General features: G+C 45.1%; 1 non-coding gene across 1 annotated transcript; it reads right to left on the reverse strand.

Moving 5' to 3' along the window:
- Positions 1–895: 895 nt before the first annotated feature.
- On the reverse strand, positions 896–48,577 carry LOC123747194 (uncharacterized). Its single transcript, XR_011226146.1, has 11 exons — positions 48,384–48,577; positions 46,462–46,637; positions 44,717–44,911; positions 41,697–41,827; positions 34,526–34,672; positions 33,014–33,186; positions 19,275–19,342; positions 16,607–16,690; positions 3,898–4,062; positions 3,570–3,759; positions 896–2,534 (listed from the first exon to the last, which is right to left on the reverse strand). It is a non-coding gene; the product is annotated as an uncharacterized protein (transcript).
- Positions 48,578–72,089: the final 23,512 nt, after the last annotated feature.

A 72,089-nucleotide genomic window follows, 5' to 3' on the forward strand; every position in this document is an offset into this window, starting at 1 on the left:
TTGTTTGCTAAGTGAGGATAAGGGCAGCACTTCGCTAGCTAAGGATAAGCACAGCACTTCGCTGAGGATAAGCACAGCACTTCGCTGAGGATAAGCACAGCACTTCGCTGAGGATAAGCACAGCACTTCGCTGAGGATAAGCACAGCACTTCGCTGAGGATAAGCACAGCACTTCGCTGAGGATAAGCACAGCACTTCGCTGAGGATAAGCACAGCACTTCGCTGAGGATAAGCACAGCACTTCGCTGAGGATAAGCACAGCACTTCGCTGAGGATAAGCACAGCACTTCGCTGAGGATAAGCACAGCACTTCGCTGAGGATAAGCACAGCACTTCGCTAACCCAAGACATTTTCACATGTGTAAAATAAAATAATACAAAAAGTCCGTTTGTACATCATTAAAAAAACTACAGTTAAAAAGTGTTTAATTTCTATGTCTTTTAAATCTCTCTGGCTTAAAAGTTATTATATACTGAATTAAATTTCTCTGAGAAAAGTAATACTTTTCTAACCCCTGTTATGGTACGTGTATAATACTGTGATGAGATAGATCCTGTTCTTACTCTTAGGTGAATATTAGGTCAACTTTTTTGGTTGTACACACAGGTAATATACCATTAAATTGGATTTAGGACCTGTCTGCGTTTGCCTAAATTTGCAAATGAGATTAAGGACTACTTTTGTGTTCTGGGTTGATTAAAGCTGAACAGTCACGTGTTCTCCAGCACACACACACACACACACACACACACACACACACACACACACACACACACACACACACACACACACACACACACACACATATGGTAAATCTCTCTGACTATAACAGTCACACCAAGAAGCTTGTTTGTCCTGACTGTCCAGGAGTGAGGAAAGAGAAGAGGAAGAAACTGTACAAGAGAGGAAGCAAGGGAAAAAGGAGTATAGTGAGGGGAAAGGTGATGAAAACGAGAAAGAGATGAAAGAATTGAAGTAAATGAGGATTTCCCATAATAGGATCTTCAGCTCCTGTGAACCCAAGGTCGAAAAAATCCCAGAAGAGAGTCTCATTGAAGGATTTCCTCTTCTCGAAGGAGCGTTGGAGAAGGGGAGGTAGAAGGTATCTCACTGAATTTCTTTCCCCTCGTCCGTTTCGTTTTCAGATGACCCTTGTGAGGACTTTTCTCGTGGGTGATGTCTGCCTCTCAAAAGAATGTTACCCGGAGTCAACAGAGAGGTTACTTGTAACGTAGAATCCTGTGGGTGGGGGGGTGAGGGATAGGAGAGAGGGGGGGATAGAAGATGAGAGGAAAGGTGAAGGGCAAAGGGTTAGATGTGAGGGGTAGGGGTTAATTGAGGACTGGTGGTATGGAATAGGAGACTGAGAGGTTGGATGTGTTTGTGGATGATGGGGTGGGAGAAGGGGGAATTGACATATATGGGGCTAGTGAAGGATGACATGAAGAAGGAAAATAAGATTGAGACTGACAGGTGAATGGAAAAAGAGCCAAGACAGGAGATCAGTGCAATATCAAAGGGTCAACTTTTGCTCTACATTTAATCATTTAATTGAGCAGCGAACAAGGAAGAAAAACATATTTCAAATAACTCGTAATAACAACGAAAATGAAACATAAATCAACATTTCACTTCCTTGTGATCCATCGTTGCCAGACTAGAGTGGCGTCTTACTAGTAAATCAATTATATGCTCTTAAGAACCACCGAGATCAGTGAAGCTTGACATTTACGAAGTCAATATGATAACTTCAGTCATACACACACATATATCATATATATATATATATATATATATATATATATATATATATATAATTGCAACAACATGAACACATGGAAGGACCTTTACCTATACCTGGGCCACAGCATTCCAAGTTAAGAACTTAGACAACAGGTGATAGCTATAGGCGCCAGATGAATATAGGCCCAGGCGGTAGCTATGGGAGCCAGGTGGCAACTATATAGGCGCCGGGAGGTGGCTATAGCACCAGGTGGCCGTTATAGACATATAGCATTGCTGGCCCCTGAAGTGTGGCCGAGGTACAGGTGAGTCCTTCCCCATATGCCTTGAACATATATACAAAATATAATACCTAATAAATACACATAGGTTAATATTTGGTGCATTTTAAGTGTAAATATATATATTTATATATACGTACACTTTATAATAAAGCTACAACGCGTGAGAACCCCAAACCCACAACCTTTTCTGAAGCGTCTTTGGAACGGATGTGGCCACCAGTGGTACACTCACACAGTATCCTTACACAACTGGTACACCTACTACACCCCCCACCACTGGTGTAGGCACACAGCCAGTGCCAGGGCCGTTCCCAGGATGAAGTGGCGGGTGGAAAGGTTGGTGGAGGACGCTGCGTGTCCCTTGGAGGTGTTCTTGAGGCCCGGTTTGGGCGTCGTGGGGGAGGATTTCTTGGTCCAAGGGTTACGAGTGGCGTTCCACCACGGTGGCTGCGTCGGCGACGGCTGGTAGGGGCGAGGGGCGATCACTGGGTCGTTGAGACACGGAGCTGGGAGGGAAGGGGAAGGGAAGAGACGGAGACAAGGTCATGGCAAGGTCATGAGGTGTCAGTATACGAAGCGTGAGCAAGAGGGCGTCACGTCTTTACCACCACACACACATCTCTCTTGGAACTAGAGAGGTTACAAAAGGAGGAACAAGCGCCATGTGGGTTGACGTTGAAAATATTGACGTATTTATTGATACAATAACTCGTCTGTTTGTTGTTAAGGGATCTGTTTAATAGCTTTAAATATTTCACTTAATTTTAAATATTTCATAAATGTTCTTTCTACTATAAAGGTTTTAAATGCTGCTAAACATTGATCTGTGTTCAAAGTGAAGGGGTGATCTAAATACATATTGAACTGTCTCCCAGATGACAGCAGACCAGCTAAGAGCTTAGATCAGACATTGGAACAGCTAAAACTTGACATCAGCCGACTTGAAAGCAATATCTCTCAAAACTCTCATCGAAATGAGGTATTAGTAAAAATCCTAGCCAAGCTTCCAACTCTTCCATTACTGTTGGAAGTGTATGCGTATGACTGTAACCTTTCATTCATTACCCAATGGCTGGATGTGCTGTATATGCAAATGAAACTGTAATCAACCAATTCGCAAAAAAAGGATTAGAATAAGGTCCATAATATACTAATTAAACTAACTAAAATGCCCTTGTGGACCATCCCCTGCGGTTTCATGACCTTGACTTATGGATTATAATCTTCAGAGCACTTACTAATTATCTCCTCCCCTCCCCCCCCCCATCCTCTCACTTGGGCTGGACGGTAGAGCAACGGTCTCGCTTCATGCAGGTCGGCGTTCAATCCCCGACCAGTCGAAGAGATTGGGGACCATTCCTTCCCACCCGTCCCATCCCAAATCCTTATCCTGACCCCTTTCCAAATGCTACATAGTCGTAATAACCTGGCGCTTTCCCCTGACACTCCCCTCCCCCCATCCCTCCGCTAAGCTACCACTGTACTAGTCTTTCTCATGCACAACCTGACCCACGTGCAGAGCTGTGCTGACCTTGCTTGACCTAGCTTCATGCCGCACGAGAGCACCTCCAGCCCTCGCTGGCAGTTGACGCCGGCCTCCATGATGTAGATCTCCCCGTCGTCGACCACCACGCCGGCGAAGCACTCGTAGTTAGGCCTGATCCCGTCGCTCGGTGTAAGTGTAGGTCACGCCTGTCTCGCTCCACTGGCCCAGGCACCGGTACTCTCGCTCTGCGGACACCGAAGTAGAGGTTAGTTGTCCATCTTGATCGCAATGCTTTTCGTCTAGGTTGTCACATAGCTTTATCTCCCTCACAAACACTCCCCCAAAGCCACAATTATCTAAACAAACATTATAAGCAGACTGACCTTCCATGACCTCGGAGCGGTTGCTGCAGGAGTAGACGGTGTAGAACATGATCTCTGGGTTGTTACAGTCGGAGTAGAGTTTGGCGCACAGCAAGGGGGCGTCCGGGATGACGCCCGTGTATTCTCCCGCCACGGGGCACGGCGACTGACGGAACCTGTCCACCCCTGCGGACAGTACAGCTTGTGAGAGGACGTCGTGGGCCCAGAAGGAGAGTGGGGGAAAGGCTTATATATATATTTATATTCACCTGGACCCCTAGGAGTCTCGAATCACCGACCCCGACAAGAGCTGGAGATGGTAGCTCTATCAACCATGATACGGAGCAGACAGAATAAGGAAGGACTCCAGAAGCGCCTAACTGCTATCCAACTGGAACTTTAAGCCTTCCCTGACATTCCAACATGGAGGAATTAGGTGATCTATGCCCCCAGTCATATAAATGAAAGGTCACAATGACAGCACAATACGGGCTGAAATGTACGAAGAAAAGAGGTGAGGAAAATCGATTACATATAGTGAAGAAGATCGTTCTTACCTCAACTACAGCACTATAGAGTTACAGAGCAATCGGAAGTGGGGGTATAGAGTCACTAGTTCCTCTGCTCTATTATTATGTCCCACCAAGCTCTACTGCCCACCCAACACACCTTATAATTTGTATCTTGTGTCCTTTCCGTCAAAACAGTCCTGTTTTACACTTGTCTCACGAGGTTTTTCGAAATATCATTGATCTTAATTTGTTTCTCTTGATTTACCATAGTCTGCAGTTTTATACTGGGGCTGGTCAGTGGTCGCCTCGGCTACTTTTGTAAGTTCTTTTGTGGATATGGATATTTTGGTGTTTGGTCTTTCAGCGCCGTGGAGAGGGGGGGGTGACCTGCTGCCTGGGTAACAGCTTCTCCCCCGAATCAACCTACCCTGGCTTTGCGCCCTGGTGAGGCCACTCCAGACCGACAACCAGAGCGCAACTCCATAGTCTCCTGAGACTGATGGATGCCTACTACTACTACTATATTTACCTGAATTTACACGAGGGCCACTAACACTCCAGTAGCCTCGACGAGGACAGGAAGCCGACGGCTTGTCAAAAGGTCCCCCCACTCCCTTTTGTCCTGATTATTTTTTGCTAGCTGGATTTTAAAATTCAACAGTTTTGGTAGTTACGACATTGACGGGTAGGCGGTTCCATTAGTTTATAACTCTGTGGATGAAAGAGCATCAGTCTGAAAACGTTTTCAGTCCTACATTATGGCTTGTTGAGCTTGAACCCGTTGCTCCTTGTTTGTGTTACATCTGATCTTTTGAAGGCATTGTCAGGATCAACATCCTCTAAATTGTTCAGTATTTTAAAAGTTTCAATGAGATCAGCCTTGTCGTGTCTGGTTTGAAGTGTTGTCAGCCGTGAAGCCCCTCAACCATTCCAGTTATAAAGGTAGACTTAGTTCTGGAATGATTTTTGTTGTCCGGTATTGCACATTCTCCAAAACAGCTATATGATCTTCAGACGATGAATTGATTTGCAGGCTTTATTGCCTGCATCTACTTCCTCATCACAATCGACTTGAGAATGGTCCAGGACGGACCGAAACGTCGTCGTCCCTTCACCTTCTAGTGTGTGGTCTGGTCAACTTACTTTAGCCACGTTATTGTGACTCATCGCCTGCATTCTGACGATGAGATCTCCATGCTGGGATACAATGACCCAAGTGGAGGCGCACCGGAGATCTATACACTTGAAGAACTAATTTCTTTTCCTTAATGTCAAATGAACGATTGGTTGTTGTTGTTAAAGATTTTCTACCTGGAACAAAGTTCCAAGTAGCACGGGCTATGGTGAGCCCGTAGATATAACGATTGGTTATTCTTAGGGTTTGGTTAGGTATTTCTACTGCTGCTTCCACCTCTTGTGCAACATTCAGTAATGATGGATTTTGACTCCATGGTCCTTTTCTTAATCAGTCTGCTGCAAGGTTATGTTATTAATTTGGTAGTTGTGGCGTGGGATGTTATGCCCCATAATAAAGGTCATCTTTCGAAATAATTTAATTCAATTTAAACTTTAATTATCATCATTACTACTATTATCTTTTTAATATTTTGTGAATATTTTTTTATGGAGGAAACATCATCAAAAGATGGAAGGATATTGTGCAATAGAAGAAAAGAGGAAAGAATGACGAAAGGATATGTAAAGAAAGCAAATGCGCAATGAATCTCTCAGGAAATGAGAAAAAAAGTGCAGCGATCATTAAAGAAAACGATGCCTCCAGGGTATTGAAAGAAACTGTAATTGGGGGGGAGACAAATGCAATGTAAATTACTGTCATGGAGCCAGGCCCACTAGTGGAAAATACTCCGTTGCAGAGGAAACTGTGAGACGGACAGGAAGAATCGGTTGGGCAGGTACTCGGTAATTGACCGTTGTGACCACAAGGTGTAGAAACAGTCAGCTGGCGGTGCCCCTTGGTGTGGGTAGTGGTGAGAAAGAGAAAGAGAAGAGAGAGAGAGAGAGAGAGAGAGAGAGAGAGAGAGAGAGAGAGAGAGAGAGAGAGAGAGAGAGAGAGAGAGAGAGAGAGAAAGAAAGAGAGAGAGAGGGAGAGAGAGAGAGAGAGAGAGAGAGAGAGAGAGAGAGAGAGAGAGAGAGAGAGAGAGAGAAAGAAAGAGAGAGAGAGGGAGAGAGAGAGAGAGAGAGAGAGAGAGAGAGAGAGAGAGAGAGAGAGAGAGAGAGAGAGAGAGAGAGAGAGAGAGAGAGAGAGAGAGAGAGGACACACAGAAGAGCACACCATATCATCTGGTCATCACTCCCTGCTGCACACGGCTACCAGCTGTGCTCCCAACACCCGACTCTTGCTGTCGTACCGGCCACACATCCAGGGCGATAGGGAGCGCTACCGGCCACACATCCAGGGCGGTAGGGGGCGCTACCGGCTACACATCCAGGGCGGTAGGGGGCGCTACCGGCTACACATCCAGGGCGGTAGGGGGCGCTACCGGCTACACATCCAGGGCGGTAGGGGGCGCTACCGGCTACACATCCAGGGCGGTAGGGGGCGCTACCGGCCACACATCCAGGGCGGTAGGGGGCGCTACCGGCCACACATCCAGGGCGGTAGGGGGCGCTACCGGCCACACATCCAGGGCGGTAGGGGGCGCTACTGGCCACACATCCAGGGCGGTAGGGGGCGCTACCGGCCACACATCCAGGGCGGTAGGGGGCGCTACCGGCCACACATCCAGGGCGGTAGGGGGCGCTACCGGCCACACATCCAGGGCGGTAGGGGGCGCTACCGGCCACACATCCAGGGCGGTAGGGGGCGCTACCGGCCACACATCCAGGGCGGTAGGGGGCGCTACCGGCCACACATCCAGGGCGGTAGGGGGCGCTACCGGCCACACATCCAGGGCGGTAGGGGGCGCTACCGGCTACACTCTCCGGTCCCTCTGGAAGTTGGGCCGTGTTGACCGGCCCATGCTGCACCGGCAGGCTGGAACTGCCGCCCCGCTTACACCCGTGTTTACATCCCTGCCTTGGGCGGGGAGGGGTTGGGAGAATGAGGAAGGGAAGGTAGGAATGAAGGGGATGAAAGGGAATAAGATTAAGAGAGAGAAAGAAGAGGAACTGGAAGGGTGACACGGATTAACACGGAACCTTCCATTGAACACAACAACGGAATGAGTCACGAGTATTCATCAGGTGAGTCACGCCTAGATAACTAGTAAATGAGTCACGAGTATTCATCACGTGAGTCACGCCCAGACAACTACCAAATGAGTCACAGGTATTCACGAGGTGAGTGCATGTGTGATCCTCCTTCTGTTCCTACTCACCATCTCTAAGAACTCATTTTTGACCCGACTAGGCATCCGAATAGTGAATCCGGATGTCTATTTACGTTTCCCATTTATATAATTTTTACTAATAGCCGGAAATGTAATATCAAGAGAACCCGCTTTCATAAATGGTCTTTTTCGTCTTGTATAAACTTTTATTCATTATTAAAATTTCCAAAACAAAAGGAATACTTAAGGTACCAACCAATGTTTTGCAAAATTGCGAATTAATATAATATAATATAATATATATATATATATATATATATATATATATATATATATATATATATATATATATATATATATATATATATATATATATATATATATATATATATATATATATATATATATATATATATATATATATATATATATATATATAAGAACTCATTTTTGACCCGATTAGGATTCGAACCAATGACGTCCAGGATCACCCCTAAACATACACTGTACCGTGACCACTGCACCATTGATCGTCACGGTACTGTGTACGTTTAGAAGTTTATAAATATGAAAGAGTGCTTGAATGGTCCCTAAGCCATAAATCCCTTAGAACTCTATGATCCGACCAGGGTTTTCGAACCTGTATAGCCAGAGATCAACCCCCTGGCGTACATAGTACTGAAACCACCTCACTAGCGATCGCTGGTTCAATACGTGCCTCTGAGGCATTTCGACCAGACAATTGTCTCTGTGACTCACAGAAAACTGCAATAAAATGTGGGAGTGAATATACCCAGAGTGTGTCCAATGGCTGTCTTGGGACTTCCGGCGTGGTGAGTGAGTGTTGAGGGAACAAAGAACTCTCGAGTGAGTGTACCTGTCTAGATGCACTCACCTCCATGTACTTGCAGGGTCTAATGTCTGCTCATGGGCTCCATCCCCATCCTCCTTAATAGCTGTCGGTCGTCTAATGCAATGACTCGCGAAAAATGAATTATCTTTTATCGGCAATTTGAAATCAATGTACAGTATGGTATTAGCATGGATCTATTTCCTCTAGTTCATTTCATTTGTTTAGTACTCTTAGGCTTAATACATGTTTCTTCAGAATTTCTAAGGCTCTTCTGTGTCCAACTTTCATCCATGGCCTCTTGTTCTGCTGTTTCATTTGCTAAGCCTTTCATCGTTATCTACTTTGTCGATACTTTTCAGTATTTTATACGTCGTAATCATGTTTCCCTTTCTCGCCATATACCTAATGTAGTAAGACGCAGTTTTTTTTTAGTCTATCGCTATACTCCAGTCCACACAGTTCTGGAACCAATCTTATCCCATATATCTAATCTTCCTCGAATTTTAGCCTGATTATTTTTAAATTGTCTCTCCATGTAAGAGCTGCACACTCTAGTAGTGGTCTCACATAGGTTAAGTACTTTGCTCTCTATGCCTTCTTCTCCTGATTCCTCAGATGTTTTCCAGCTTTTATACGATGCTAAAGTGATTATGCTGATCTGAGGCTCAGTTGAAAGGTAGAATATTATATTTACTAATAATACTAATAAATCTTTTTCCGATTTCAGGAGCTGCCTTTTCCTGAGTGTGTGTGCTGGTCTCGTTATCTGTTGAGACATTAATCTCTCAGCAAATTATATTGTTTATCTATATTCATCATTTACTATCTAGTCGACAACATGGTTTAAAGAAAGGTCGTTCTACGGCCGTTGTTTTGCTTAACTTTTCCACTATGTAGCATAAGTAACTGGATGAGTCTAAGACCAGCGGAGTTGTTGACACAGACATTGCCGGTGAGTTTGATCAGGGCAGTAGTCCACTTAGGACTACTATCAAAGTTTTAAGCACTTGGTATCTCAGGTTTCAAGTAACAGCTTATACGGGAATTGCTTCAAGAACGGACTGTAACAGTGCTCAATGGAGCACAATCTTTAAGAGCCTCAATTAATGCCAGCGGACTGTAGTGTGCTTGAACTTCATTTTGAGGAATGGAATGTATATTTCAACGACCGACTGCACTTCATTCCTGAAGTTCAAGCCAATGCTAATGACTGAACTCTAAACTTTACAAATTGAACATAAATACCAGCTGCTATAAAAGGTCATTAAACAGATATGCAACAAGATCTACCTGGGGAGGGCGATGGACTGGTCACATTTGAGGCTGAGGAAACACAGGATAACAAGATGATGTTATCTCTTGATGATAACAAGAGATCATGTATTGCGACTGGAACAGGTATACAACGGAAGGGGTCATCAATAGCCATGAACTTAACCTAGAAAGCAGGGCATCTAAGACATTTACAGCTGTTAAGGTGCCTCTCTTGCCTTCTTGACAGCAAGGGTGGGTTTCAAAACCCTTATATAAAGCGCACGTTTGCGCTCCCATCTTGAGTATCCACCGCTGTCCTTGGATGGTCTTTTCCTCGTTATTTATCAAAATTTTGGACAAAGTGCAGAACCATGCGAGAAGGCTCATCTCTACTTTGGACCCATTCAGATTTACTCTTACGTATAATGCCAATGTTCACGTGATTTCCCACCTGGTTCAACTTCGGTAATAACCAGAGGTTGGCAACTACAACACAAGGCGTTCAGCCATCAACAGCCTCGTGCTGGATGTGTCTTCCATAAGAACATTTCTCCATCAGCGGTCATTCTTTCCCAGGCATGTTCCAAAGCACTGGACGTGCTTTTGGAACATGCTCGTTGAACATGTAGTTAAGCTTGAAATTAAGTCAAGTGATCATATAAAGACTCTAGGGATACACAGTTCATCCTCAACCTTACATGACAATAAACAAATCCCCCAGAGCCGTGACGAGGATTCGAACCTACGTCCGAGAGCATGCTCATGATGCTCTCTTGACAATGATGCTTACATGACAATAATTTAGCATTATCCTTAAGTCACAAATTTCCTTAAATCTCTTTCTCTCTTCTCAAACACTGTAATCTTGGAGGTGTTGCAAATCACCAAGGAAATTGCCGGTGCAATGACAGCAACCCAAAGTCAAGAAAATTCCAACTTCCATCAAAAATGACAAAAGAAAAACTGACCTCCTCCTCCTCCTCCTCACAAGAATGAAAAGAAAAACAGGAAAAAGATTTTCAATTGTCGCCAAGAATACACGAAAGGAAGTTCCAATCAAAATCTTGTTGCCCTGAAATGTGATTTGGCTCAGAGAGCGTATTTTTTTTTCAGGTCATTACGAAAAGGGGCGGAAGCTCCCACTAACTCTAAGATAATCTCAAGGAGGAGGAGGAGGAGGAGGAGGAGGAGGAGGAGGAGAAACAGGAGGAGAAACAAGAGGAAGAGAGACGAAGAGGACAAAACGAGTCTGATCTCAAAGGTTCGAGGGTGTGTGGGGGGGGGGGGGGTGAATAAAAAAAAAGAGGAGCGGGCAGTGGAGCGGCGCACCGACCTGGCTGCAGCAATTCCTCCACGTTGGTCGCTGAAGCGTGGATCCGGCGGCTACCCTCTTCAACCTTCTCCCCCCCTTCCCTTCCCTCCACTCCTTCCTTCCTCTTGCTCGTCCCTCCATTTCTCTTTTCGTTCCTTCCACTATTCTTCAATCTTTTCCCCCACTTTTTTTATGCCCTAACTCTCTTCTTCCTTTCTGCCATTTCTTTTCCATCTCTCCCTCAATATCTCTTCTTTATCTTGTCTTTATCTTTCAATATCTTATCTCTTTATCTGCAATTCCTTCATTCTATCCCTCCCTCCTTCCATTTTCTATTTGGCCCTCTATTCTCTCTCTTTTACTATTATTTATCGAGTCAGCTTTGGTAGATTCATTCTGTTTATGGATAACTCTGCTGTATATTGTATGACGTGATCATGTTCCCTCGGACCCTCTCTTTTCTAGTGTTCAGGATCAATTCCCTCAGCCTAGGAACGAGCTTTGTTGAATATCTTTTGATCCTTATTTTTTGTATTGGTTTGTTGAGGTTCATGATGAGGAGAGGCTGCATTCTCAACAATATGTCTCACGTAGGTTGTACATAAGGCTGGTGAAGCTCACTTGTTCAAGACGCTGAAGGTGATCTGGATTTGGGTCAGTTTGGCTTACTGAACTAAATTATTATTCTAATAATTACATTATTCTGTTAATGTGTTAATTTGGCGTTCATTTCGACACCATCCTCACCATCACCATCATCATCCTCATCATCCTCATCATCAGGTTACCAAACGGAACAATGATGCACAGCAATGGAAGAGTGACATATACACAAGATAGTGTACCAAACAGTGAAGTGTACAATAATGGATTAGAGAGAAATATATTAAATGCAACAAGTTAGATAATTCCAAGATAATATCATTCATTGATTCTTTCAAAAATGCTAATTACATGTAAAAAAAAAAAGAAAAAAAAAGAAAACCTCCAAAACTTTTCAAAAAATGGATAAAAAAATTCCAAAAGTTTCCAAAAAACGGATAAAAAAATTCCAAACATTAATTAATTTCTTGGTTACTTGATCGCTTTAAGCGAAATGATGAGTCCGGAATGGGGGACAAATAGGGAAAACGACCCCTTTTCAGCATGCTATAACCAGAAGAGGTTGGTTCTCTTGACAAGTTGTTCCCCCTCAACCGAACAGGTTTCCTTCGTGTAGTGGCTGGCGTGAGGATGGGGAAAGGATAATGAGGGAGGGAATGAGGGAGGGAATGAGGTATGTGGTGAGGAAGGAAGGTTAGGGGAGGTGTATGAGGTACGGGGGGGGGTAATGTGAATGGGAGGAAGGGAGAATGAGGGGTGATGAGGGGAATGTGGGTAGGGGAGAGGAATATGGATGGGGAGGAAAATGAGATAGAGGGAGAAGAATGAGTAGAAAGAGGGGTAATGAGGATGGGGAAGAGGGTGGGAAAAGGTAGTGATGATAGGTAATAAGAGTAATGTAGGGGAATACAGGTGGAGAGGTGATATGGATGGCGGAGAGAGAGAGAGAGAGAGAGAGAGAGAGAGAGAGAGAGAGAGAGAGAGAGAGAGAGAGAGAGAGAGAGAGAGAGAGAGAGAGAGAGAGAGAGAGAGAGAGAGAGAGAGAGAGAGAGAGAGAGAGAGAGAGAGAGAGAGAGAGAGAGAGAGAGAGAGAGAGAGAGAGAGAGAGAGAGAGAGAGAGAAATTAGGATAGAGAGAGAAAGAAAAGACCAGGGAGAGAGAGCAAAATGACGGTAAGGAGTGAGAATAGACAGTAAAAACCTGACTGGAAAATAATGATAATAAGAAGAACTTTTAAGTTAAACGCTGTAAAATCCTTCCTGTAGTTGATGATCGACTCACTTTTCTTCCCCACCAGAGAACAAAATGAACCACATGTGAACAATGTCTGCTCCTCACCACCACCCCTTCCCAACCATAAAAAAATGAAGATAGAAAAAAAATGCATAATTCAGGATAATGACTTGACCTTCCTGGACTGACTCACCGGTCTGAGTGAGTATGAGAATTTTATTATATGTAAATTTATCATTTATAACATGAATCCCCTTCAAAAAATGTGACATGACTTATAAATGGGAGAGAGTCATGTCGTATAAATATTGTACGATGTTTTCTTAATATTTTATAGGTACAAATGCATTAAATAACAAACCAAAAGATATATTTTATATCTGATAATCAGAGGAAGATTCAACATATGGATTTTGCTAGTAAATGACTCCCCCTTGAACTGTAGTAAATAATCTCTTGAACTGTAGTAAATGACCCTTTGAACTGTAGTAAATGACCAATTGAACTGTTTTGAACTGTAGTAAATGACCTCCTTGAACTGTAGTAAATGACCAATTGAACTGTAGTAAATGACCTCCTTGAACTGTAGTAAATGACCAATTGAACTGTAGTAAATGACCTCCTTAAACTGTAGTAAATGACCAATTGAACTGGAGTAAATGACCTCCTTGAACTGTAGTAAATGACCAATTGAACTGGAGTAAATGACCTTCTTGAACTGTAGTAAATGACCCCTTGAACTGTCGTAAATGACCTCCTTGAACTGAAGTAAATGACCTCCTTGAACTGTCGTAAATGACCTCCTTGAACTGTAGTAAATGACCCCTTGAACTAAAGTAAATGACCTCCTTGAACTGTCGTAAATGACCCCTTGAACTGAAGTAAATGATCCCTTGAACTGTCGTAAATGACCCCTTGAACTGAAGTAAATGATCCCTTGAACTGTCGTAAATGACCCCTTGAACTGAAGTAAATGACCTCCTTGAACTGTCGTAAATGACCCCTTGAACTGAAGTAAATGACCCCCTTGAACTGAAGTAAATGACCTCCTTGAACTGTCGTAAATGACCTCCTTGAACTGTCGTAAATGACCCCCTTGAACTGAAGTAAATGATCCCTTGAACTGTCGTAAATGACCCCTTGAACTGAAGTAAATGACCTCCTTGAACTGTCGTAAATGACCCCTTGAACTGAAGTAAATGACCCCCTTGAACTGAAGTAAATGACCTCCTTGAACTGTCGTAAATGACCTCCTTGAACTGAAGTAAATGATCCCTTGAACTGTCGTAAATGACCCCTTGAACTGAAGTAAATGACCTCCTTGAACTGTCGTAAATGACCCCTTGAACTGAAGTAAATGACCTCCTTGAACTGTCGTAAATGACCCCTTGAACTGAAGTAAATGACCTCCTTGAACTGTAGTAAATGACCAATTGAACTGTAGTAAATGACCTCCTTAAACTGTAGTAAATGACCAATTGAACTGGAGTAAATGACCTCCTTGAACTGAAGTAAATGACCCCCTTGAACTGTCGTAAATGACCTCCTTGAACTGTCGTAAATGACCTCCTTGAACTGAAGTAAATGATCCCTTGAACTGTCGTAAATGACCCCTTGAATTGTAGTAAATGACCTCCTTGAACTGTAGTAAATGACCCCTTGAACTAAAGTAAATGACCTCCTTGAACTATAGTAAATGACCTCCTTGAACTGTCGTAAATGACCCCTTGAACTGAAGTAAATGACCCCCTTGAACTGAAGTAAATGACTCCCTGGAACTGTAGCGGAAGTGTGTATATACAACCCAGTGTTCTCGTTCTTCAAGATAACAGAAGGATGTTAAAGCCCTTCGAATCCTGTTGCATTGTTGAATTTCAATTGCTCTCTGTTGAAAAGAACAGAGTCGGAGAAAGTGGTTGTGGTGCAACACCTTATTAAAATCTTATGCAATTTGGCATAATAAAACTGGCTAATTACTGCACAATTTAACGGCTAACTGCTTAATGACCTAACAGTGAAGCAATTTGTCCCGTAATAAAGTAGTTCAAGAACTGTACAGTGTATTGTACTCCATACACAGTTTCAAATGTAGATTTAATACAGCCCAGTAGGCTCAGGAATCTGAGCCTACTGGGAGTAGAAACATTTGGGGAGTAGGGGGACTTTCCGTAGCCCCGCAACCACGGGTACATGAATGGTAAATCTTGCCTCGCAAATTTAATACAATTCTCTGACCAGGCGACAGAAATGATGTAAGCCAAACCATATGGGCATTTAGTCTGTCTGATGTCTGTCTACACTACTAACCAATGAGTATTGGTTTTAAGGCAGAGTGCATAGTTTTGGAGTGACAGGATGGCTTTTACTTAATACCCGATAAGAGGCAAGTGTACATGTTGGAGAAGCACCTGATAAGAGGCAAGTGTACATGTTGGAGAAGCACCTGATAAGAGGCAAGTGTACATGTTGGAGAAGCACCTGATAAGAGGCAAGTGTACACACTGGAGAAGCAGGTAAGAGTGACAGGGAAGGTGATCTAGGGGGGGTAAGGGAGCAGCTAATCAACGGAAGCCATCGTGTCACTGTTGTGGAGTGGGATCTGAGAGTGGAGAGATGTCCCCCCAGCGGATCTCCATACGGGTCAGTCACTCTGACCAAGGATCTCCAACAGGGTCAGTCGCTCTGAGCATTGATCTCCACACGGGTCAGTCGCTCTGACCAAGGATCTCCACATGGGTCAGTCACTCTGACCAAGGAGGGTAGAAATAGCCTAAGCAACTCTATCCCTTTGAGAAGTATTTTCTTGTCTCAATAAACATACTTGAACTCTGACCAATCATCATCCTGACATATGTAAAAAATCTTTAAGATGGAATATACATATAAGTCTGAATGTTTACTGATAGCAAAAATTATGAGCAGGATTAAGACAGAGAAAGATAGCAAAAAGACTACAAGATGATAACAAACGGAAAAAATGATCCCACAAATACCTACTGAAGTTTAACTCAAGTAATTGCAAAGTAATGAAACTAGTCGTAGTGAACAGAAAGTCAAACACAAGGTACCAAATGAGAAACAAAATCCTATATTAATCGGGTAGAGAAAACCTGGAAGATGATATCACCCTGAACCTGTCTTCTGAGGCCCACTTCATCAATAAGCAACAGAAATAGAGGAGACATTTCCCAAGCTAGAAAGGGAAGGGGGTGATGAAACCTTCCCTTCCCCCGGGAGGATGATGAATCACAGCAAGCCTATCTCACAAAGCACACGCATCAAGCGGATATCATCACTTGCGTAATCAAGGTTGGCCTCAATGCAAACAATACCTGTTTAGTACCAGAGTAATATATTCACCAGCCAATTTCATGCCCGAAACGCTTTGCGTAATAGTGGCTTTAGGCATTGTATGTACTAGCTCTATCTATAAGTCCACCAATCTTTGTAAAAAAAATTCTTGTATGTATGTACCTTACCTAAATAAACATTTATTTATTTATTTAATTTAATATTGCAATGCCGGAACCCAAGACCTGCGGCCCTTCTTAAGCCCCCCAAAAAATCCCGAAAAAAACCCACATACAAATAGGCAAAAATAGACACAAAATCACACACAAAAACAGACCAATATATCACCATTTAGAATCTAAAGGGACGGAGGTTAACTCACGTCCTTGGGTGACCCATGAGTCCCAGGTGAGTGAAGCTGGGGAAGAACAGAGTCCCTCCTTGTATCTGGCATCCACGTCCGGACCTGTGGAGTAGGTAGTGGTGATGTGGGAGTAGTAGTAGTAGTAGTGGTGGTGATGGTGGTGATGTGGGAGTAGTAGTAGTAGTAGTGGTGGTGATGGTGGTGATGTGGGAGTAGTAGTCGTGGTGGGGGTGGTGGTGGGGGAGTAATTGTGATAGTTGGCGGGGGCAGAAATAGTAGTATAAGTGATGGTGATGGATAGGGAGCCGGTCGGCCGAATGGACAGCACGCTGGACTTGTGATCCTGTGGTCCTGGGTTCGATCCCAGGCGCCGGTGAGAGATAATGGGCAGAGTTTCTTTCACCCTATGCCCCTGTTACCTAGCAGTAAAATAAGTACCTGGGCTGCTTCCTGGGGGTGGAGGCCTGGTCGAGGACCGGGCCGCGGGGGACACTAAAGTCCCGAAATCATCTCAAGATAACCTCAAGATGGTAGAGATGACAGCACCGGAGATAGTCATCATGACCCCCTAGTGATGCTGGTACTGGGATGAGTGATAATGAGTGATAGTTGTTGCAGGAATAGTGTCAATGATGAGTAGTGGTATTAATAGTAGTAGTAATGATAGTAACTGAGGTAGTTGTAGTACTGACAACAGTAGCAGTAACCACAACTTAACAGTGAGCATTAGTGTTAGTAACAGACACAGGAAAGGTACAAATCCTGATTATGAAAACGATTGAAATTAAAAAATTGATGAACATGAGCTTATAATAATTATATTAAAATAGATAATATTTTCTGCAGCAGCAGCACCACCAATTAAAAATAATTATAAATCATTATCAAGAAATAAAAAATAAAACAAACTTGTGTTTTATTTAAGGAAATACAATAAAAACACAAGTTAATACCTTTAAAAAAAATTAGGTAGAAACTCACTTAAAAAGTATGTGATAATTTGTAATTATAAAATACAGCAAAAGAGATACCCGAGTGTAGCAGAGAGATCACAGCTTCACTATACACGATCTCCATCACTGTAGCATCTTGGACGACACTCCTGGGAGTTATGTGGGAGTGTTTCCAGGTACTGGACACGATTGATTGATCGTTAGTGTGAAGCACAATATCTAAAACATCTACGGGCTCACCATAGCCCGTGCTACCGGCATTACGGGCTCGCCATAGCCCGTGCTACCGGCACTACGGGCTCGCCATAGCCCGTGCTACCGGCACTACGGGCTCACCATAGCCCGTGCTACCGGCATTACGGGCTCGCCATAGCCCGTGCTACCGGCACTACGGGCTCGCCATAGCCCGTGCTACCGGCACTACGGGCTCGCCATAGCCCGTGCTACCGGCATTACGGGCTCGCCATAGCCCGTGCTACCGGCACTACGGGCTCGCCATAGCCCGTGCTACCGGCACTACGGGCTCACCATAGCCCGTGCTACCGGCACTACGGGCTCACCATAGCCCGTGCTACCGGCACTACGGGCTCACCATAGCCCGTGCTACCGGCACTACGGGCTCACCATAGCCCGTGCTACTGGTACTACGGGCTCACCATAGCCCGTGCTACCGGCACTACGGGCTTACCATAGCCCGTGCTACCGGCACTACGGGCTCACCATAGCCCGTGCTACCGGCACTACGGGCTCACCATAGCCCGTGCTACCGGCACTACGGGCTCACCATAGCCCGTGCTACTGGGAACGTTCTGTTCCGAGTAGTTGAATCTAAAACAACAACAAACTTCTGGTATGTGCCCCCAGCATGTAACTTTTACAAGGAGTCTCCATCATCTTTTCCCCCATAGCTACGTAGTAGGTAGAAGAGTAGAGCCAGTTCTATACACGTGGCGCATCTCGAGATTCCGTAAAGTGATAATATTCAACGTTCTTTTGTTTTCTAAGGAGGTATTTATTGAGTAGCGCAGTAACTCTTTATGAAATGGATCGCGCGCTATACGAATGGCTGTACTCCCCGGCCAGTTACATATCACTAGATAGAAAGGACCCGATATATATGTGTTCAGATACGTGGCTACATATCTGCTACAAATCATACAGAACTCTCTATGTTACAAGCTTTTAATGCTCCTCCGTCCTTGATTACACTTTGGTCATGTATATAATTTTGTCATTTACAAGTTCACCTCAATATTCACCTGTCCAATCCAACTAAGTCGTCTAATATGGAGAACATGGGAAAGACTGGTGTTGTTGTTTTAGTTTCAGCAGCTACTGGGAACAAAACGTTCCAAGTAGCACGGGCTATGGTGAGCCCGTAGTGGACTTACCCGGCACAGGAGCGGGACACGTAGCACGGGCTATGGTGAGCCCGTAGTGGACTTACCCGGCACAGGAACGGGGCAAGTAACACGGGCTATGGTTAACCCGTAGTGAACTTACCCGGCACAGGAACGGGGCAAGTAGCTCGGGCTATGGTGAGCCCGTAGCGGACTAACCCGCCACAGGAGCGGGGCAAGTAACACGGGCTATGGTGAGCCCGTAGTGGACTAACCCGCCACAGGAGCGGGGCAAGTAACACGGGCTATGGTGAGCCCGTAGCGGACTAACCCGCCACAGGAGCGGGGCTGTAACTTGGGAGAAGGCCAACAGAAGTGCTCACAGAGACTTACTGATCTGGAACTCCATGACGTTTGAGCTCCTCTCTTGCATGACCAGGCAGGTGAAGGCTTCGTCTCCGCTGTGACAAGGGACGCTGTCTTAGTTACGCATCACGTGCTCAGAGATGGGAAGAGTGGAGGTGGGAGACAGACAAGTAGAAGATGCTGAGGAAGAGGAACAGCGAGTGCGATTACATCGGAGATAGGGTGAACTGCTGATAATGGAGGAGGGAGAGAAAGACATGTAGAAGAGAGAGAGAGAGAGAGAGAGAGAGAGAGAGAGAGAGAGAGAGAGAGAGAGAGAGAGAGAGAGAGAGAGAGAGAGAGAGAGAGAGAGAAAGAGAGAGGGGGGGGGGAGGAATGTTAACGACATTAGCGATAGCTCGGAAAGGAAAACAAAAAGAAGAATCTTATACCAAATAAATCAATAGGAAAACAAAACAAGAAGAAAGACAGTAAACAGGACATTGTAAAGTTAAATCAAGACTATAAAAATAAAAAAAAAATACCCGAAAAAAAAAGTAATTAATGTTGTCAAATATTCAGCTAATTAAACGTATCGTAAAAATGATCAATTAGGCAAGTCTGCAGTTATGATAATCTTTCTACAACACATTCTTAACAGGGACAATAAACGCACTCAGGAACAGAGAGGATATAAAGATAAAAAAAGAGTCCTTGTAAAGACTCAAGGTTAACATACAAGCACACTTCGTGACAACTTAAAGAAGCACTTGAGCAAGCACCAAGGAAACAGTCAAACACAAAATTGCACTTGAACAAGCAGCCAAGGCACTAAGGAATCTTAATATTTAAAAAAAATCTTGGATTGAAAATATACCTATTAACTCTTAATGGGTATGTTTACAATATCTAAATGATTTCAATATATAGGCAAGACGACAACATCTGCTTATAGGTGCCTAATAATATACAAACAAGGCTCTATCAAGGATCACATCATTTATACACGCAACTAAACCATTACCAGAGATAATTAGCGACATTGCGTAAGGTCCAATAAGTTAAACAATTGTAAAGGGAAGTTCGGAGACATTTGTCAACTTCTTTCCCAAGTACAAAAGGACAAGAAATGTATAAAAGTTTCGCTTAAATCTTCACAATAAACTTAAAATTAAATTTTGTTTTTATCTGCGTCTATGTCTGTCTTTCCGCCGAGGTAATGGTTTCTCTCTTTTCTTTTCCACTTTTTCAGTCCTCTCTTCTTCTATCTGTTGTTTTTCCATTCCTCTCTCCCTCTACATTCCTTTCCCATCTATTCCGCCCTCTTCTCTTTTTTCTGTTCCGTCATTAGTGTCGTAGTTCCTTGACTTTCCAACTATTTATTCCTTATTGCTAGTAGAGGATCTTGAAGGCATTGAATACCCACAGTAATATGGGCTCTCTCTTTGATCCCTGCATCTAATGCTGCTCCTCCTCCTCCTTCTCTTCCTTCTGTGTCTCCTCCTGCTTCTGTTCCTTCTGTCTCGGCTCCTGCTTCTCTTCCTTTTGTGTCTCCTCCTGCTTCTGTTCCTTCTATATCGGCTCCTGCTTCTGTTCCTTCTATGTCTGCTCCTGCTTCTGTTCCTTCTGTGTCTGCTCTTCTTCCTATGTCTGCTCCTCCTTCTATTCCTTCTATGTCTGCTCCTGTTTCTATTCCTTCTGCATCTGTTCCTGCTTCAAATTTAATTTCATTATTGTCTATTCATGCTCCTTTACCTTCTATTCTTTCTAAGTCTCCCCCTTAATATATTTCTTTTAATTTCCCGCTCATCACTTTACCCTCCTTCCTCTTTCAATTCGTTGTCCTCCCTTCTCCCGATTTCCTTTCCCCCCTTTCACATGCTTTCTCCCCCTCTTCCACAAGGCTTCCTTCCCCTTCCACATGTCTTACACCCTATCCTTCTAAACTATTCCCTCCCGGTGGCCTACTGGTTCTTATAGTTTTATTATCATAGTATCTATGTTCTCCTGGAAGCGTAGATAAGTTAGGCAGAGTAGAAGCATTAAGAGGAAGAGGAAGAAAAACGGGTAGAGAGAAAGGGAGAGAAGTGACAAGGAATTAAGGAGAAGAAACGAGACGGCGAGAAATAACAGGAAAGGATGACATCACTAAAGCTGTTCCATAATGAGAAATTGACACACTTGAGACATAAACAATTGTCTGGTGGGGGGAGGGAAAGGAGAGGTTTGTTGGAGTGAAGACACTCCACCCTCCCCTGACCTGACCTGCTTCATGGCCCCCTGACCTGACCTGCTCCCTGACCTGACCTGCTTCCTGGCTTCCTTATCTGACCTGCTTCCTGGCTCCCTGACCTGACCTACTCCCTGACCTGACCTGCTCCCTGACTTGACCTGCTCCTCTGACTCTCTCCCTGACCTGACCTGCTCCTTGACCTGACCTGCTCCCTGACTTGACCTGCTCCTCTGACTCTCTCCCTGACCTGCTCCTTGACCTGACCTGCTTCCTGACTTGACCTGCTCCTCTGACTCTCTCCCTGACCTGCTCCTTGACCTGACCTGCTTCCTGACTTGACCTGCTCCTCTGACTCTCTCCCTGACCTGCTCCTTGACCTGACCTGCTTCCTGACCTGACCTGCTTCCTGACCTGACCTGCTTCCTGACCTGACCTGCTTCCTGACCTGACCTGCTCCCTGACTTGATCTGCTCCTCTGACTCTCTCCCTGACCTGACCTGCTCCCTGACCTGACCTGCTCCTCTGACGCTCTCCCTGACCTACTATATTTCTGCAGCTGTCAAGGGCCCTGGAATTATTTACACAATAATATGGATGTATATTGCATAGTATTATTAGCATTTTTATTATTTGCATTATTATTATTATTTATAATAATAATAATAATAATAATAGAATTATTATTATTATATATATTTTATAATACTCAATATTTTTAGATCAAAATTGTCATAGCTTTAATGATATCACATTAGAAGAAAACGGGAAAGTTAACGCAAAAAAACAAACAAATACAAACTTAAAATGCTAAAAAAATGAACACCAGAGAATTAAACAAGGAATACAATATGATGCAATTGATTAAAAAAAAAAAGCGCAGCTAGGGCGGGGTCTCTACTGCGACCTCTGCCGGAGGACCCGGAAACGGTGGGCACAAGACAAGCAGTCAGCGTTAAGTACCTGAGCTGGTAATTATCATCACCAACTACCTAATTAGCACATGCCCTTCTTCTTGAGGTTATCTTGAGATGATTTCGGGGCTTTTTAGTGTCCCCGCGGCCCGGTCCTCGACCAGGCCTCCACCCCCAGGAAGCAGCCCGTGACAGCTGACTAACACCCAGGTACCTATTTTACTGCTAGGTAACAGGGGCATAGGGTGAAAGAAACTCTGCCCATTGTTTCTCGCCGGCGCCTGGGATCGAACCCAGGACCACAGGATCACAAGTCCAGCGTGCTGTCCGCTCGGCCGACCGGCTCCCTTCCCCCCATTCCTTCCGTACTATTCTCCCCTTCATCTTGAAGGGGAAGGAGGAGAAAGGGAGGGAGGCTTTGCCTCATAGGTGATTGATGATTGATGAAGATTTAGCCACCCAAGAGGTGGCACGGGCATGAATAGCCCGTAAACCCTCATAGGTGAGACGCCGTATTGTTCTTAAAACCCCCCGAAAATACACCTCTCTCATTGCCTTAAGGTAGTTTGTAATAGGTAATCTCTAACCTCCTGTAATTACCCCCCGATTACACCTCTTTTTTACACCTATTTCGGCGTCTTTTTAAACATCCTAATCGGGCCTCGTTTGCTTGTCCGACCTGGCCACACACACCTGTTCTATATCTGCCTTTGTGTTACTGTGGGCTGATTGTTGGATGTGATCAGTGTTGGTTTGTAAGTGTTGTGATTGACTGAATGTTTGTTGACACGTGTATTGACGTGACGACACTCAGACTGCGAGGAGAAGAGTTCCACACGTGCGAGACAATCAGGTAATCAATCAATCGCTCGGCCGACCGGCTTCGGAGTCGGTCGGCCGAGCGGACAGCACGCGGGACTTATGATCCTGTGGTCCTGGGTTCTATCCCAGGCGCCGTCGAGAAACAATGGGCAGAGTTTCTTTCACCCTATGCCCCTGTTACCTAGCAGTAAAATAAGTACCTGGGTGTTAGTCAGCTGTCACGGGTTGCTTCCTGGGGGTGGAGGCCTGGTCGAGGACCGGGCCGCGGGGACACTGAAAAAGCCCCGAAATCATCTCAAGATAACCTCAAGTTAAATTATTTTCACGCACGCTTCTGTATAACTGTGACGCCTCTGTCTATGTAACTATATATCTACACATTATATAAGTCAGAATTAAAGTATTTCTATAACTATTATCATCACCATTACGGCGACGCTCGACATTATAATGGTTTATATATCCTTATAAACGTGGTGGTATACCATGGTCGTATATCTGGAGACTTCTCAGCCGGAATTTGTCTATGCACGAAGACGTATTGTTGTGATCGTTTAGTCTGTCCTAAGGGGGCTGTTTAGAGCCATTATCGCGGCCTTGCGGTAATTATCATACCGCTGGATTCGTCATCGTGCATTGCCAGACACTATTGTCTCATCCTCCGCTTCCCTTATCATTTAATTTTCGTTTTTTTTCTCCTCCACCAGTCGTTTCCTTGCAATCATCGAAGTGCCCTTGGGTATATTTTTTGTGTTTGGTGGTTAATGGTTTCATTGTTGTTCGTACCATCCTGCCATTACAGTAGGTTTGTATGTTGTGTAACGTTCATGTCCTCACTGTATCTAACTAGTCATTTTCTTCTCTATCTGGTAACTATTGCGTCTATACAATAACCATCGTACGACTCTAGGCATTGTTGAAACGTACAGTGATTTAGCGAGATCAGCAACTATTAAAGTTGCTTATCTATTATCGGTCTATTCAACCACGCACAGAGCTTTTCGGAGAGCATTTTGCTTCTCCGGGGAATTATCGAAGTGTTCCAAGAGGAATCGTGGTTATCCAGTCGTTATCGTACTCGCTCTGGAATTATCGTGCCTCTCAAGGACTTGCAGTGCGTGGCAGAAATGATGGGTCACGGGTGCTGACTTTTCAAGCGTTTATAGGCTGGAGGAAGCGGCTCCTTGTTGAGTACTCAACGCCCACTTAAAAGCCACTCCACGCCCACTCCTCGCCCACTACACGCCCACTCCACGCCCACTACACGCCTACATACGTGCACTATACGCCAAATGTACAGCAACTCCACCCACACTTAAGATCCACGTCAACTTATGACCCATATACACTCCAGCGCCACTCAAGCGCATACTTAGTGCCCGCACATTGAGTGAGTGGCTCCCTCATGTCTTCCATGGACATGAAGTTTAATTCCCGTAGACTTTCCTCATAATTCATACCAGAGCTCTGAGGTATGAGTTATGAGGAAAGGCTACGGAAATTAAATCTCACGTCCTTGAAAGACACAAGAATTAGGGGAGACATGGTCACCACCTACAAAATTATCAGAGGTATTGACAGGATGGACAAAGACAAACTATTTAGCATAGGCGAAACACGAACAAAGGGGGGGAGGGGACTCCGTTCACGCCACGGCCACCGAGTGTTCGTCCACGGCCACGGCCACGGAGTGTTCGTCCACGCCACGGCCACGGCCACGGCCACGGAGTGTTCGTCCACGCCACGGCCACGGCCACAGCCACGGAGTGTTCGTCCACGCCACAGCCACGGAGTTTTCGTCCACGGCCACGGATTGTTCGTCCACGGCCACGGCCACGGAGTGTTCGTCCACGGCCACGGAGTGTTCGTCCACGGCCACGGAGTGTTCGTCCACGGCCACGTCAACTTCCAGTCATCTACAACCTCACATTTATAATTTCTCCCTAACTCTTCACTGACAGCTTCCATAACTCTACATTAACACGCTCCACTAACCACTCCACTAACCACGCCTCTAACGGCTCCCTTAACCACTCCAGCAAACTAACGGATACACTAACCACTATACACTAACCTGAGCTAATGTACTAACGGGTCCCTTGAACCAGTCCAAACCACTAAAGTGGTCCAGTTAAACACACACACACACACACACACACACACACACACACACACACACACACACACACACACACACACACACACACACACACACACACACACACGCACACCTGGATGTTCCGGCCCAAAGGTTGCGTCTGCACCATTCTCACTGCAGTCGATCCCAATCGCAAAATGATTCGACCTCTGAAGCAGTGTCTTAGGAAAGCGTGACCTGAACGAATTCTACAGGGGGAGTGAGCGGTGCAATGTGGGGCACGAGGATGTTACGGAAGCGATGATGTGGGCGGGGCGGTGGGCGTGGGAGGTGGGCGTGGTAAGTGGGCGTGGGTGGTGAGCGTGGGAGGTGGGCGTGGTGGTGGGTGTGGGAACTGACTGTTACCACCAGGTTAGTCTGTTCCTATAGCACTCTCTATATCCTACTGTGCCTCTCTTTGTCTTTCTGTGTCTCACTTTCTGTGTCTTACTTTCTGTGTCTCTCTTTCTATGTCTCTCTTTCTGTGTCTCTCTTTCTATGTCTCTCTTTCTGTGTCTCTCTTTCTGTCTCTCTTTCTGTGTCTCACTTTCTGTGTCTCACTTTCTGTGTCTCACTTTCTGTGTCTCATTTTCTGTGTCTCACTTTCTGTGTCTCACTTTCTGTGTCTCACTTTCTGTGTCTCACTTTCTGTGTCTCACTTTCTGTGTCTCACTTTCTGTGTCTCACTTTCTGTGTCTCTCTTTCTGTGTCTCTCTTTCTGTGTCTCTCTTTCTGTGTCTCACTTTCTGTGTCTCTCTTTCTGTGTCTCACTTTCTGTGTCTCTCTTTCTGTGTCTCTCTTTCTGTGTCTCTCTTTCTGTGTCTCACTTTCTGTGTCTCACTTTCTATGTCTCTCTTTGTCTGTCTCTCAGTTCTATACTTACAATTGTCTCTTGGAACCACGTTCAGATGACCTGACAATAGTTTCAATTAAGCAATTACGTTTATAAATGATGAAGCGAATGGAGAGACGTTTCTCAAATTGTAATTGGTCAGTGCGGCAATGACGTCAACAAATTGAATTATTAGCCTAAGAACCCACGTGGGGAAACGACTTTCTGATCAGGTCATGTTCTGGTCAATGATTGGCTACAGCAGCCAGACGTATAGGTCATAGTTACATATAATTAGTTACCGTGGGAGATGTTCGGGTGATTAACACAACAACAAATTATGGCTTGGTTGGCATCATTGTCTGATACGTCACCGAGGTTCGCAAACGATGACGTAGCAACGCTTTAGAGCCCGCCTATTGGTTGCGGAGGTGGTGACGTAATGAGGTGAAGCTTGTGAATGGAGGGAGTGAGACACGTGGCTGGGCAGTGTGGGGGCGCGCGCGACCCAGTGCGGACCTCCAGAAGGTGCCAGGGGACGCCCCGCTCGCCCGAGATCCCTCGATCCAACACACCCGTTATTATCTTAATTGTCCTTCCTCTCGTAACCGGCCGTTTCCTCCCTCCTCGCTCTCCTCTCTCTCTTCTCTCTCTCAGGTCCTCCAGCCTCCAGGAAAAGTGAAGGGTATGCAAATGAGGAAAAAAAGTGATAGGCAAATAAATAAATAGCTCAATGTATAGAGGGTAATATATAGCCAAACACCTAACCTAACCGCACGCATAACCATACACAAAATTCAAATATATTACTATATAAACTTATATTTGAGAAAAATACTCGTGTCTTGGGATTTCGGTCGCCGCTTGACCGAGCTTTGCCTGAGGATAGGTTGTGCTTACAGAGTTTTGTTATTCATAAACTAGGGGGTATGGCGGCTGGATTAACGAGCTTTTGGCCGCTGTTTATTAGGACGGGCTGGTGAGAGAGACGGACAGAGCTCGTGGACAGTGTGGGCGACTTCCGGGGATGACCGAGTTAGCGGATACTTGGCCAATTACTGGATGGTACTCTAAGGGGGTGAATTTCGTTTGATTATTATCCTTTGGGGTAGTGGTGGTGGGGGGGGGTTGGGGTAGTGGTAGTAGGGGGGGTTGTGGGGGGATTGAGGGAGGCGTGGCGGTTGGTGTTGGAGGTGGGTGGTGGAGGGAGGAACGGCTGAGTGATGTGGTGGTGGTAGTTGGTAGTTGATGTTTTTTTTGGGGGGACTGGTGGTTGAAGCCGTCATTCTAATAATAGTGGTAGTGATGGTGGAGATGTTAGTGGTAGTGATGGTGGCAGTGATGCTGGTGAACTTCTTCCTATACTTCCGTTGAAATCTCCAATATTTATACTGTATATTCAGTATTTATTTACAGTCTTGGATTCCTTTCTAACGCCCGTTGAAATCTCCTACGGACAATTCTAATTTTAGCTTTGGATTTCTTCTTATTTCCTGTTGAAGTCACCAATGCTCCTGTAAAATTACCGCTTTGGATTCCAAATAACCTACAATTGAATTATCCGTAAATACTACACTACGTGAGTTGACTTCTTCACTCTATACGAGGTGACTTGATCGTTGTATATGAACTGACTTCATCATTTTATAAGAGTGGACTTCGTACTTTTATATGAGTTACCAATCATTTTATATGAGTTGACTTCATCATTTTATATGAGCTGACTTCATAATTTTATATAAGTTGACTTCATAATGTTATATGAGTTGACTTCATCATTTTACTTGAGTTGAATTCATCATTTTATATGAGTTGACCTCATCACATGTTTGAGATTACTTAAACGATTATAAACAATTAATTTAAATATATTTTCTTAAGTGAGGAAAAAACTAACTTGTATGCTATTGATATTAAACAAAAAAAACCCGCGATGCAGATTAATTTTAAATTTCAGAGGAAGCCGGTGCTGTGGAGGATAAAATTGCAGCGTTAAATAATTGGCGAAAATGAAGGTCTTAGTTCAAACCTTACTTCCTGCCTTAGTCAGTCTCTTTAAATGGCCTGAGAAGTGTAGACGGGACTTTTAAACCTGCCACGTGTCCTAGCAGTATGGAAGTGGGTGTCCTAGCAATACTGAGGTAGGCACTGTAGCCATTGTAGTGGGAGTGTCTTAGGAGTATTGCGGTAAGTGTCCTAGCAGTATTGCGGTAAGTGTCCTAGCAGTATTGCGGTAAGTGTCCTAGCAGTATTGCGGTAAGTGTCCTAGCAGTATTGCGGTAAGTGTCCTAGCAGTATTGCGGTAAGTGTCCTAGCAGTATTGCGGTAAGTGTCCTAGCAGTATTGCGGTAAGTGTCCTAGCAGTATTGCGGTAAGTGTCCTAGCAGTATTGCGGTAAGTGTCCTAGCAGTATTGAGGTAAGTGTCATAGCAGTATTGACGTAGGTGTCCTAGCAATACTGAGGTAGGCGTCCTAGCAACCTAGTGGAAGGCATCCTAGCAGTATTGTGCTACGCGTTCAAGCAGTTCTGTGGCAAGGGTTCGAGCCTGTGTGTGCCGATCCTTATCCTTCCTTATCAGAGGAAGCTGATTGGATTAGGTTTGAAGAGGGAGGAGGAGGAGGATGGAAAGGGGTGGGAAGAGGCGGTGAGGGAGGTGGAAAGAAGCGGGAAGGGGTGGAAGAGTGCCGAGAAGAGACGGAAACGGGCGGAAGGGGGTTGGGAAGAAGCGGAAAGGGGGGGTTCAGAGTGGGTGGGGGGGAGGAAGTACTGAACGAGAGGGGCGAGGCGAAGCGTGGGATGGGAAGCGGATGAAGGGGTAAGTGGAGGTCACTTACAAAGTAGGGTGGGGGAAAGGAGGGAGTCCGATAATAAGGCAGTTAATGAGAAAGAATCATTGGAGCAGTACGCGGGTATCGAACCAGCGGGTCCCGGTTATCACCAGACGCGCGCCATAATCCTCTAGCCCACCACTGGACGCCCCAGTGATCTTCTCGTAGATCTATCACTCTATTGTGGGTTCCTTAAGGTAGTTTATTCTCAACTACACGCAAAAGGAAGTGAGCGTTGAACTGCCTGACACAGAAAGGTGGTGACGGATCACTTTTAATGAGAAATAAGCGGTGAAAATTTATCCACATTTTTTTTCATCCATGGAAATTTAGTGGTAGTTAGAGACAGTTAGTGGTTGGGCAGTACACGACAAAGCTGACTTGGGTAAGTCAGTTAGGGGAATGAGGTGGTAGTAAGGAGGTGGAAGTGAGAGACTAATATTCTCTCCTTCCCTTCCCATTTCAGTTCTTCCTTCCTTCCTTCCTTCCTTCCTTCCTTCCTTCCTTCCTTCCTTCCTTCCTTCCTTCCTTCCTTCCTTCCTTCCCATTTTTCTCTATCCCACATTTTCTTTCTCCGGAAGGGCGTAACCCTCAGAAGTTGCACTTGAATAGGAATCCAGGAATAACTTCCCCCACCCCCAACCCACCACTTCTCCACAGTCACCTCTGACATCAAACTACTCATAACTACTCTGCTTCAATGCCACTTAGCTCTAATTACCACAATCTACGGGAACTACCCCGTGACTAAACTGTGTTCACTGTTCGCTGATCTGATTGGGCCGGATGACGCGCGTGAAACAAAAAGATTGGCGAAGCGAATTTTCCTCCTGATGCTTTTCCTAACAATCGTAATGGCATTGATGGTCAATTTGATCACAAAACACACACACACACACACACACACACACACACAGGTAAAGCATTATACGACAAAGAGTACTGGGAAGACGGGACACCACGAGTGTAGCTCTCATCCTGTAACTACACTTAGATATTACACATACACACACACACACACACACACACACACACACACACACACACACACACACACACACACACACACACACACACACACACATGCACCTTACGACACTGGAAGACAGAAGAGTAAGGGGGGACATGATCACAACCTACAAAATCCTCAGGGGGAATCGACCGGGTAAACAAGGATGAACTATTCAACACTGGTGGGACGCGAACAAGGGGACACAGGTGGAAGCTGAGTACCCAAATGAGCCACAGAGACGTTAGAAAGAACTTTTTCAGTGTCAGAGTAGTTAGTAAATGGAATGCATTAGGAAGTGATGTGGTGGAGGCTGACTCCATACACAGTTTCAAATGTAGATATGCAACCCATCCTCCGAATTGACAGTACGATTTAATACTAAGTGTAATAAGTACACTTTCTTACTGTAATAAGCAGTGCATAATTGCACTTATGGGGCTGTTACATTGACCCAACTCCCTCCCCCACTTTAATTCTTCTCGTTTTCTGTTAAGTCACTCAGAATTTTAGGATGACGTTTTCAATTTCGATTTGCAATATACAAGTTTTAAATATCAGGAATTTCTTTTTCAGGTTAATTAAACAATATAGACTTTATACAAAATTTTAAAATATCCTGAGTTACTTTAGAATTTATTAATATATTTTAGTTTTGTTTTATTAGTTTTATAAAACTGTAATATCAATATAGCTATATGTTAAGTACTAATTGTAATTAAGAAGCAATACAATTATTATCTTCAAAAACTAAGACGGTTAGGTGAGGTTGTGGTTTTCTATTCAGTTTTTCAGGTAAACTCAAATATTCACAATATATCTGACAGTACGATTTAATACTAAGTGAAAATAAGTACAATTCCTAACTGCTATGAATAGTACATAATTGCACTTATTTGTCTTCTTACATTTACCACCCCATTTTTGGAGGACGGGCTGAGATATGATAGAGCCAAATAGGCTCAGGAATCTGTACACCAGTTGATTGACGGTTGAGAGGCGGGACCAAAGAGCCAGAGCTCAACCCCCGCAAGCACAATTAGGTGAGTACAGGTAAAACATTATACGACAAAGAGTACTGGGAAGACGGGACACCACGAGTGTAGCTCTCATCCTGTAACTACACTTAGGTATTACACACACAGGTAAACACGAGAGACCAGAGGCCGTCAGAGACTATGTCTCGCAGAAGAAGATGAGAGACAACCATGCAGATGGAAATGTAGAAGTTTGTCACGCCCGCAAAAGGAGTGCACAGGACATTAATATGCCCGGCTGCATGCCCTCATTTTTCTCTGTTCCGGTCATGGGTGGAGGCGTGGGCGTAAGAGTGAGCGTGGGCGTGGAAATCGATATGCGTGCTGGGGCGTTTTGGATTGAGTGGGATCTGGGTATTGAGATGGTATGTGGGGGCGTGGGCGTGGGGGTGGATATGAGAGTTGGTTTTGTGTGGGTGTGGATATATGGGTGTTGGTGTAGCGTGTGTGTGTGTGTGTGTGTGTGTGTGTGTGTGTGTGTGTGTGTGTGTGTGTGTGTGTGTGTGTGTGTGTGTGTGTAGAGTGGGTGTGGGTGTAAGTGAGAATTGGACAATGTTTGTCAGTGGCTAACCCATAAGATCAACACATGGCAGAAGCGCATGCAAAAACAGGTGCAACTTAGTGTATGCAAATTGGTGACACAGGAAAGGGGGGATGGAAGAGGAGATGGGAGAGTAGAAAAAAAGGAAGGAAGCAGAAGGGGGAAAATGAGAAGGGAATTAAGGAATGACTAATAGGTAAAAGTGGATGTAAAGATGTGAAAAGGGAGTAAGAAGCAGAAGAGGAAGGAGAAAAACGAGACCGTGAAGAGAGAAACACTACAAAGTGAAGATGGAATTAGAAATTGCTAAGAAAGAAAAAGGAGTCTAGTTAAATTTTTCTTCATGCCTCCCATATACCTGGTAATTACTAGATCACTACCACACCACACCACACCACCACACCACACCACACCACCACACCACACCACACACCACCACACCACACCACACCACACCACACCACACACCACACCACACACCACACCACACACCAAACCACACCACACCACACCACACCACACCACACCACACCATACCACCACACCACCACACCACACCACACCACACACCACATCACCCCACACCACCCCACACCACACCACACCACACCACACCATACCACCACACCACCACACCACACCACACCACACACCACATCACCCCACACCACACCACCACACCACACCACACAACCACACTACACCACACAACCACACCACACACCACACAACCACACCACACCACACAACCACACCACACAACCACACATAACATGTATAAGATATACAACATTACAAACAAGATGCATATATTTCACTTAAAAAATAGTTGTGTATACAACAAACAAACTAATGTCAATACACTAGAGAGCAAGAATTTATCTCACACGTCTGCAGAAATAATCTACACCCTACATTCTCACATACACTCTCCCTCCCTCCTCTGGCCAGATTCTCGAAGCACTTACGAACCTGTACATCTTTTCTCATTCTTTGGCGGATTTGTTTACAATTATTAAAGCAGTTAATGACCTGCGAAGCACCAGGAGGCTGTTTATAACAATAACAACAGTTGATTAGGTTTTTTTTTTATTCTTGTAAACTGTTTAATAAATATAACCAAAGCCGTCAAAGATTGAGGAAAGATAGTACATGTTTAGTAAGTACTTGCGTAACTGCTTCGTGAATCTGACCCCTGGCTTTACCGGGCAAACGATCTTAATGTAACATTAAACCTACGTTGATTTAACGCTTCTCTAACACTCTTTTTGACCTCAAATCACGTATAATCAACGCAAGATCAACATTACATAAGAGTTAAATCAACGCCATATCAACGACGCTTTCTCCAAGCTTTGCCCGGAAGAGTCATAGCCAAACTGGCTTTGCGTTTTCTGTTGATGGTGACAACCAACATACACACCCAGTGTACTCACCACTGTGTCTGGGTGTAGACAGGCACGAGCCCCGCCATCTCCTGGTCGAGGCAGTACACACGGAAGGTCTTGTAGGTGTGGAGGTCGGTGTAGGTGGCCTGGTTGCCCTCCACCCGCAGGTTCTCCCACTGCCCCTGCACCCACTGAGGAAACGTGCAGCCCGCAGAGGCAACCTAAGGAGGAAAGGAGGCTATACCACACACAACATTGGAACATGACCATAAACATGAACGTGTCCCCAGTGGGCCCAATATCCCCAGTGGGCACAATATCCCCCAGTGGGCCCAATATCCCCAGTGGGCACAATATCCCCAGTGGGCACAATATCCCCAGTGGGCACAATACCCCCCAGTTGGCCCAATATCCCCAGTGGGCCCAATATCCCCAGTGGGCCCAATATCCCCAGTGGGCACAATATCCCCAGTGGGCACAATATCCCCAGTGGGCACAATATCCCCAGTGGGCACAATATCCCCAGTGGGCACAATATCCCCCAGTGGTCCCAATATCCCCAGTGGGCACAATATCCCCCAGTGGGCCCAATATCCCCAGTGGGCACAATATCCCCAGTGGGCACAATATCCCCCAGTGGGCCCAATATCTCCAGTGGGCACAATATCCCCAGTGGGCACAATATCCCCCAGTGGGCACAATATCCCCCAGTGGGCCCAATATCCCCCAGTGGGCCCAATATCCCCCAGTGGGCACAATATCCCCAGTGGGCAAAATATCCCCAGTGGGCACAATATCCCCAGTGGGCACAATATCCCCAGTGGGCCCAATATCCCCCAGTGGGCCCAATATCCCCAGTGGGCCCAATATCCCCAGTGGGCACAATATCCACAGTGGGCACAATATCCCCCAGTGGGCCCAATATCCCCAGTGGGCACAATATCCCCAGTGGGCACAATATCCCCCAGTGGGCACAATATCCCCCAGTGGGCCCAATATCCCCAGTGGGCACAATATCCCCCAGTGGGCACAATATCCCCCAGTGGGCACAATATCCCCCAGTGGGCCCAATATCCCCCAGTGGGCCCAATATCCCCAGTGGGCACAATATCCCCCAGTGGGCACAATATCCCCCAGTGGGCCCAATATCCCCAGTGGGCCCAATATCAAAGAATAACGGCAAATCAACGTTACCAGTGTAGATTCAACGGTGAATTAAAGTTGATAACGTTGATTTCGCGTCTAACCAACACCACTGACATTATGCCCACTGGATCCAGTTAGGAGACGGAAAAGAACGAGAGAAGGAAGACAAAATAGAATAAAAGAGAAGGGAGAAAGGTATGAAGGTAGTTAGATTCATAGGTCTAGACTATGACACATAGTCATAGTCTATGTGTCTATTGACACATAGATAATTAAATAGATAAAAAGATACAGCACTTGCAGGGAAGGGAGGTGAAAATAAGAGAGGGAAGAAAGCTATATGGGCGGCCGCGGGCGTGCTGTGGGCGCGCTATAATCGTAGCAGGGGCGTGACTGTGGGCGTGCGTGACTCACCTCTGACACGGGCGCCTTGGGCTGCGTGGGCGTGAGGACCAGGGTCTCGTAGCCCTCCCAGGCGGAGTGGAGCTTGTTGATGCAGGTGGAGTCGAAGGACAACGACAAGTACACCCGACCGGTCCCGTCCTCCTCCTTCTTGTACATCTGCAACGACAACCATATTAACATAAACACACACTGTTGACCAGACCACACAGTAGAAGGTGAAGGGACGAAGACATTTTGGTCCGTCCTGAACCATTCTCAAGTCACACAATCGACTTGAGAATGGTCCAGGACGGACCGAAACGTCGTCGTCGCTTCACCTTCTAGTGTGTGGTCTGGTCAGCATACTTTAGCCACGTTATTGTGACTCATCGCCTGCATAAACACATACTTTCATACATTTATATATGCAGTTATAGGCAGAAACAACGGCAGGTTTCACTGCAGAGTCAAAAGGTTTCAAGAGTTTTTAAGGTAGGGCCGAAATTTCGTAAATTGTTGGAGGGTTTCTGACGCTCTGTTTTGATAATTCAATGCTTCGTGTGAAACCTCGAACCCTCTGCGGTTCGGCAGGGTTCTTAGGTTCTATGAGCTGAATAGCGAGATTAGGTGAGAATTCATTTCTCGAAAAAGACGTGAACTTGATATGTGGATCAATTGAGGCTTCCAGAAACCCAAAAGCTCATTAGGGTTCAATAAAATCCAAGCATCTACTAACGCAAACAAACAAAAAACCCGCTAAATCCTATTTTTATATACACGTGTATAACTCACACCCCAATACCATTATTAGACTTTTAAATCTTTATTCTCATCTTTATTCAATCTTTATTCACACTGCAAGAATAAAATGAGATAATAAAATGGCCTCGTCTCGTCACGGGAAAAACACGACCGCCATTATGCAGGTCAAACACAGACGACAGATGATCGCCAAAAAATCTCAGCCGAGAACGTGCTCCAGCAATGGCAAAACTGCAAATAATACAAACTTGAATTACCAAAAGAGCATGACAGGGTGAACGAACGCAGGCCACAAGAAGAGCAGGCCGCTGAAGACTCTGGAGAGAGGAGGAGGAGGAGGAGGAAGAGGAGGAGAGAGCGCGAAGTCGGATCACGGTTGAAGTTCGGAAACACCGTTCATTAGCAGTTGCCGGACGAGAAAAATCTACAGAAAGGCATTAGCGAGGCTTCACGGTGCGTAATTATGATGTTTACGAGAGCGGGAGGGAAGGTCTTCGTAACTCAAGGCAACCGCTGGTGGTGTTGGCGAAGTCGGAGCCTGATGTCCCAAGGACATTACCCACTGGCAGGAAGAACACCAGAGACACCTCCACCACCCTCTAGCACCAAGAACACCAGAGACACCTCCACCACCCTCTAGCACCAAGAACACCAGAGACACCTCCACCACCCTCTAGCACCAAGAACACCAGAGACACCTCCCCCACCCACTAGCACCAAGAACACTAGAGACACCTCCCCCACCCACTAGCACCAAGAACACTAGAGACACCTCCCCCACCCACTAGCACCAAGAACACCAGCGACACCTCCCCCACCCACTAGCACCAAGAACACCAGCGACACCTCCCCCACCCACTAGCACCAAGAACACCAGCGACACCTCCCCCACCCACTAGCACCAAGAACACCAGCGACACCTCCCCCACCCACTAGCACCAAGAACACCAGCGACACCTCCCCCACCCACTAGCACCAAGAACATCAGAGACCTCCCCCACCCACTAGCACCAAGAACATCAGAGACCTCCCCCACCTACTAGCACCAAGAACACCTCCCTCACCCACTAGCACCAAGAACACCAGCGACACCTCCCCCACCCACTAGCACCAAGAACATCAGAGACCTCCCCCACCTACTAGCACCAAGAACACCTCCCTCACCCACTAGCACCAAGAACACCAGCGACACCTCCCCCACCCACTAGCACCAAGAACATCAGACACCTCCCCCACCTACTAGCACCAAGAACACCTCCCTCACCCACTAGCACCAAGAACACCAGCGACACCTCCCCCACCCACTAGCACCAAGAACATCAGACACCTCCCCCACCTACTAGCACCAAGAACACCTCCCTCACCCACTAGCACCAAGAACACCAGCGACACCTCCCCCACCCACTAGCACCAAGAACATCAGACACCTCCCCCACCTACTAGCACCAAGAACACCTCCCTCACCCACTAGCACCAAGAACATCAGACACCTCCCCCACCTACTAGCACCAAGAACACCTCCCTCACCCACTAGCACCAAGAACACCAGCGACACCTCCCCCACCCACTAGCACCAAGAACATCAGACACCTCCCCCACCTACTAGCACCAAGAACACCTCCCTCACCCACTAGCACCAAGAACATCAGAGACACCTCCCCCACCCACTAGCACCAAGAACATCAGAGACCTCCCCCACCCACTAGCACCAAGAACATCAGAGACCTCCCCCACCCACTAGCACCAAGAACATCAGAGACCTCCCCCACCTACTAGCACCAAGAACACCTCCCTCACCCACTAGCACCAAGAACACCAGCGACACCTCCCCCACCCACTAGCACCAAGAACATCAGACACCTCCCCCACCTACTAGCACCAAGAACACCTCCCCCACCCTCCAAGAGTAAGAACTTCCCAACAAAATATCCTCACTAGTCACTCACTTGAACATCTCGTCTCCGAGAGTGCTGGCGGCGGGCGTCAATGTCTTAGCTGATATATAAGGGTTTGACTGAACCCAATAACTCTCAAACTGGCAAGAAAATATCGGAGGTGAGGGAAAAAATGTGCAAAAAAGGAAGCAATTGTGGACGTGGTTCTGGTTTCGAAACACGTAGGAGGTCTATGACCTGTCCCGGCTTTCATCCCAACTCGCTGGACTTTGGCTTTGAAATTTGTATTTGAAGATAATTAGATGTATTTTTTTCCCCCCAGGAAAGTTTCTAGAAGCCATACGTGGATCGTGGATCTTAATACAGATCGTATTAAGACGTCTCTCAGACACAGTGAGGGAAATCAAACTGTTTTAGCTGACATGAATTGCACGCAATGGGTGTGATGCAGCAATTCGAACACGTTGCAAGGAGCACAGAGTGACCGGATGTGGTGTGCGGGTGATGATGTCACAGGACCTGAGTGCTCAGGACCCACACACACACACACACTGCTCAGGTCTTCCTGTTTAACCAGACCAATTACTCCTGTGTGTTTCCGAAACTAAGTCTCCGAAACTTTTTTATTTATTTATTTATTTATTTATTTATTTATTTATTTATTTATTTATTTATTTATTTATTTATTTATTTATTTATTTATTTATTTATACAAGAGTTCTTGTACCGCCACTAACACGAATGGCATTATGGGCAAGTCCTTAATCTTAATTTTCCCACACACACATCCTCAGAAAGCAGCCCTGTAGCAACTGCCTAACTCCCAGGTACCTATTTACTGCTAGGTGAACAGGGGCATCAAGGTAAAAGTAAGTCTGCAAATTTGTTTCCGCCTCGGTCGGGGATCGAACCCAGACCCTTTGGACTACAAACCTCGAGCGCTGTCCACTCAGCCGTCAAGCCCCCCTAGAATTATTAGAGACACTAGAAGTAAAGACAGCCCCCCCCCCCTTCGTAACCTCCCCGGCTTGCTGCCTTCTTCTGATAATTACTTACTTCTGAGACCACAGGGACGCTAACTACTGAATGGGGACGCCGAGGGAGGGCCCCCTACTAGTGAAGATATTGAAGTCTTGGGGACCAACAAGGGACTGAATATCTTGTTTTCTGAAGTTCAAAGAGAACTTCAGTGAAGTGCGTCCTTCAGCGTCCCTCAGGACAAATAAAATTGTAACCTTAAGCTTGGGTAGTTAACTTTTCAACTTCTTTAATGAGTGAAAAACATGAGAAAGAGATAGATTTGTGCTAGAGTCACTGATGCAATACTTTACATCTTTCAATACCATACACAAACACAGGAACACATAGACATTATCAGTACCGAGTACGCCAGTTGGATGAGCCCTGGTAACGCAGGTTCGAGTTCTGCTCATATCATAGAGTTCTTAGTGATATATGCATATATGAATGACTGAGACGAGTCTCGTAGATTGTTTACGTCTCTCAGCTGATTAATACTCGTCTCAGGGATTGTTTACGTCTTTCATCTGATTAATACGAGTCTCGGGGATTGATTACGTCTCTTATCTGATTAATACTAGTCCCAGGGATTGATTACGTCTCTCATCTGATTAATACTAGTCCCAGGGATTGATTACGTCTCTCAACTGATTAATACTCGTCTCAGGGATTGTTTACGTCTCTCAGCTGATTAATACTCGTCTCAGGGATTGTTTACGTCTCTCAGCTGATTAATACGAGTCCCAGGGATTGTTTACGTCTCTCATCTGATTAATACTCGTCTCAGGGATTGTTTACGTCTCTCAGCTGATTAATACGAGTGTCAGTGTTTGTTTACGTCTCTCAGCTGATTAATTAGTGTCGGGGGGTTTGTGTTAGTAGTGGTTTTCTCCTAGTCTTGTTTGCACTAGATGCTCAGACCATTAAATAATTAAGCAAGTGAAGTAGGAACAGAAGAAGAAGAAGGAAGAGAAACAGGAAACCATGAAGAAGGAAGACAAGGAGAAGGAACAGAATAAGAAGAATTAACAGAAGAAAAATGAACTGATGAGAAACGAATAGAAAAAAAAACTCAAGACAAGGAACTGAAGAGGGACAGAAGGAAAATAAATGACAAAAAAAGAAGGTAAAGAACAAGAACAAAAGAAGAAGGAACACAATAATAGGAAACGTCATAAGAGTACCACTAGCTATCTTGAGGTTATCTTGAGATGATTTCGGGGCTTTAGTGTCCCCGCGGCCCGGTCCTCGACCAGGCCTCCACCCCCAGGACGCAGCCCGTGACAGCTGGCTAACACCCAGGTACCTATTTACTGCTAGGTAACAGGGGCATAGGGTGAAAGAAACTTTGCCCATTGTTTCTCGCCGGCGCCTGGGATCGAACCCAGGACCACAGGATCACAAGTCCAGTGTGCTGTCCGCTCGGCCGACCCTCTCCCTCTAGCTCCCTCCCTAGCTAGTACAAGTCCCATTGTACAATGAATAATCTCAATAACAGCACACTAAGCTTCACTCCAGGGAGATGCTCTCCATGGTAACGTATTGCACACCAACAATCAGGTTCATTGTTGGCGATGAGTCACAATAACGTGGCTGAAGTATGTTGACCAGACCACACACTAGAAGTTGAAGGGACGACGACGACGACTTGAGAATGGTCCAGGACGGACCGAAACGTCGTCGTCCCTTCAACTTCTAGTGTGTGGTCTGGTCAACAGGTTCATTGTTCATTGAATACTTCAATCATTTATGCAATTAATACAAAACATACAGAGAGTTGCATTTCAGCTTGATGGCCTGAGCCAACTTTTATTATTATTATAATTTTATTATTATCTCTAATGCAATATTTATTTAGGTACTTTAAAATTTTGTAATTGGGTAAGGAGTTTGGATAATGGATGGATGGGTGACCGGCTGGATATATATATGTAACTACGACCGGCTGGTCGTAGTTACACAGTATTTCAGACTCTGTCACCTCTCAAAGGTCTGTTTCTGCTAGCAATGGGGGAATGTTCACACACCCGTTGACTTATAGAGGTTCATTCATTATTTTGTGTGTATTACTGCAGATATACCACACCCTGGCGACGTGTCCGGGGTCGGTCACAACCTCAGACACATCTGGACAATATTGGGAGGGCTACTAGATCTGGATGTGAAGTTATTTTGAGGTTAGTATATCAGTGGCCAATCTTGACTACCACTACAGCCTCCACCACCAGCCTCTGCTACCTACGTTCACTACAGTCTTCATCAATGCTATCTCCATCTCCCTCCACCAACACCCTCCATCACCAGTCTCCATCATCACCATTCACTACAGCCTCCTCCTCCTCCTTCCCCTCAGCCTTCGCCAAAGCCATCACCCACACTCTCAATATCCCTTCATCACATCCATTTCTGCTTCCACAATCACTACCATCATTTATTCCCCCCCCCCCTTCCGTCTCCCTCCTTCACAACTATCCTCTCTACCCCCATTTACCCACTATACGATTAGTCCCCCCATCAAAATTCATCACTCCCCTCCTTTCCAACCACCCCTCTCTACCTCCTCTTCCATAAACACCCTCTCAGCAGTCATTCCCTTCACAATTTCCCTACCATTCCACCGCCCTCCCAGCACGCGAGCAAACTTTTCCTAACGTCCACAAAAACGTGACTCATTATTTTCTTCTCATCCCCCATTTTTTCTCCTTCTTTAATCCTCTTTCCTTCTCACCTTCCTTTACTCTCTCTCCTTTACCACGTCCTTCTCTGGAAGAGAGACGAGCGAGACGGGGGGAAAAAAAACGAGCGGAAACAGCCCTCGTTTGGGAAATTTCTAGTCGGCGGCTCAGCCAGCATCACGCTGTGTGGCAACTCCCGTGTGAACCAACGCCTCCAGGCGCTCCCGCCCCGGACTTCCATTACAAATCGTCGTTCCAGCCCGTCTGCAGAACTCTAAAACCTCTACTTTCGACTTCTCATAATATTATAAATATTATCTCAAATTGGTTAAGATAATTGCTGCAAATAATCATTCTGATGTCTCGGGACTAATTTTTGTGTTTTTTTGAGGACGGGGCGAGAATTCGAACGCGCCAAGAGGAAGAAAACAGGAAATGTTTTTTGGCGTAAATAGTTGTGGTGGGTGACGACTCCGCGGATGTAAGTATGCAGCGCTTGGCCAAGCTTAGCCACACAGGGGCATGTGCAGTGCTCAGCTAAGCTTATCTAAGCTTGACAGAGCGCTGCACATGTCCCCATGTGCAAAGCTCTGGCTTAGCTACACAAGACATAAGCATCGCTCGGCCAAGCTTAACCCACACAGGACGTATGCAACACACTTTTACGCACTCCAACGCCAAAACTGCGATAAGTACTCACGCCTACGAGGGGTTATTCATTCCTGTGCCACCTCCTGGGTTACTTTACGGGCTATTCATGCCCGTGCCACCTCTTGGGTGGCTTAATCTTTATCTATCAATCAATCCTGGGTTACTTAATCTTCATCAATCAATCATTCAAGTACTCACGGCACACCGGAAGCGAGGAGGCGGAGGGTCAGTGCCAGCTGCCGCTGCCGAGAGGGCCGTCGGGTCGTGTAGTGCCAAGTACCTCTGACCATCAGTGCCTTCCCAGTCACCGAGGCACTCGTAGGTCTTAGCTGCCAAGGAGGACACGATAGGCTCAGTCATTACACTTATCTTTGGGAAGATCTGCTGTTATAGGAAGATTCTGTTATAGGCTGTTATATTAAAGAATTATAGGAAGTTGGGGTTGATTGCCTTGATAAATTATGCATCCAAATTCATTTAGCTAACCACATAACATTCTGATAAGGTTGTTGACCAGACCACACACTAGAAGTTGAAGGGACGACGACGTTTCGGTCCGTCCTGGACCATTCTCAAGTCGATTGAGAATGGTCCAGGACGGACCGAAACGTCGTCGTCCCTTCAACTTCTAGTGTGTGGTCTGCTCAACATACTTCAGCCACGTTATTGTGACTCATCGCCTGCATTCTGATAAGCTTGTTACATTGTTCAATGTATAGTCTTGAATAACACAGTTGAGAGTAGACGAAATCTACAATATATTTAGTGAGAAAATCCACAGCAGCCGTGATGAGGATTCGAACCTACGCGCTGGGTTTGAGTACTTCACGACATGGTCAAAAGAATGGCAACCTGGAGTACTACTACACCCTCGAGGACTCCCCGAGGCTGTCGTGGCGTAGTCGACTAGAGCGTGCATCCGGGAACACCCAGCACATAGGTTCGAATCCTAATGACGGCTCCTGTGGATTTTCTCATTGGCCTAGCACGATAATGTGATTTATCTGTAAACATATTTAGTTTACCGGAGGAGCGCTCAAGGTCTGTAGCTGTAAGATTAGCGTAAAGGTTTAGTCTACATGTTGAGGTTTACAAGTAGTGCTTATAACTGTGTGGTAAACTGGGTGGTTTCTCAATTGGGTCAACCTTGAAGTTCAGCTGTTGGGTTTATGTATGGGGTTGGTGTGCTGGGTTTATTTGTATCTTGAGGTTATCTTGAGATGATTTCGGGGCTTTAGTGTCCCCGCGGCCCGGTCCTCGACCAGGCCTCCACCCCCAGGAAACAGCCCGTGACAGCTGACTAACACCCAGGTACCTATTTTACTGCTAGGTAACAGGGAGCATAGGGTGAAAGAAACTCTGCCCATCGTTTCTCGCCGGCGCCTGGGATCGAACCCAGAACCACAGGATCACAAGTCCAGCGTGCTGTCCGCTCGGCCGACCGGCTCCCTACGGTATAGGGAGTATGGTATAGCTGTTTACCTGTTACAACTATTGGGCTTAGTTGCTTGGTTTACCTTTGAGATTTACATGCAAGGTTGATCTAGAGGATTTAACATGGGATTTCCAAGAGAGGTTCAGCCAAATAATTGTATTTTTTTGTTTTGTTTTTAGGTTGACGTGAAGAACAAAAGTGGTTGAGGTCGGTACAACAAGGAACAAGGCGACAAGGACCAGGAACGCTTGGATTACCTGGTAAAGGAATATTAGTCACACCAGCGTGACGTGTCTCTCGTAACCGTAACACCGTCACCAGCGAGCAACACCAGGTGATGGGGAGACAGGTGTTCTCTCTGGTAATGGGAGTAAGCTCCCGCCAAACACACACACCGAAACTACGACGTTGGTGCAACGTTCGAACAAGTTTATAACACCTTCTAACCAGTTATAACAACCAATATAGCAAGTTGTAACAACGTTCTAATACGTCATAAACCCGTTAAGCCCAGATGTAACAACTTTATTACAAGTTGTAACAAGCGGAAAAATAGAGACAGTTACGGTTTGTGTTAGAGTAAGCTGTAAGCAGATATGGGAGCCGGTCGGCCGAGCGGACAGCACGCTGGACTTCTGATCCTGTGGTCCTGGGTTCGATCCCAGGCGCCGGCGAGAAACAATGGGCAGAGTTTCTTTCACCCTATGCCCCTGTTACCTAGCAGTAAAATAGGTACCTGGGTGTTAGTCAGCTGTCACGGGCTGCTTCCTGGGGGTGGAGGCCTGGTCGAGGACCGGGCCGCGGGGACACTAAAGCCCCGAAATCATCTCAAGATAACCTCAAGATAAGCATACAATCAAGTAGAGGAGAAACCCCATGTCCTTGTAGACAAACTATAAAATGACGGGGAGTAAGAGAGCGTGATTTTTTGAGTGCGTGCGCTTACACGCTTAGTAAGCCATAAGTAACGCGCTACTGTGATAGATATATTAATGGGGATAAATAATGATGGGGGGTGTGAGGAAGTGAGTTATCATTTAGAAGCCCTTGAACGAGTAGCTGTGTGAGCTGGGGGGGGGGAGGGGAGGTCACCTTTGTACTCTGGTTCAAGGAAATTTACACATTGTACTGATTAGATCTGAAGGTCTTCTGGTGCATGTGTACTTACCTAATTGTACTCACTGAATTGTGCTTTGGGGAGGTTGAGCTTCAGCTCTTTGGTTCCGCCTCACAGCTGTCAATCAACCGGAGTATCTGTCAATCAACCGGAGTGTGTGTTTGTGTGTGTGTGTGCTCACCTAGTGTGTGTGTGTGTGTGTGTGTGTGTACTCTCACTTATTTATTTGAGCCTGCAGGATCGCGCTCTAGCTCTTAAACCCAGCTTTTCTAGCCGTTGGTTATCTAATGCAATGACTCCTAGCCTATTTCCCTATCATACCTGCTATCATACTGAGTGTGTGAGTGTGAGTGTGTGTGTGAGTGTGAGTGTGTGTGTGTGTGTGTGTGTGTGTGTGTGTGTGGGTGTGTGTGTGTGTGTGTGTGTGTGTGTGTGTGTGTGTGTGTGTGTGTGTGCATGTGTCCACAATGACAGTTGTTCAGCTATAGTGTTGTAACACATAATGAACACCGTCACTACAACAGTAACAGATAATATTGCAATATTTTCTTATTTATTTAACCTGTGTCATTATTATCTTCTGCATTGCAATATTATTTCAATAATTATAAATTCCAGTAAAACTGATAAGAAAAATATAAACAAACCACATAATTAGTAACTCACAGAAATCACCAAATTTGCATTTGTGGAAGTCCATGGTGAAGGAGTTGCCGGTGGGGCAGTTGGCGAGGGTGGAGGAGGGCTCGGGGCACTCCGTGGCACTCTCTCGACCGTCGTTAATATTGTAGGTGAGATGGAACCTGCCGTCTAGGGGGCAGTACACCGGCTCAAGTGCCTGACCCTCCGTCGTCCCCGTCTCTGTGGTGGGAAGAGAGAGATGAGATGAAAGGAAATATGGCGTAAAGTTAGGAGGCTATATGATTTTTTTTAATAAGTTAAACCCCGTTTAGATATACACCTTAAGGAATATATCTTAAGATATACATGTTAAGATACACACCCTAAGCAATACCGGAGACTCTCAAGGCTAAGGAATGATTAGGAGCTGGTAAATTGGATTCGTTTAACACCAGGGGGAAAAGGCTTAAAAATAAATTTCTGAACGTTGTCCGTCGCAATGTTATAAACTATAATAATTTTTTTGTCTTTGCGTGCGTGTCATGGAGAGGAAATACAAATAATTAATTTCGTGAGAAAGTTTCGAATTCTGACGTTATTACCGAGATAAATATTAATATATTCGTAGACGTTATTCCAGCTAGAACAAGACCTCAGCAGACCTCAGCAGAAAATAACGTCTCTACCAAGGCCATTACGTTACCCCAATGCGTTACCCAATGTTTGACTGACCCTCCCTTTCCTTACGTTAATTAGCTCTATCCCCTTACCCTATGCCTGATTGCTCTTACATGTGGATCTAACCCAAAAGTGTACATTATGTTCTCATTCTATACCTGAAGATGTTCCAGAGAGGAAGGAAACGTTGTAGAAAATAAATCCTTCAATAATTACTAGAGTTTCTTTACCATAAATTTTGGGAACATGATTGTTCTTCTTAATACTGATACTAAGAAAATAGAAGCATAGAAAGCTTACACTATAAGATCAATTATATATATATATATATATATATATATATATATATATTAGTTTCAGTAATCCGTGTCGGAATCTGAAATTTTCATGAAATTATTTTTATTTCCTTTTCACGTCACGTAAGCTTAGAAAAAATACTTGAGTTCATAACATATTGCGACGAACAACGTTCAGAAATATATTTGTAATCTTCCCACCTGGTGTTAAACCATTTACCTGCTCCTAATCGTCATTTCTTCACCTCCGTCTTCAGTTAAGGTATACACCTAAAGGAACACACCTTAAGATGTATATCTTAAGGTCTATTCCTTAAGCTGCATATTTTAAGGTGTATACCTTAAAGTGTGTATTTGATCAATGTTAGTTAAGTAAACTTGTGATCAAGTAAACAATGATTTGATAAACAATGATAACTGGGGCTTTAATAATCTTTTAGAGTTTGAGTTGCTGAAGCTTTAGGTTTGTGTTTTGTTTATTGAGCTTATTAGCGTTTAGGAAATACGTGTAATTATTTAGGTAATACGTGTATTGCTTGTGACGTGTGTCTATGTATGTATTAACACGATGTACTGAACGGGGTGAGAATAGCTTGAGCTACCTCATCCCTTTGTGTGGATTTTACCTCAATAAACTTATTTCAATTTCAATATTAGCGTTCGCGAGGTGTTTGGGAAGCTTAGAATCATTTGTCTTGCATTTATAGCTTAACAATGTCGATTATCAATATTTGAAGATAAACACCGCATATAATTTTTTAAGTTTAAGAGATGTCTCTCCGCGTCTATGAATCTCATATATATATATTTACTCACTGTAGAGCATAATCTCTCGCGTCTGTCTGTTGCGGATGTCATCGACGGTAGGGCAGGTCTGCAAGGCGGCCTCTTCGTTCGTGTAGCATTTGCGAAGGCCCTCGTTGTGGACCTCCAGGATGTGTCGCGATCGGAACTCCAGGTGGAAGCATCTTACGCAATCTGTCCCTCCCGTGCTGTGAGGGAGATGATGGGGGAAGCTGTGAGGACTGATTCTGTGAGGACTGATGCTCTGAGAGTGAGAGACTGGTGTGGAGAAAGTGAGAGACTGATTCTATGAGCGTGAGATAGGGATGCTGTGAACGTGAATTAGTGATGTTGCGAGAGGGAGATAGTGATGTTGAGAGAGACACTGATTCTGCGAGAGTGAAACTGATGCAGTTAAAGTGTAAGAATGATGATGTGAGCGTGAGAGACATGCTGTGAGAGTGAGAGACTGATGCTTCATCAAGGCTCCATTAATGATGGTTTATATATATATTCATACTCTTGTATGAACACACACACACACGCACACACACACACACACACACACACACACACACACACACACACACACACACACACACACACACACACACACACACACACACACACACACACTATGATTAAAATGTCTGAATGATCAAAATTGTTACTGAGAAAATATTAACAAAATGCCAAATAACATTATTTTCTAATATATATAATACAATTCGTATTCTATATTCCTCAATAATGCAACAAATTGATTTTATTTGACATTAAGCCTTCCTAGATCCTAACATCATGTTGAATATGAACTCCTAACCCCCTGATTCCTAGCAATTTTACGTTAAATGTGAATGTGTTGAACACTCCCAGCACTCGAACCCCTAGCAATGCATTAAACATGAGTTCCCAGCACCTGAACCCTGCCAATGTGTTCAAAATGAACTCCCATCCCCCTGGTCGTTTGTACTTCTGGTGAAATTTGATCTCTTCGACCTAAAAACAGCAATTCACTATCACAGTTGAACCTTGAAGCCTTCAACTCGCGTGACAAGAAAAGAGAAACCTTGAACCTTTCATTACGTGACGCAGGACAAAGCACCTTGAACCTCTCACTCTTGAAGTCAAGAGGTGAGCCTTCAACACTCAAGATTTGCATGTCGTGAAGGAGCTTTCCACGACCTAACCCATTCAGTCTCAAGGCAACATTTCAACTCAGTTTAATACGTAAATGTTAACACACTCGATTGTACAATCCTACAATCGTAAGCTTGTTCATAACGAACCCATTAGCTCAAAATATTCCAGATCGGTTATCATGATCAAGTTACCTCTTTTCCCAAAGACGCATTCGTCACTAGTGACGCACTTTTGTAACCATAAACTATATCTTCGTGAATGAAAATTAGACGTTAATTATTATTATTATTATAGTTAGGTCTCCTAGGATCGGTTATGTTAGGTGTTTTGATTCTGTTGGCAATTATTTGTATTTGAAGTACGTGTGTGAAGCATTTATGAAAGTGCGATGCGAACATAGATAGAAAATGATTCGAGATTCGAATTTTGTGATTATGCGAACTCTTCCATTTTCTAAAATTCCCATAACCTTTAAAATTCTCCTGACCTATCTCATTTTTTATTTATTTTTTGTCGATCAAAGCCTGAAAAGACGAGTCCAAGGCAATCTTCAAAGCAAGCATTTTCCCATTCTCTCATTCATAGCAAGCATTTTCCCATCCTTTTCATTCATAGCAAGCATTTTCCCATCCTCTCATTCACAGCAAGCATTTTCCCATCCTCTCATTCATAGCAAGCATTTTCCCATCCTCTCATTCATAGCAAGCATTTTCCCATCCTCTCATTCACAGCAAGCATTTTCCCATCCTCTCATTCACAGCAAGCATTTTCCCATTCTCTCATTCAACTGTTTGAAGAAGCCAAATACTCACGTGTCATAGAGAATGACATTGTTGCCAAGCCTCCGGTGGCAGGTGCCCCAGATGGGGATTGAGTCGGCCTGAATGACCACCTCCAGGTATCTGACATCTGAGCCGCCACTGATGATGCTCTGGGTGGCGTACGTCCCCTGATACTCCAGGCTGAAGTAACACACAGCCGTGCCTGGAGGAGAGAGAGAGACCATGCTTGAAAGGGCTTGGTGCTTGAGGCATGAACAATACCGGCAAGGAGCCGGTCGGCCGAGCGGACAGCACGCTGGACTTGTGATCCTGTGGTCCTGGGTTCGATCCCAGGCGCCGGCGAGAAACAATGGGCAGAGTTTCTTTCACCCTATGTCCCTGTTACCTAGCAGTAAAATAGGTACCTGGGTGTTAGTCAATTGTCACGGGCTGCTTCCTGGGGGTGGAGGCCTGGTCGAGGACCGGGCCGCGGGGACACTAAAGCCCCGAAATATATCTCAAGATAACCTCAAGATAATACTATGCTAGAAGAGAAGGGAGAATCAAGAGGACGTAAAGAGCAGCGGTAGAGGAGAAGGAGAAGATGAACAAATCCACAAGGGGCCGTGATGAGGATTCGAACTTACGTCTGAGATCATACCAGACGCTGCCTTAATCCTACCTTCATTGATCCATCACGTTATTGTGATCTCTGTGTGTAAGGAGAAGATGGTTTAAGGGATATTAACTCATCTCAACTCTAGGCTTCGAGAGGCAGCTGAATGTTAAGGCTGAGGTGGAGAACGAAGGGTCACAGAGTTCTGTTAAAGGCTAAGAGAAGAACATGTTGCCAACCATCACAATATAATGGATCTTACAGCCATTAAAGATACAACGTTTGGTTGAAGTGGCCAGTAAAATAAAAATGGTTAATTAATTTCGTCATACATAATTCTGTATTAATGTGGCTTTATCTTACTTACTAATTTAAAAATGTGAGGATCTGAGAAATATATCTTATTTAAGGTAAATACATCTTTTACAAGTACAAGTACGAGTAGTAAACTCGCTTCACTTAAGAGTCACGCCATCTTACTACACATAAAAATATATATATGTAGATAGAGCAATTTAGAGCCAAAAAAGTATGAACATTTGTTACTTCTCCTTGAAGTTACTTTTTTTAGCACTACGTCTTCAAAAGTTACTGATTTTCTACTAGTAAAGGAGCCACTTACAAAGAAGTCTTTCTAAAATTTAAGTGTCTGTTGAAATGAGTTCAATGTTCAAGTGGTCCTCTGAAAAACTTCAGATTGAAATACCAGCCTGAGAAAATAATTACAAATTAAAGTAACACAGCTGTTACCGTATGAAACTAAGAAGCTCTAGAATTGAGTGTGAGTTCCTTATAAGTAACACATGAATTTTAGGTCGTAGAGGTGGTTCAGAGACATACTTAAGTGCAGATTTAAGTAGTAGTAGTAGGCATCCATCAGTCTCAGGAGACTATTGAGTTGCACTCTGGTTCTTGGCATGAACTTAAGTATGTCACCGAACCATCACTCGGGACACTTAAGTGCCCTGAGTGGTGGGTTCGGAGACATACTTAAGTGCAGACTTAAGTAGTAGTAGCAGTAGTAGTAGTAGGCATCCATCAGTCTCAGGAGACTATGGGGTTGCACTCTAGTTGTTGACATGAACTTAAGTATGTCTCCGAACCATCACTCGGGACACTTAAGTGTCCTGAGTGGTGGGTTCGGAGACATACTTAAGTTCAGACTTAAGTATCCTGATTCTGTTTAGCGAGCACATCAACTTTTTCTCTCAGGTAGCTACACTCTGCGACCAAATACAAAAGGCGCTCCAAACTGCTTTCATTATCCCAATTTTTCACGGAAGAAAGTAACAGAAAAAATTGCTGGATTGTCCTTGGGAGAAAATAAAAATAAAAATTGTGATTTTTCATGGGTAAAAACATTCAAAAATGTATATTTTTCTCAGACTTTTTCTCAGGAAAAGACAAAAAAAATATTGTTCACGGGATTTTTCTCAGACAAAACAAAAAATAATTGTTCTAGTGATTCCTCTAGGGAGAAAATATAATACATATTTTGTTTTTCTCGGAATAAAACAGCAAATCTTCTTTATAGATATATATAGACTTTATAGATATAGACTTTATATAGCAAAGTCTTAGCTTCCCTTGAGTTGTTCCGTAAAGCCTAAGAGGCCTCAGCTACAAAGACGTATATAGGTCTTAATGTAAGGTCTGCAGCAGCCCAAAAATGGGTCTTATTCCCACCTCTTCCTAAGGGTTACAAGAGGAATGGGGTCGTTCAGGGAGGCTTAGGTCCCTGTCTGTCGCCCTGAGAGACGTGCTGGCGACAGAGGAAGCAGGCGTGAAGGATATCCATTTAAAGGGGACAGGAAGCCCAAGATAGCAGGAGACGAGGACAGAAGATAGTAAGAAGATGACCAAAGTCGGCAAGATGATACAAAAGACGGCAAGAAGAGGACAGAAGATAACAATAATAGGAAAGGAAGATGGCAAGTTCTTGACAGAAGATGGCAAGTAGATGACAAGAAGATAGCAAGAAGATGAGACAAGATGGCACGAAGATGAGTAAAGATGTAAAGAAGAGAACAGAAGATGGTAAGTAGAGGAGAGAAAAGACCAAAACAAAACATGATAGTAGAAGTAGATATGATAGTAGAAGTAGATATGATAGTAGAAGACAACAAAAGGTTATATTGAGATCTTAAGGTTATCTTGAGATGATTTCGGGGCTTTAGTGTCCCCGCGGCCCGGTCCTCGACCAGGCCTCCATCCCCAGGAAGCTGCCCGTGACAGCTGACTAACTCCCAGGTATCTATTTACTGCTAGGTAAAAAAGGCATCAGGTTGAAAGAAACTCTGCCCATCGTTTCTCGCCGGCGCCCGGGATCGAACCCGGGACCACAGGATCACGCGTCCAGTGTTCTGTCCGCTCAGCCACCGGCTCCGCTTAGAGTAAAGCTTACTGACACGCACTAGAGACCTCCCAAGCTTACTGACACGCACCAGAGACCTCCCAAGCTTACTGACACGCACCAGAGACCTCCCAAGCTTACTGACACGCACCAGAGACCTCCCAAGCTTACTGACACGCAAAAGAGACCTCCCAAGCTTACTGACACGCACCAGAGACCTCCCAAGCTTACTGACACGCACCAGAGACCTCTCCAAGCTTACTGACACGCACCAGAGACCTCCCCAAGCTTACTGACACGCACTAGAGACCTCCCCAAGCTTACTGACACGCACTAGAGACCTCCCCAAGCTTACTGACACGCAGCAGAGACATCTCCAAGCTTACTGACACGCACTAGATACCTCCCCAAGCTTACTGACACGCACTAGAGACCCCCCCAAGCTTACTGACACGCACTAGAGACACCCCCAAGCTTACTGACACGCACTAGAGACCTCTCCAAGCTTACTGACACGCACTTTACCCACCAAATGCTCACTAACACACACTAGACTCCCCAAATGCTGACAAACACGCACTCAAAACTGACATATCAATTTCTACAAGAATACACAGAGCCTCAGCCTACAAGAATACATAGCAATACAATCACAAACTACAAGAATACATAACGATTACAGGACCCAAGAACAATAATGATCCACGGTACGTGAACACACAACGGTACAAGGTACAGGAGAGAGTACCATCATCAAGGGTACTTAAAGTAACTTGACTAGCAGTGGAGAGAGAGAAGGGAGGGAGAAAGAAGGAAGGGAGAAACTGAGGGAGGAAAGGAAGGGAAGTGAGGATGGAAGGAGGGAAGCAGAAGGGGAAAAAGGGTGAAAAAGAGGGAAGTTAGAGTGAAGAGAATGTAGATAGGGAGCGTGGGGAGGATATAGGGAGGGCAGAGCAAAGGGGGGGAAGGAATAAGGGAGAAAGAAATATGAGGGAACGTAGGGAATATATACAAGGAAGAATAATTACAGAAACATTGTATAAACATACATCATATACTTCAACAACGGTACAAACTACAGCAATAAAAATAATAATAAAATAATACAATTAATTATTATTATTATCATTATTATCTTGATAATTATTATTAATTTGGCAATAAAATAATTCAAATAATTAAAATGTAAACTTTGAAGAATTCGACTCAGAACTTTCCAATTTAAAGTTAAATGTTCATTTCACAAATGGAAAATAAAGAAATTACAATACTATGCAAATTGTCAGTACAAGTCAGATTAATATATTATATTCAGACTATCAGCTGATATCTGTATGACAAAAGGCAGAACTTGATTTGTATTTTTTTTGTTTTGATTGAGAGAATTCAACGCACTATGGAGAGTTATCCGAGGGTCCACATCCATCCACACACACACACACACACACACACACACACACACACACACACACACACACACACACACACACACACACACACACACACACACACACACACGCTTCTTTCCTCTTTTCTTAACCTCATCTTTCCTACGTATTATCTTCATGTTTCCCCAATGTGATTTTCCGCTACTCTACTTAACTTTTTACATTCCTTCTCTCTCTCTCTCTCTCTCTCTCTCTCTCTCTCTCTCTCTCTCTCTCTCTCTCTCTCTCTCTCTCTCTCTCTCTCTCTCTCTCTCTCTCTCTCTCTCTCTCCCTCTCTCTCTCCTCCCTCTCTCATTTCCATATCTTTCCTTCAACCCCTTCCCATGACCTGCTGTTCCCTTCCCTTTCTTTCTGTGCCACCGTTCCTCCTTCTCTTCCACCCAGCACGTCTCCTGTCCCTCCCTACACTTCCTCTTGTCCTGAAGGGTTTCACGTGCACGCTCTGAACGTCCGGAGGGAGAGAGAGGGGAGCAGATGGGGGAGAGGAGAGGAGAGTAAGCAGATAGTGGGTATGGGGAGGAAGGGGAGGAAGGGGAGGAAGGGGAGGAAGGGGAGGAAGGGGAGGAAGGGGAGGTGGGAAGGAAGGGGAGGTGGGAAGGAAGGGGAGGTGGGGAGGGGTACAGGAGCACAGACTATGACCGCCCGCCGTCGTCACCTGCCAGGTACTTATACCCCTTGTAATACGTTTCTGTCTGAAAGCCATCTGGAGGTGTTCACCTGGAGGTACTCACCTAGAGTACTCACTTCAGCGTTTTCCTCTCGCTGACTTTTCTTCAGCTGTCCCCACTTCAAGGCTCGCCCCTTGGGCATCTTCTCCTGTATCATTCAATTCGATTATTGCGCCTCGAAGCTGCTGTCGCAAGTCTGCTGATACAGCAACCGTGTGTGTGTGTGTGTACTCATCTAGTTGTGTTTGCGGTGGTTGAGCTTCGGCTCTTTGGTCCCGCCTTTCAATAGTTAATCTATTGGTATACAGATTCCTGAGCTTCTCGAGCTCTATCATATCTTCATTTGAAACTGTGTATGGAGTCAGCCTCCACCACATCACTGTGTGTGTGTGTGTGTGTGTGTGTGTGTGTGTGTGTGTGTGTGTGTGTGTGTGTGTGTGTGTGTGTGTGTGTGTGTGTCAGAGCCACAAAAAAGAAGCGTGGATCAGGCCAAATCCTGAGGCGAGAGCAAGCCAATCTCTGATGACACACACGGAGAGAGAGAGAGAGAAAAAAACCATTAACACAGTTTCTTGTAGACAAACGCTTAACATTTTCTTCAGTTCCTGCTCTGTCTGTTTCTGGAACAGGAACTGCTCCAGCTCCTATCTTCCCAACAAACATTACAACCCAGCCACAGCGATATCTTAACTTCCATCACCTTGTTACAAAGTTACAACAAGGAAATTGATCATTTAAAAGGTTGTGGTAATGTCGTGTGTTCCCTCGGATGCAACTTATCACGAAGGCTTACCCAGTGGGCACGGGATCGAAGCGTGGCGCTGGTTCGACGTCGAATCAAACTTGTCAGCATTACTTCAACGTTCATACGACGTTGATTTTGGATATCCATGGGGTTTACTTGAACAAATCCACAAGGGCCGTGACGAGGATTCGAATCTGCGTCCAAGAGCATCCCAGACGCTGCCTTAATCGACTGAGCTACGACATGGTCAAAAGGAGTTGAAACCGACGTTCTACTGAACTTACTGGATCCTGCAGCCTCTCCGAGACACAAACCAGGGTTTTACACAACTCTCCCCATACCCTCGAGCTATGTCAACACGCCGTTCTCCTTCTTCGCCCTTACTTCATTACACACAGAAATCACAACTGCGTGATGCACCAAATGAACAAGCAGGTTCTCCGACTGCAGGGTTCGAATCCTCGCCACGGCCCTTGTGGATTTGTTCATTTGATGCATCACGCAATTGTGATTTCTGTGTCTAATGGGTTTACTTATTGTAAGTTGCGGGTGAGTGACGGGGTAAAGAGCCGGGGGCCAGGAGCTGCAGCCGGACCCAGCCGCTAATGGCCCCTCATTAGACCTCAAGCCAAATTTGGACAAAAAGACGTTGAAAACGTTGAACTGACGTTAATTAAACGTCGCTGGAGCGCTGGTAAACTGTTGGTTCAGCGTTGATAAATCCTTGAGGGGAGGTGATTGGGTGAGGGGGGGGAGAAGGAGGGAAAGGGGGGGGGGAGGAAACACCCGCACGCGCGCGCTCGCTCGCGTGCACCTTCGTAATTACCTTCTAGGAGCTAGTTGCCAAAAGTCACAAACCTACCTTGCTTAATTTCACAAATATTGGCGAACAATTCAACAAGTTCCGAAACATTCCCCCACAAAAAAAAGATAAAAAAAAAGGAGTCGCAATACAAAATACATATTTTTCTCGCGATATGTAACTTTAGGTGTATGATAACATGCATTGTGAGTGAAAAAGATAGCAGGAAAAAAAAGCAAAAACACACAAAAAAAGAACAAATAAATACCTTGCTGGTACCTGAGCTCGTCAAGAAGACGCTCGTCGCCTCTCACCTGTTTGTCCTCTTCGACCTCGTTACCTCGAATTCTCTTTTATTTTTATTTGTAAACACCTTTCACGTCGCCCATTTTCAGCTCTACTTTTATTTTCTCTCTTTTAGGCAGGAATATCTTTTCCTGATCAGATTTTCCCTTACAGGAGAGGCGTACATGCGCAGGACGACCAGGACAAGCGTCTGATCTCCAAGGTGGTTGATTTTCCTTTCCTTTTTTCCTGCACGTGTTGGGTGGAGTGGCGGGCCCCCCCCCCCCCTAACATCCAGGTGTTACCTTAAATGACATCTTGTTGATGTGTCCAGCTGCCCTAAAGCTGCCCTGTACCCTTCCTTCCCTTTCCCACTCTTATTTTGTCCCCCTCCCTTTCATTCCTTCCTCCTTTCCCACCTCCTCCTCGCCGCCCATCACCCGTTAATGACTTGACCCGGCCGAGACCACACACCAATGAAGCAGATTTCTAATGAAACTCAATGTGTGTGTATGTTTGCCTCAGGCGTCACAAGTCTCTCCTCCGTGTATACCAACCGTTTAAACACACCAGTCATGTATGTATCTTTGCGTGTATGTATGCAGGCACGTATTTACATGTTTTCTGATGTATGAACGGGTGAGGATAGGTTGAGTGTGTATGCGTGAAAATGATCACAAGGGATGATTAACACATATTGCGAGTGCTTTCTTTTATGTAGTAAATTACGAAAGCGCTTAGATTTCTCGTTTCTCTTTCCTTGTGCTTAATTGTACTTAACTCAATCACGTTTTTTTGTGATGTTCCGTCCAGGAATGTATGAATGTATATAGGCCTTTATGAATGTATATGCATTTACATATAAATTGCCTTTATTAATGTATATGCATTTATTATGTGCATTTATATATAAATTGCCTTTATGAATGTATATGCATTTATTATGTGCATTTATATATAAATTGCCTTTATGAATGTATATGCATTTATATATAAATTGCCTTTATGAATGCATATGCATTTATTATATTATATAAATTGCCTTTATGAATGCATATGCATTTATTATATGCATTTATATATAAATTAATGTATGTATGCATATACGTATTATTTTGTACTCATATAAATAGCCTTGCAAAATTGTACCTTAGTTCTTAGTCTCGCCTTCTGAACAACTTGTAGTTCAGTGCAATGACTCCATTACCATGTTTTTTCCTTTCATATTTATATATGAATTAGTGCAATGAGTTAGTTTCAACACTCTTTTTCCTCGAAACTATTCGATATATATATTTACAACTCTAACACCAAACAAGTATTTTTTCTAATATTTCTATCACGCATCTGTCTCTAATTTACATCACTGTTCCCCTCGGCGTGCTGTTCCTAGGTCTGATGACTGCTTCTTTGCCTGCTTAGTCAGAACATCTAAGAATCCTGTATGTCGTTATCATGTCTGCCCTATTGCTCTCTTTCCTCCAGTATGGTGAGATCTAGTTCCCTTAGACTTTCGTCATAGCTCAGTCTTCCCTCAACTTAGCCACGAACCCTGTTACATATCATTGGACTTTTAAAGAGTAATTAATGTTTACGAAGGGGGTCCCCATGCCGGCGCTGCATACTCAAGATTAGGTCTCACGTAGATCGTGGGCTAGTTTGCCTTGGGTCGCTGGTCAGCTGTCATCCTCTCGATAAACTCTAGGCAAGTGTGTGGAGGGCATAATGTTCTGTGGGATGAATTCAGGTTAGAGTTTAGAGGCAGTGACAACTTTTGTCTAGCTGTCCCGTGAGAGTCCCCATGATTAGGGTCTGGAGAACCTTCAAGGTTATGTTTTAGAAGGATGCCACTTTGTTCTCTCTTCCCATATATATACATATATTTATGTATATATATATATATGTATGTACTTGTACTCACCTAATTGTACTCACCGAATTGTGCTTGCGGGGGTTGAGCTTTGGCTCTTTGGTCCCGCCTCTCAACTGTCAATCAACTGGTGTACAGATTCCTGAGCCTACTGGGCTCTATCATATCTACATTTGAAACTGTGTATGGAGTCAGCCTCCACCACATCACCGCCTAATGCATTCCATTTATTAACTACTCTGACACTGAAACTGTGTATGTATGTATATACTTATGCATGTATGTGTTACATTATGCATGCGCAAAAATATATGCTGTGTGTGCATACAGGTATTAAAGAAGGACAAAAGTAGGTGTTAAGTAAAGAAAAAAATATATGTTCAAGAAGGGAAGATTTATTAACTGTGAAGCAATCACGGGGACCCAGTATGTTGATGGGGGGGGGGGGGGGAATAGGGGTAGAGGGGGTGAAGGGGGGGTTACAAGGGGAGGAGGGGGGGGAAGATAATGGGAAGAAGGGGCGGAGTAATGGTCAGACAAAGCTATAGATAAGGAGGGGGGGGGGGGGGTGGAAAAGGAGGCTCTCTGTCTGTCCTAACTACTTAATCATTCTTTTGTTACTCTCATCTCTTTTTTTTACCCATTCCATTCCTCCAATATCACCCCCTACTCTTTCTTCTTCTCCTTGTTCTTCCTTTGAGTTATGTTTTCCTTTCATCTCATTTTTATCTTCCATTCTTCTACGCCGCCTATTCCCAATCTCTTCCCCCCCCCCCTTTCTCCTCTTCCCCACAACCTCCCCCCTTATCCGGACAAGATGTGCGGGGCTTCGTTCACCGTCTGTTGCTGCTATGATGCACACACACACACACACACACACACACACACACACACACACACACACACACACACACACACACACACACACACACACACACACACACAGATGCATATAGTAAGCTTGTAAACATGTCGACAGGCTTCAGTAACCTAACCGAGGATGCGTTCAAAATATTATCTCCAGCGTATGTCCGACCAGAGCTGCAATGTCGACCATCAACGTGCACCCAACGCCTCAAAAAGTATAAAGCTTAAACTGATAAAAATTCTCTGGGAGTCTTGCAACTTACTCTAAAAGGACAAGTTGTTGTTCCGTGCTACTTGGAACAAAAAGTTCCAAGTAGCACGGGCTATGGTGAACCCGTTCTGGACTTACCTGGCACAGAAGCGGGGCTGTGAAAAAAAGGACAAACCTTAAGGGCTTAAGGACCCTGGAAGATAGATGAAATAGAGGGAACATGATCCAGACATAAAAATACTGAGAGCAATAGATGAAACAGATAAACAAAAGTGTAAATAATGTTGACTAACAACGCAACAAAAGAACCTGGAAGCTAGACTCGCAGGTGTGAGACACAAGGATGTGAGGAAACATGTAATTATCAAGAGGATACCTGATCAACCAGGCTGTGACTCATACGTCAGGCTGCGAGCAGCCGCGTCCAACAGCCTGGTTGATCAGTCCGGCAACCAGGAGGCCTGGTCGACGACCGGGCCGCGGGGACGCTAAGCCCCGGAAGCACCTCAAGGTAACCTCAAGGTAAGGTAGCAATAAGACAGTATGACCAGGAAGCGGTTAGGACAAGACACAAAATGGGATGGGAAGACGGAGTGAAGGAACAGGGACAAGGGATGGGAACTATGAGGGGGGGGGGAAGCACCTGTTGTTGTTGTTGTTATAGATTCAGCGACTCGGAACAAGTTCCAAGTAGCACGGGCTGTGGTGAGCCCGTAACTTACCTGGCACAGGAGCGGTGCTGAATCTCTGGTATCGGGAAAGCACCAAGTCATTACGACTATATAGCACTGGGAAGCGATCAGGATAAGGATTTGGGATGGAACGAGGGGAAAAGGAATGGTGCCCAATCACTTGGACGGTCGGGGATTGAACGTCAACTTGCATAAAGCGAGATCATCGCTCTACCGTCCAGCCCAAGTGGTTGCCAGAGCTTAAAACAAGGTATGACATAAACAGGGATCGCAAGTCATTGCTTTAGACAATCGACAGTTGGAATAGCGGAACCCAGGAGCTGAAGCTTGGCCCCAACAAGCTTTGTTAAGTAAGTACATGCGCACGGGGCATAATATCAAACGCTTGATCCAACATAAACGTCCAGATGAGTACGTTGGTGAGCACACCTACATACACATGACCACGACGTATAAAGTAGTCAAAGGTGAAGACAAGGTCAACAGGGACAGACTGGCAAGGTAAGGAACCAAACAAGAGTTTACAGATGAAAGTTACATGCACAGGGAGGTTTTCCGTAAGAGGTTTAACTACAAGAAATTCAAATGGCAGGCATGAAAGACCTCAAGTCTTTCACGAAACGACTAAACAAGCAGAGCGAAGGTTAAGAGGCGGGGACCAGGAGGTGGAGTTCAAATCTATCTTGCGATAACAACTAATTTCTTGCTCCATGAAGTAGAATAGTTTCAAGTTTAATAGCCTTCAGGGGGTGACCTGGTCGTGAAATCGTCAGGGAAAGCCTGGCCGAGGTGCTCCGCAGGCCTCAGCGGTCATGGGGGTGGAGGAAAGGGCGGGAAAAATACGATCATTTAAAAGCTTTTTAGTGGTTGAATTTCCACACGAGTCTGCTTGATCCAGCCCGACCTATAGATTGCCATCACCGCGCTTGAAAATAATTGATTTGCTGGTTCCCGGGGTTAAGTGACCTCTGGGTTAAAGTGAGGTCAAGGAAGATAAGAATAAAGATAAGAAGATAAGACATAAGACACACATGAAGATAAGAATAAAGGTGTCTGCCTGTATCCCATTGACCCATGAGAGCTAATGGGATATATCCTATTGACACACATGGATATAAGCAGCTCTTGTTTATATCCATCCAACCAATCCATTTTTTGTGCTTAATCAATCCATACTTAAAACGTTCAAAAGAGTTGGTTTCTTTGTGTTACTTGCAACACTTTATTGTTGCGTCAATGTTTCTGCAACACTTTATTGTTGCGTCAATGTTTCTGCAACACTTTATTGTTGCTTCAAAGTTTCTGCAACACTTTATTGTTGCTTCAATGTTTCTGCAACACTTCATTGTTGCTTCAACGTTTCTGCCACACTTTACTGATGCTTCAATAGTTCTGCAACACTTTATTGAAGCTTCAACGTTTCTGCAACACTTCATTGTTGCTTCAACGTTTCTGCCACACTTTACTGATGCTTCAATAGTTCTGCAACACTTTATTGAAGCTTCAACGTTTCTGCAACACTTTATTGAAGCTTCAACGTTTCTGCAACACTTTATTGATGCGTCAATAGTTCTGCAACACTTTCCTAACCAGGGGTGTCGTCTGTTTAATGTCTAAATGTCAACTTATCTAACTCTGGCCCCTTGGTTTCGTGCATTAATTTGGATGTATATTTTCAGTGTCCTATTTTGATTCCACTCGTTAAGCCCTCGTTAGACCTCTACTAATAATGACATCCGGAGCGTCGATCAGGAGTCCGGTTGGACGGGGCCGGATGCTCTACGCTTTCGTTAAACCTCATGTATGTGGACTGGGTTATTTCAAGCGGTTTTCACAATCTGGGTTTCAAAATTTCGATATAATTCACATGATATCTGATACCTCTTGTTATCTCTTCCAGTCCTGGACCCCAACACTTTGTCAACACTATGCTACACTTGTCAATGTGTAGTCCTGTGTGTGACGGTGTATTTAGGTCCTTCTATAGCATGTATATTCGCCTTGCTTTAATAGCATCTATATGTATAAAATATATGTATAATCCAGTGTCAATTCATCAGGTGTTTGAGACGTGGCACCTCACTAGGGCGACCCACATTTCTGGCCTTACGGTTTAGCAATCTACATCCATCAGGTCCTGGTTCGATCCCTCGATATCCACACCCCGTTCTCTCACCCGGCCTCTATCACTACTCGACGCGGGATCAAGCAAGCAGTAAACCACGCCACCTGCAAGCACAACTACGTGAGAACACATACTAAAACTTCATTAATATCCAATATTAGCGAATCAGTGAATAGAAGCCACAATCTTAGAACTCTATCACTCTAACAACGACGACTCTTCATGTATAGAGCATTATTAATTCCATCAATTGCTTTAAAGTTTTCTCCACTCGGACTCGTCGGCACAACCGTGGCCGCCCTCGTTGCAGATCGGCGTTCGATTCCCGATGGTCCAAGCGGTTGGGTACCATTCCTTCCATCTGTTCTACCTCAACTCCTTGTCCTCATATCCCTTCCAAGTGCCACATAGCCATCCTGGTCTAGAGTAGTCACCGAATAATCGTCTTACGTTTAAAATTTTACATATAAAATACATATTTAACATACATATTCATTATTTCGTATAAACCCAGGCGGCTGTCCCTCAAATGACTGTAGATAGAGCTAAAAAGCCTGTAGATAAAGAACTGTAGATAGATAAATAGAGCCCTCAAAATAGATAGAGCCTTCGTGTGTAGAAAGCTGAGATGATATATGGTATCTACAGTGATATATGTGACCGATATGTGGGCTGATATGTGGCCGATATGTTGTCACTATAACTACATCAACACTATACCTACTGCACCCCTGTGTGAATAAAACAATCTCAACACTATTTACAAGTCAAGAGTCACCATTTACAAGTCAAGAGTCACCATTTACAAGTCAAGAGTCACCATTTACAAGTCAAGAGTCACAATTTACAAGTCAAGAGTCACCATTTACAAGTCAAGAGTCACAATTTACAAGTCAAGAGTCACCATTTACAAGTCAAGAGTCACAATTTACGCGTCAAGAGTCACAATTTACGCGTCAAGAGTCACAATTTACAAGTCAAGAGTCACAATTTACAAATCAGGAGTCACAATTTACAAGTCAAAAGTCACAATTTACAAATCAAGAGTCACAATTTACAAATCAAGAGTCACAATTTACAAGTCAAGAGTCACAATTTACAAGTCAAGAGTCACAATTTACAAATCAAGAGTCACAATTTACAAATCAAGAGTCACAATTTACAAGTCAAGAGTCACAATTTACAAGTCAAGAGTCGTGACAACAACCCACATTACTTGTGGCTTCATTCGCAGTCGCGGTTCTTGGCTCTCCTTTCAGAACCACGCCCCCCGGCCAGAACCACGCCCCCCCCGGGCCCAGAACCACGCCCCCAACCCAGAACCACGCCCCCAACCCAGAACCACGCCCCCGCCCAGAACCACGAAGGAAGGCCTCTCATAAGTGGCACCACACCATTAATAGAAGTACGACAGATTAGCACGTTACTGACCGGTTTTCCCGTCACTAACTGGTTCCTTTGGGTCACTGATTGGTTCTCTTGGGTCACTGAATGGTTCGTTTGGGTCACTGAGATTATTTTTCTCGTTAGTAACTGGTTCTCTCCCCTCTCAGTCTTAGTGCTCTCTTAAGACAGAGAGAGAGAGAGAGAGAGAGAGAGAGAGAGAGAGAGAGAGAGAGAGAGAGAGAGAGAGAGAGAGAGAGAGAGAGAGAGAGAGAGAGAGAGAGAGAGAGAGAGAATATCAATATTTGTGTATGCGAATACATGTGTGCATATGTGTGGGATTGTGTGGATATGCGTGTGTGTGTATATATATGTGTGTGTGTATGTGTGTGTGTACTCACCTAGTTGTACTCACCTAGTTGTGTTTGCGGGGGTTGAGCTCTGGCTCTTTGGTCCCGCCTCTCAACCGTCAATCAACAGGTGTACAGATTCCTGAGCCTATCGGGCTCTGTCATATCTACACTTGAAACTGTGTATGGAGTCAGCCTCCACCACATCACTTCCTAATGCATTCCATTTGTCAACCACTCTGACACTAAAAAAGTTCTTTCTAATATCTCTGTGGCTCATTTGGGCACTCAGTTTCCACCTGTGTCCCCTAGTACGTGTGCCCCTTGTGTTAAATAGACTGTCTTTATCTACCCTATCAATCCCCTTCAGAATCTTGAATGTGGTGATCATGTCCCCCCTAACTCTTCTGTCTTCCAGCGAAGTGAGGTTTAATTCCCGTAGTCTCTCCTCGTAGCTCATACCTCTCAGCTCGGGTACTAGTCTGGTGGCAAACCTTTGAACCTTTTCCAGTTTAGTCTTATCCTTGACTAGATATGGACTCCATGCTGGGGCTGCATACTCCAGGATTGGCCTGACATATGTGGTATACAAAGTTCTGAATGATTCTTTACACAAGTTTCTGAATGCCGTTCGTATGTTGGCCAGCCTGGCATATGCCGCTGATGTTATCCGCTTGATATGTGCTGCAGGAGACAGGTCTGGCGTGATATCAACCCCCAAGTCTTTTTCCTTCTCTGACTCCTGAAGAATTTCCTCTCCCAGATGATACCTTGTATCTGGCCTCCTGCTCCCTACACCTATCTTCATTACATTACATTTGGTTGGGTTAAACTCTAACAACCATTTGTTCGACCATTCCTTCAGCTTGTCTAGGTCTTCTTGAAGCCTCAAACAGTCCTCTTCTGTTTTAATCCTTCTCATAATTTTAGCATCGTCCGCAAACATTGAGAGAAATGAATCGATACCCTCCGGGAGATCATTTACATATATCAGAAACAAGATAGGACCGAGTACAGAGCCCTGTGGGACTCCACTGGTGACTTCACGCCAATCGGAGGTCTCACCCCTCACCGTAACTCTCTGCTTCCTATTGCTTAGATACTCCCTTATCCACTGGAGCACCTTACCAGCTACACCTGCCTGTCTCTGTCTTGTGTGTGTGTGTGTGTGTGTGTGTGTGTGTGTGTGTGTGTGTGTGTGTGTGTGTGTGTGTGTGTGTGTGTGTGTGTGTGTATCACCATCCCCAATTTCAAGCATCGACATCACCATCATCTGCGGGCACGCAATCCCCCCCAAACCCCCTCCCCCCCATCACCACCACCATCATCACCACTCCCATCATCCATCACCCACTAGGCTTACCCCAGGCAGTGTCTTGAAGGTGACAAAGGTGGTGTTCACAGCTGGCTTCCCCCCTCCCCCCTCACCACTCCTCATTCCAACCCCCCCCCCCACCTCTCTTACCTTACATTCCTCCCACCCCCTCCCCCCAACCTTTCCACCCCACCCCCCACTTCCACCTCAAGCTCCACACAATAGACAATGGCACAGCCTTTGCCACTTCAACAGCGAGTCGCTCATGTGGTAGCGGCTCCAGCCCCCTAAGTCAACTTTCCCGAAGTAATGCGGAAGTGTGGGAGGGAGAGGGAAGGAATGGGGCATGGTGGGAGGGGGGGATAGGAGGCGAGGAGGGAAAAGGGAGGGGAGGGGGGTTGGATCGTAAGAGGTTGGTTTGGATAGGAGTATGAGAGTGGTAGAGGTCGGAAGAGGTGTAGGAAGAGGTCTAGATCCGTCTACTGACGGGTGTTGAATCCTACTGGCGGGTTTAGAACCCTACTGACGGGTTTAGAACCCTACTGACGGGGGTTGAACCCTACTGACGGGTGCAGAACCGCGGAACCCAAATGATTCGCCCCGACAGAACCACCACAACAGAAGCCCGTAAAGAAATTTGTTGAACTTCATTGCCCGAGCTGAGAAACTCGCGAAGCTGATCACAGGGCAATCACAGGTAAAATGACAGCTGGCTTGACCTCTTCATGCACGTGGGTTTCTCTCGCCTTTCATGACAGTTGACTCTCTCTCTCTCTCTCTCTCTCTCTCTCTCTCTCTCTCTCTCTCTCTCTGCTTTACATCCTTTGTGTGTGTGTGTGTGTGTGTGTGTGTGTGTGTGTGTGTATGTGTGTGTGTGCGTGTGTTCGCGCGCGCATGTTAGAGAGAAATATATGTAGTAAACATAAGAGAAAAAAATAGATTGATTAGAAAGGCGGGGTCCAAGAGCTAACAGCACCATTCTACAGGCACAAATAGTTAATCCAAAAAATAGTAAACACACACACACACACACACAAATGCCAGTCATATGGAGTGCATAATACAGCAACTCAGCCTCCAACCAAATAGTTTTTACTAAGTGCAGTTCAGGATAGTTATTTAGTTATTCATTACTTAGTGCAGAATAAGTCTGCACTTATTCAGCAGACAACCAACTGACAGGATGAATCTTCTACACAGTATGATAACAAACGTTCATACTGAAATGTAAATTAATATTATTATATATCGTGGGTTTACGTATAGTTAGATCAAGGCTAAGTTAGGTTAGGTTAGATCTAGATTAGGTTAGGTTAGGTTAGATCTAGATTAGGTTAGGTTAGGTGTTTTAGTTACGATGATTCAGGGAGTGTTTACGTTTAGAACTGAAGAGTAAGCGAAGCGCTGTGAGACATATCCTCGAACAGGTCCAAATACTGACTCATGTAGAGTTTTGTAGTCAGTATTTGTCAGGTACATCGTGAACCAACCAACGTAAAACAACGTAAAACAACGGACAAAACACAGTCCTTTGTTTTGACGACGGGCAGCACACCAGAGGACAGAGTGTGTGTGTGTGTGTGTGTGTGTGTGTGTGTGTGTGTGTGTGTGTGTGTGTGTGTGTGTGTGATAAAACAATCCGAAGCCTCAAAGCTTCATACGAACTACACAAGACACCACGAACGAACCTTTCATCCTATAACAACACTTACGTAATTACTTCCTAAGAGAGAGAGAGAGAGAGATAACACAATAACTCCAAAACTCAAATATAATTTCGCGGTATAAATACCGCGACATCGGAATTATGGCCAAAACAAAATCGCATCAGAGAGCCGGCGGCCTCCTAGATCCCACCCTTCGTCCCTATACCCGGCGCCCCGCAGCGACCCCCAAAGAGGTGTGGATCGTTTTCCCTCGACCCCCGCCTCGATCCCTTATCCCTTTGTAAACAAATCCCTCTGGCTCGTGGGACATATATATACACATATATATGGCGTCCCACATTTAGAATTACTTTTTTTTCGTCTTCCACTAAATTTCATCCTGAGAATGTGGATATAATAGAGGATTTAAAAGTTTGTTTGAACTGAAAAAAATATATCCATCTTATATTATTATATTTGCTGTATTTAAAATTATTTTCATTATTTTTTAAAATAATGAAAGCATGAAATCAATTTTTTTTCTTGAAACGTTCAAGACAGCTTTGAAATCATTATAATTTTGAAAGTTGTGTGTAGAGGAGGCCTGGTCGACGACCGGGCCGCGGGGACGCTAAGCCCCGGAAGCACCTCAAGGTAACCTCAAGGTAGAGAGTACAGAGGGCGGTCAAGGCTATGTATAGAGAAGAGGGGGGGGGGGAGTGAAGGAACGTAGTCGGGAAAGGGGGGAGGGGGTGGGGGATTATAAGGGAGGGAGGGGGGCAGGGGCAGGGGGGATGGGTTTAGGGGTGAAGGGAGGGGGTGTGTGGAGGGTCCCAAGAGACAAACTCTGAGGCATTTCACCGATATCAACTAGACAATGGACCCGAGTCCTCTTCATCCGCCTGCAGCTGCCTCATTGGGGCCTTTCAGCCTACTGGTGCTGCCCCGACCCTGAGCCAGCTGCAACCACTCACATTCCTGAGCCAGCTGCAGCCACCACCCCTAGAACCAGCTGCAGTTACCTACTCCACCACCCAGAGCCAGCTGTCACCACCACCAAAAGCCAGCTGTCACAGCGTGTAAACAAACCATTATTCACTACATAACTTTCAGAACGATTTTGAGTTTCGGGATTATTTACAAAATTCACACGCACGCTCTGCTCGGAGGTTGTGTGTATGTACACAGCTGTTTGAAGGTAAGGGGGCGCTCCCTAAATCCTTCTGTAAGTGACCCCTGGTGCTGAGTGAGGTCAGCTCAACGCCCGTTGACCTCTAATTGCCTCGTCAGGGGGAACCGGGCCTGTAGGAATGTCATCTGCAGGGCGAGAGGACTGATTTTTTTTTTTAGGTCAGGATAGAAGGAAGGAAGGAAGGAGGAAGAAAGGAAGGAAATGAATGCGGGCTCACAACTGTCCTCTCTGACCATTAACAGACAGACGCACGTGGAACTTGGGACATATTAAATGATAAACATATATAGAAGACAGACTTTAACTTTGATGACCCAGAGAGATAATTATAGATTAATTGCACAACAGACCAATGAATAAATATATTTTATGGAGCACTATATCATTTCTGTCTGTTCCTCTTTCTTCTTGTTCCATTTTCCTCCATGGATGTTTTTTCCATCTCTCCTTTCGCTTGTTCGTTTTTGTGCTATTCATGTCTCTCCATTCTTGCTGATTAATTCTTTCCCGTCACATGTTCTACTTTTCCACTCTGTCCCCTCTCTCTCTCTCTCTCTCTCTCTCTCTCTCTCTCTCTCTCTCTCTCTCTCTCTCTCTCTCTCTCTCTCTCTCTCTCTCTCTCTCTCTCTCTCTCTCTCTCTCTCTCTCTCTCTCTGTCTCTCTCTGTCTCTCTCTGTCTCTCTCTCTCTCTCTCTCTCCTAACTCCGCTCCTACTAATGACCGTTCCAGACCTTCTCTTTTTAGCCCATGTTTACCCTCTCTTTCCCCTCTAGTCTCCCCTTCCCCTCATTCTGGGTTCTTGTTTACCTTCTTCCCTCTTCCATCCTGCCCTTCCACCCTCCCCTCTTCCATCCTGCCCTTCTCCGTCTCTCCTTCTCCACCTTTCCTCTTCCCTTTCCAGAAATTCCTAGCAATTTCAGACACGGCAAGGCGCGAGTATCACCTACAAGAAGCAAAAATGTGCGCGTTAAGAAAATTGTCCGTAATTTCAGCTGTGGCTGAAGGTGTTTCGTAATGGTTTGTGTGTGTGTGTGTGTGTGTGTGTGTGTGTGTGTGTGTGTGTGTGTGTGTGTGTGTGTGTGTGTGTGTGTGTGTATGTGTGTGTGTGTGTATGTGTGTGTGTGTGTGTGTGTGTGTGTGTGTGTGTGTGTACTCACCTAGTTGTGTTTGCGGGGGTTGAGCTCTGGCTCCTTGGTCCCGCTTCTCATTCTGACGTTCGGGATCCTAATAGTCCTTTATTTTATACTGTCATTTAGAGCCGCACACGGAGGCGGGCAAAACTTTTTTTATGTTTACTATTCACTTCATTAACAAAAATACACAAGCAAAGCGCACAGAATATCTATATAATATCTCTCTTCATTTCCCAACCTGTATTTCCAGGGTGAGAGTTCTCGTTACAGAAGTTCCGTAATGAGAGTCCTCGTTACAGAAGTTCGCGTATGAGAGCTTTTGTTACAGCAGTTCGACTCAAAGCCAAAAGTACTTATTTCCCCCCTTCCCTAGAACACGATTCGCTAGCCGCTTTACATCCAGGTCTCCTCCAGTTGATGGTGGATGAACAGATGTAACAAATTGTCCCTCCACCACTCGTCCTGAAGCTAGGGTCGTTCAAGCTGCGGCCGAAACGACACGTTCACTCATCAATATTGATGAATACTTTGCATTAGAAACCTGAATTTACTCATGAATTATTCCTTATGCATTAGAATTTGATTTATACTTTGGTCTAGATTAGGATATGTCAGGATAGGTTTAGATCAAATGGCCTCTATATCTCTACTGTCGATCTGGCAGCGGACCTCTTGAGGCCTCTTGAGGACCCGTCCTCAAGAGCCCTCTATATCTATACTGTCACTCTAGCAACGGACCCGTCCTCTAGAGCCCCCCTCTATATACTGTCACTCTGGCAACGGACCCGTCCTCTAGAGCCCTCTATATCTATACTGTCACTCTGGCAGCGGACCCGTCCTCTAGAGCCCCTCTATATCTATACTGTCACTCTGGCAGCGGACCCGTCCTCTAGAGCCCCTCTATATCTCTACTGTCACTGTGGCAAGAGAGGCGTCCAATACACGCCGAGACCAACAATGCCTAACAAGGAGGACGTTGTATTAATTAGAGTCATCACCCAGGCAGTAATGAGGGATAATTACATGTAATAATCAACACGTTATGTCTCATTATAACTCTGGCTCTGAAAAGCTCCCTTGCTGGTATCTCTCCAACTCATTAAATCCCTAATTTCAGTTAATGTCCAATTTGCTGTTCCTCATTTTCGAACTGTGTTCGAATTGTCAGTAACTGGAACGTGGGAATTGAGTCATTGCATTGAACTAGAAATTGTTCGGGAGCCGGGGGCTAGGAACAGAGCTCAACCTTGCAAGCACAGATTGATGAACAGCATACATAAAGAGCCCCTGGGTTCGATTTCCGGCCTGAGGCTGAAACAAATGGGCAGTTTCTTTCACCTGATGCCGATGTTCACCTAGCAGTAAAAACTCCCTGGCGGTGTACCTGGGAGTTAGCTGCTGCCACCTGCATCCTGTGCATTCACCTAGTTGTATTCACCTAGTTGTGCTTGCGGGGGTTGATATTTTTGACAGTCAACTGGTGACTCTGTACAGCAGTTGATTGAAGTTTGAGAGGGCTCAACCCCCTCAAGCACAACTAGGTGAATACACACACACACACACAGACACACACACACACACACACACACACACACACAGACACACACACACAGACACACACACACACACACACACACACACACACACACACACACACACACACACACACACACACACACACACACACACACACACACACACACACACACACACACACACAATTCCGCACCAACACCATTGCCTCATCAGCCAAACTGATAATTACACCTTTCCTTGCCCCTCCTTCTTCCACCCCTCCCAGCCCCTCCCTGCCCTCCCTCCCTACCCCTCCTAACCACGTGCCCCTTAAGTGCTGGCGAGCCGCCTCAGGCTTCACTTCCCGTCACTCACCTCTGGTAAACAGTCCAGAGCTTCTTGAAGCCTAAAAAATTAATGAGTCTTAATGAATCAAATATGATGACAATACAGTTTCAACCACCCACTATTAGTACCACTACTTCTTCCTACATTTATTTATTTATTTATTTATTTATATATAATAAATATAAAATCAATTAATACAAACAACAACAATTGTAATATTACGTAACATAAATCGAGAATAAAGTCAGCAGCAACAGAAAACTCCAGCACCAAAACAACAGTGAATCCGGATTCTTGACCCAAAAACACAATATTTATATCGTGATAAATTGTTCACGAACGTTTCACTTCCCGCGTAAATATCTTCTGGTTTACCTGCCTGCCTCTCTGCTGTCTGTCTGCTTGTCTGTCTGCCTGCCTACCTGCCAGGTGCTCTTCTGTTCATTAATTTAATTGTAAAAGACAGAGTTGTGTTGTGACGGTCGTTGAACCAGAGAGCTCTAGTTATAATGCCTGGTGGACGCTCAGCTGTTAAAGTGATGAGGTCTGGCCCGCAGCGCACACAACCAGTTCACCTTAAATGTGATTATTGTCATTTTTCGTTGTAATTACCTTTATAATTTTCATTAATGTTGTCACTTTTTTGGGGCGGGGGAAATTAATTGGTTCTAATTTTGGTTGCTCGTTAATTAGAAGTGCACTTTTTAACGTATCTACAGCACTGAGGGGTGTAATTGAAATTTTGTTTCCCGAATAATGTTAATTAACTTACAATAGGTTAAAAAATTGTTGACGTGACTATGTGTTGTTTCTGTAACTTGTTGCCTAAACGAGTTCGACAATTTTGCAAGTTTCTGGTTACAAAAAAAAGGTTATAGAAATTCCAGTTGTTTACAAAGAGAACATGTATTTCGGAGTTGCTTGTAGGGCCCATGTGTGGTGTGTTATTTTTCTTTAAGGACGGAGCTGAATGGAGTCTAAGTGTTGGGTATAGAACACTGTGCCGTTCGAATCCTACGCAAAGTGGGCAACTCATTCTCAAGACGCTAATTAGTTCAGCAGGCCGCCCCGCTGTTTATGAGTGAAAAACACTTTACACACGACTCGTGAAGATCAAAGTTCATGAGCTCATTCAAAGTTCGAACTCAGTGAAGTTCGAATGTTCTAAAAAAAAATGTTTCGTGGATGTTCTCTGTTCGAGTATCATTTCTGTAACCGCTTCACTCTTAGTGCAAATAACACAGCCCGTCCTCATCAACACAGCCCGTCCTCATCAACACGGCCCGTCCTCATCAACACAGCCCGTCCTCATCAACACAGCCCGTCCTCATCAACACAGCCCGTCCTCATCAACACAGCCCGTCCTCATCAACACAGCCCGTCCTCATCAACACAGCCCGTCCTCATCAACACAGCCCGTTCTCATCAACACAGCCCGTCCTCATCAACACAGCCCGTCCTCATCAACACGGCCCGTCCTCATCAACACAGCCCGTCCTCATCAACAACAGACCGTCCCCATCAACACAGCCCGTCCTCATCAACACCAGCCCGTCCTCATCAACACAGCCCGTTCTCATCAACACCAGCCCGTCCTCACCAACACCAGCCCGTCCTCATCAACACAACCCGTCCTCATCAACACAGCCCGTCCTCATCAACACCAGCCCCTCCCCATCAACACAGCCCGTCCTCATCAACACAGCCCGTCCTCATCAACACAGCCCGTCCTCATCAACACAGCCCGTCCTCATCAACACCAGCCCCTCCCCATCAACACAGCCCGTCCTCATCAACACAGCCCGTCCTCATCAACACAGCCCGTCCTCATCAACACAGCCCGTTCTCATCAACACCAGCCCGTCCTCACCAACACCAGCCCGTCCTCATCAACACAACCCGTCCTCATCAACACAGCCCGTCCTCATCAACACCAGCCCCTCCCCATCAACACAGCCCGTCCTCATCAACACAGCCCGTCCTCATCAACACAGCCCGTCCCCATCAACACAGCCCGTCCTCATCAACACAGCCCGTCCTCATCAACACAGCCCGTCCTCATCAACACAGCCCGTCCTCATCAACACGGCCCGTCCTCACCAACACCAGCCCGTCCTCATCAACACAACCCGTCCTCATCAACACAGCCCGTCCTCATCAACACCAGCCCCTCCCCATCAACACAGCCCGTCC

Source organism: Procambarus clarkii, chromosome 94 (genome assembly GCF_040958095.1).
Source record: "Procambarus clarkii isolate CNS0578487 chromosome 94, FALCON_Pclarkii_2.0, whole genome shotgun sequence".
In the NCBI taxonomy this organism is placed as follows: Eukaryota; Metazoa; Arthropoda; class Malacostraca; order Decapoda; family Cambaridae; genus Procambarus; species Procambarus clarkii.